Source organism: Musa acuminata, chromosome BXJ2-9 (assembly GCF_036884655.1).
Source record: "Musa acuminata AAA Group cultivar baxijiao chromosome BXJ2-9, Cavendish_Baxijiao_AAA, whole genome shotgun sequence".
Taxonomy (NCBI): domain Eukaryota; kingdom Viridiplantae; phylum Streptophyta; class Magnoliopsida; order Zingiberales; family Musaceae; genus Musa; species Musa acuminata.
The window spans coordinates 43,721,481-43,791,742 of NC_088346.1; the positions used below are offsets into that span (position 1 = coordinate 43,721,481).

Here is a 70,262-nt window from a genome sequence, read left to right on the forward strand (position 1 = left end):
TGAAACCATTCAATGAAATCAAACTCTCTCTCTCTTCAAAGTGGAATTTGCAGTTGATAATTCAAATGTGCTCATAATTGCTTGGACTATTCAGAAAGTATGAGTTCATGGCAAAGCATTGAATATGAAGGAAGCCTAAATCATGTCCTCCGAGAAGAAGACAAACTATATAAATATTATAAAGTTTTATAAAAGGATATTTTTAGGATCATTATATATAATAAGCTTGTATTGTAATAATAAAAACTATGATATATTATATGTAATATAAAAAAAAAATTATATCACGATTGAAATCAAATAATATTATATCATGATATGTACCTTTCGATATCATCCGAAAAAGATCTTTGTGTTATTCGGATATTATTTTTATATCTAAAATCGTTATCAATTTACACGAAGAATTAGACACTTTTTCTTTTCTTTTCTTATCTTTTCATAACACTACTTAGATTGATAGTTGGAAATTATAATATCTCAACTGCTTGCTGTATGATATGCGTCATTTAGTTTCTAAAGATTCTATTTATTTATAGACGAGAGCAAAGGATCTATAATAAATCACTAGGAGAGTTTCTCTAATCAAGAATATCTCCTAAGTAATCATATTATAATATAAACTTATTTTTTATCAATCAATATCTATCATCATAATCTAATTAATTCTATTATAGATTTAGATTTAGAATCTAATTAATTCAATTTACAAAAAGAATTAGATTCTCTTTCTTCTCTTTTCTTATTTTCTCAACTACGTCATCTATGATATGCGTCATTTAGTTTCTAAAGGTACTGTCGGTTCATAAACGATAGCAAAGGGTCTAGAATAAATCACTAAGAGAGTTTCTCCAATCAAAAATATCTCCTGAGTAATTCTATTATAATATGAACTTATTTTTTATCAATCAATATCTATCAATCTAATTAATTATATTATATATCTTATTTAGAGCTAAGTAATCTAACATATATAAATCAAATAAAACCAGCCAGTCCAATCCAATTTTGAGATTCTTAAAATTGGATATATTAGGTTATTCTTAGGTGGATCCAATCCCATATCATTGAAATGTTGGTTCGATGGTTCAAGCCAGAAGAGCTCAATGTGAATTTGGGTCAGCTCAAGCTTCAATTTTGGTGGGTTAATTGACTAGACCGGGCTCAAGTGCGGACTCGAGCTCGGTCTCACAAATCCACCGTTCGATCATCCCGCCAGCGGTGAGGATCGTCCAACACATAACGTCCTCCGATGTTTGCACGTATCGCGTGATGCTATCGTGGTAAGTCCACCCACCGTCCTGATCATTAGATCAACCGTTTCAGCCCTCCCTCTAAACCCCCCCAAAACCCCCCACCCCCCCACCCCCCCTCGGGGCCGGCGATCGTCCGTTTCGTCCGCTCGACGCCATTCCTCTATCCAATTTCCTTTTCCTTCTCTAATTCGAAGGTTTGATCGCTTCTTCCTCCTCCTCCATGCAATGCTATCAATCTGTGTTTGCTTTCCGATCACGAAGCCTGTTATTTGATATAGGTTACGAGGATGTCGATGGAGGAAGCGAAGGTGGTGATCCCCGAGTCGGTGCTGAAGAATCGGAAGAGAGAAGCGCAGCGGGCGCTGGCGAAGAAGCAGGAGCGCGAGAACCGGGAGCTAATCTTCACCCGCGCCAGCAGTACGCCAAGTAGCACGAGGCACAGGTGCGCAACTCGACCTGTTGTAGTATTCTGGCCGTTTTGTAATCATTTCTGTGTCGTAAAAGATTCTAACGGGGATTTGGGCTGCGTTTAATCTGGTAGGAGAGGGAGCTGATCCGATTGAAGAGGGAGGGAGGATGAAGGGTGGATTCTACGTCAGCCCGGAGGCCAAGCCTCTATTCATCATCCGCTTCCGAGGGTACGCCACCTTCTTGTGATGCTCTTCTACTGTTTGATTTCTTAGTGCTTACGTTGTCGGTTTACATTTGCATTTGCTGATTTAGTCATTATTTATGGTTGTTTCTTATCTTACTACTCTTCTCATGTAGTATCAATGCTATGCACCCTAAAACCCGTAAAATCTTGCAGCTCCTTCGACTCAGACAGGTAAAGAGTCAAGTCGCCATCTTTCAGTTTGGTGTAGTTTCACTACTACCCACTCTTGTTAGTGCTATGTTGCAGACAATCAACAGTGTATTTCTGAAAGTTAACAAGGCCACGATGAACATGCTGCAGACGGTGGAGCCTTATGTGACATGTGGGTACTAAATGCTATGCTCTCCGGGATTCATTTGTAGCATTATTATGCTCAGTTTAGTTAGACACAAGGTTTGTCGTGTTCGGTATGGGCGATATATACTTGTCTGATAGGAGGACCGATATAGATGGTACATACTGATTTGTCAATACATTCTACCATACTATGTGTTAGTACATCAGTATAATTTGGTACATGTCATATTGACAGCTGGTTGGTACATTGGTACGGACCGGTAAGACAAATCATGATTAGAGATATTCTAATAAATAATGTGTCTCAGGTATCCTAATCTTAAGATTGTTAGGGAATTGATTTACAAGAGGGGATATGGAAAGTTGAACAAGCAAAGAATTCCTTTGGCAGACAATTCAATCATTGAGCATGTCTGTTATAAGTGGCATGTCTTGTGCCTGTTTGATATGTTCCTGATTAAAATTTATTCTTTCTAGTTTACATGTTGAATCTGGTGTATTTGCAGGGTTTGGGGAAGTATGGTATTATCTGCATTGAAGATCTTGTCCATGAGATCATGATAGTTGGTCCACACTTTAAGCAGGCAAACAATTTCCTTTGGCCCTCCAAGTTGAAGGCGCCACTGGGTGGCCTGAAAAAGAAGAGAAACCACTATGTTAAAGGGGGAGATGCTGGAAACCGGGAGGATCACATCAATGAGCTTATCAGAAGGACGAACTGATTTCTGAGTTTGTTCTGCATGTGTTTGTTTATGACAAGAGGTGAATCATTTAAATTTAGGCTTTTAGCTAAGATTTGACTGGTACCCAAGCTCTGCGGTTTTGAGGCTTTTGAATCAATTGTTGGACATGTCGCATATACTGATGTTTTTATTGATCTTTTCCTTCATAGTACATTTTCAATCATCTCTTGGGTAATGTATGCTATGAATGTCATTTGTTGGAAATTAGTTAGTATTAACTTTTATTATGAAAATAGCATTTGTTTTCTCTTATGGTGCCTACTTTTCATGTAGTCTTATTAAAAAAATAAAGTTTGAATATAATGCTAGTGTTCTGATTGTGTTTTCTCATTGTTTTTTCATTCCCAGTATGGTCTCTATGCCTTGGTTTGACCCTTTTATGCAAGTAAAGTTATAGATGTCAAGGACATGTATGCTTGAAAACAGGTTGATGATAATTAGGTGATGGTTGTTGGAACTATTGAACACTAATAGATGTGGCTTTTTTAAGCCTTCAAACTTGGTTAAATCTGTCAACTGTTGGATGTACTCCTCTTAGAAATTATTAGCTTATACTTTGGAAACCCTTGATTGATCTTGACAATATTTGTAAGGAAATTGTGATGCAGGCAGGAGAAAAATGTTCCATTCCTTGGGGTGTCAAGAACACAAGACTAACCTGAGGCTGTCTCCTTCATGGGCATATTTAGGACTAAACTTGAAGCCCTCCCCTCAGGTTTTGTTTTCTTCCCTGCAGAATGCAGAGGTTTCCTTGCAACTTCTCAATGTGCACCTGAAAACACGTATGTATGATATGTAGAGGAGACATTTTAATGGTCAAGGTGAAGTAATTACAATGCATATATTCAAAGAACGCTTGTTGTACAACTTTCATGTGATTTGAATATGACAAGTTTTGGTAAAGGTTGCCATCACAAAATAGGGACCTGAAAATGAACCTCATCTGAAACATCTCTCTTATGAGAGTGACTTGCAATAGGTGTTGGAAGTGCTAGTAGTGCTAGTAGGTGCCAACACTGTTAGGTTGCAGCATGTTGGAATAAGAAGGGAGAGAGTGTTAGATTCAATTTGTTTCATTCAATAGTTTTCTATATGAAAGTATTTTTTATTATTATTTATAGGTGTAAAGTAAACTATTTGGTTCTCCTCATGCCTGCATTGGTAGGAATCTGACAGGTTGATTGGTTAAATTTTGGTCACTAGATAAATATAATTAGGTAATAATAAAATTTTGTATTTGCTCTTTTAAATTTAATTTTTAGATTTTTTATTATTTTAATTTATTTTTAGATGATTTTTTTGAAAAAGCTTCTTTGGGCTTTTCTTGGAAGGTATTCATGTTTCCATTTTTCTTGGGATAGTATCTCTTATTTTTTGTAGTCTTGTAAATGCTCTTGTTGCCTTTGCCTCACTCGTACTTTTGCCTCGTCTTACCCTAAGGTCCCCTCCATCGTTGCATATGCCTATCATAAGTCTTCATGCTACTAGCTCTATTCCTATAGTATAGTGTTATCGTGGAACATACCCTCAAACACTCTCGCTTACCTTTTGCGTCCTACCCTTAACGCCAATTTCAAACTTATACTCTTAGAAGTGAAGAGAAAAAGATAACACAAAAACAATAAGATTTTACGATGAGACATCACGAGAGCCTTATAACGGAGCATCATGGCAAGGCCTCGTCACCCTTTTGATAGGGCGAATGTGACGAGTGACGGACAAGGTATATTTATGAAATTATAAAAAATAAAATTTTAAAAAATAATAAAGCATGAAAAGGCTAAATTTTTTTAGAATTTTTTTTAAATCACTGATAATAAATAGCAGTCAACTAAAGTTTATTGGACTAATGCTATGCTTACAAAATTGATGTTTATGAAAGATATAAGCATTTTTAAGTAAAATTATATATAGTATTATATTTTGAAGGATCAAATATGTTATTCCTAAACTTTGAAAGAACATATGTGCAAAAGCCCATAAAAAACAACAAAAAAAAACATCCATCGATCAAAGTAATGAAATCAATTTCGTCCAGTCAACTTCGGCGTCTACGACAGTCTCACTGGTCAAACCATGCTGAATTAGCACAGTGACATCGTAGTAACATCATGAAATTAACAATCGTGGTCGAATTTAGCCGCGCCCACTCATGCCATTTATCACGGTTCATTGATTAACAGTCATACGTGAAGGTATATCAAATCTGCTCCAAAATATGCAGTAATGTACGTCGAATAATACACTTGAAATGTTACATCACATTGGATTTGGGGCCACTAAAATCATTAGATTTCACTGCGATTACCAAAGATATTACATCTAATATGCTCCTTTTTCTCTCTTCTTCGAGAGAGACAGAGAAGCAACCACCAACAGTTTCCAAAACCGTATACAAAATCCAAGATGGAGAGAGCATGAAACTACGAATTCCGAGGCAAAGATGAGATCTTATTTTACAGAGGTTGGTGGCGGCAGGCTAAGGGTAGGCGACGAGGCGGCGGGAACAGTGGGTGCAGGAGTACTTGCGCTTGACACTGCGGGAGAGGGGGAGGAAGCAGAGCCGCCGCGCGCTCTCCACGTCGGTGGCCATCACCGCGCCGCCGCAGTGAGGGCAGCTCCCCGGCGCCTGCTGCGTCCCCAGCACCTTCTCCTCCTCGCTGCACAGCAACACCAGACACATCTCCCTCCCTCTCGTCTTCGTCTTCGTCTTCTTCCTCCTCCTGCAACTAAAGATCCACTGGACCTGTCACGGCTATAAAGAGAAAGGAGAAGAGCGAGACTCGGCGTTGTTGTTTGAGCCCACACGCACCGAGAGAGAGAGAGAGAGAAGAGGCCTACGGAGCTTTATCTTAAAGGGAGGGTGTCTTTGCCTTGTTCTTCCTCTTTAATATTGTATATTTGATTCGAATATTCTTGAAAACTCTATATTACTTACTAAAGAACATTTATATTGATTATAGATTAAAAAAATGCAAATATTTATCGTATGTGACAATCTATTTTGGTCCCGCGAGATTACAAAATCGATTTGATGGTAAATCAAGATATATCTCCTCGATTGTTCTACTAAAGAAATCAAAATTCATACTATTTTTGATACATTATGGAGAAATTATTATTATTATTATTATTTGATATATTAATGTCCATATATAAATTTCTGATCTTTTTATTACGTAATAAGTGTAGAAAAGTCCAACACGAAAGTTGGACAGTCAAAATCAATTTTTTTTCTTACGTTCAATTCCTCGTTGTGATAAGTATTGTGGAATGTAATAAGTAAGATGTCTTTTTAAAAATATGGTTCAAAAGAAAGGTTGACTTATCAAAGAAACCACCAAAGAAATCACTATTCCTGATGAGACATGTCGGCGAATTTAGCCTTGTACGAATATTCTAGAAGCGTAGGGTAAATTTCTCAAACATATAATGATGGGTAAAATTTCTAAAAAAAATTCTAAAATTTTCATTTTTTTTCTCATAGAATATTTTTAATTTATTACATAACCTTTATTTTTTAAAATATGAGATTATCCCTATATGATCGATCTTCGTACCATTGCGATGGTTGACCTCGATAGAAGGGGAGGAGGTAGCCATAATGAGACTTCCTCTTTATCGTCCCCTAGATGACCCATCGCACCATGTATTGTTAGATGAACCTATTTGCCACTCTACCCCCATTAGTAATGCCACCACCTTCGTCATGGAAGAACTCTCCCCCTCGATCATCACCCAACCAGGTCGTTATCTTTGATGGATACCGTCCTAGCCATTGCCTCGAAGACCCAAGAGGTTCGCCCGACCTAACTCTTTGTCGACCTCGATGAGATCCCTATATCACCCTACTATCAATCACAGACTTAGTTAGAAATGCTTAAATTACGAGGCACCCTTATGTTATTCATTCACAATGGGTCAATCTAGTTGCAACCGCACACAGGTCTTGAAGAACATGCAAAAGAGAAAATTAATTAGTTCTAAAGCGAGTGATAAACAAATATCAACATATCGCAAAGAGGACAACTTTACAAGCAATTCAACAAACATTTGGTATGTAAGAGAAAAAAAGGAAGGAGAAAATAATGACTTCAGAAGGTAAACAAACAATCGCAAGTCTATAAACAATTGCTCACCAAGTATCATACACGTTAGCAAGTCCCCGTAGGCTTTACATGTGAACTTGTGAATCCAATCAATGCCCAACACTCAGTGAGTAATCGTTTGTGGACATGTAACTATTCGTTTGCCTTTTAAATTTTATATTATCTCCTTCATTTCTTTTATCTCTTGCACTCTAAGTATTTCTTGAATTGTTTGTAAAGCTATCCTCTTTGAGAGATATCGAGACTTATCTATCACTTGTTTTTGGAAATAATCAATTTGCTCTTTTACAAATTCTTAAGACTTGAGCGAGGTTGTAATTAAGTTGACCATTTACAAATGGATAACAAAGGATGCCTCGTGATTTAGGCAATTCCAAAAGTTTATGATATTGTAATATTAGAGTAGGCAAGCAATTCAAGCAAATAATGAAAGTTTACAATCTCGCCATGATGAAACACCATGGTGAAAAGGGCAAGACAAGGTAAACCAAACCATTGTCCCAAGCAATCATAGGTAGGTTGCAAGTACAAACTTACTCTCAAGCTATTAGAGTCGCTCAAGAAGATCACGGTAGCAAAAATGACAAGCAAGAAGTTGACTATTATTCACGAGCAGAGAAAGCGCAATTTGGAGCGCCAATCGAAAAGATAAGGAGAGATTTATAGCTGCGAAAACCTATCTTGATGTTCCCGAAACTAGTCTAAAGGAACTTTACTGAGGCCAACAAGATCTTACAAGAGGAGATAAAATTTCAAATCAACAAGATCGAGTCCCAAGTAAATTGATTGACGAAAGACACTTAAGACTCAATGCAATACCTACAAGAAGTCATGGTGAAACTCAAGTCTAGGATTACGTTGCTCACGAGGGCTACTAATATGGAAGGGAATAATACCCGCGTTGCTTCGCCATAAAACTTAAGGGCACCTAAGCCGCATTACTATAAAGGTGCCAAAGAAGCGAAACAGTTCAGGAATTTTCTATTCGACATGAAACAGTTCTTTCAAGCTACGAGGCCTGATTATAAAGAAACCAAAGTTTCGATAATAACTATGTATCTGAATGGAGATATAAAACTTCAGTGGCGAACATGTTGGAAAGAGATCTAACATGATCAATGTTAAGTGAACACATGGGAGGACTTGAAGCGGGAGTTGAGAACTTAATTTCTACCATAGAATACTAGGTTTGTTGCAAGAAGGAAGTTAATATAACTCTGCCAAAGCATTTCCATTCGGGACTATGCAAAATAGTTTTCAGCATTAATATTGGACATACAAGATATGTACAAGAAGGATAAGTTGTTCAGCTTCCTCAATGACCTAAAACCATAGACACAATAGGAACTATATCGAAGGAATATAACTAATTTGGTCGAGGCAATCGTAGATGTAGAAAGGCTCATCAACTTTATTTCGTCGAAAAAGAAGAAACAATTTTTGGGAAATCACTCATCTAAGTATTCCCGAGAGAAATCTGCAACTAAGAAAAAAAAAAAAAGTTCCCACAAGGGTCGAATTAAAAAGGCAAAGTCCCAAAAGTTGATGAATATTTCTTGTATGATTGACTACACATGTTGAGAGAGTACTTATAAAAGTAAGCATTCAATGCATTGACAACATTAATCCATCCTCCTAGATTGGACAATGGCAAGGTCACCACACTTAGTTCTAGTAATTTGGAATCCAACAAAGACTCGAATGGGAGCAATGCATTTATTGAACGCATTACATGGTCAAGTGGAGGAGAACGTGAAGACAAAGCAATAGAAAGCAACGAGCTAATACACATGAACATTAAGCTAAATAGCCAAACAACCTATGCGATGATGGAGACGAGTGCCACCCATAATTTTATTATCTATTGAGAAGTAAGACAACTTGGGCTAAACCTAGAGAAGAGCCCAAATCATATGAAGGTTGTGAATTCGGAGACTAAGTATATCTTCAAGTTGAAAAAGGGGTCCCTATCAAAATCAAGACATAGAGTGAAAACGTAAACATGATATTGGTGCCACTGAACAATTTTCAAGTGATCCTCATAATGAAATTTATACCTGATGAAGATGATGCTAGGGCTGTTCCTAAACTCTCTATTCTTGATGGGAGGCAAGAATGTTAGAGAAGTCATAAACAAAGTTGGCTTCACAATAATGAAAGCTATCTTTTGCATCTCCTTGAAACGAAACTCAAGAGATCACCTAACATACGAAGCAGTTCATGAATAAAATTTTTCTGTATAGCTGTAGTTTCTAGCTAGAGAAATTCTAAGCACTATTTTGAAGATTGAATTTAATACAAAGAAAACAGATGATAAGTAAATATCAGTAGTTTGCAGTTTACAAAGTTTGAGGTAAATCTTTTCTCATCATAATCATCATAACCAAATCCTTCACCAACCGACATTGAGTTGACAAAAAGCTTACAGTTGACCATGAGAAGGCTAAAGAACCAACATGGAGCTAATCTTCATCTCCAAGGTCCCACAAGTAGTGACAATGGATTAAAAGAAAAAAAATCTAATAATTGACTACATGATTGGTAGAAGCTAAACTAAGCAGAGTTAAAGAAACAAGAAAACATTTCGCTCATCCCATCCATCCATGCTGTCCATTGACAAGACCACAAGTATGGATCTCCCATAATGAATTGTGACCATCAGCAGTAATTGCAGGCATCTAAGCATCCCAAGCTTCAACAGAGATACTAAGGGGAGAAGAAAAATAAAGAATAATGAAAACCATAACCAAAGGGAATAAGGATTTTAAAGGTTTGGTTAGTGCAAAGAAACCATGAGAATGATGGACAACTGAAAACTCATCATGCTTCTGATGAGGCATTAAGCTTAGCTGGAGATGAAATTTGTTTTTGAAAGATCCTTCAATGTTCACTGCAGGCCAGAGTAAAATGCACTAATATATTATCTGAAAGAAAACCTAGTTTGACCAAAAAGGCCAAAGAACATAAACAAGCCTTTTCGGTAAGTGGCTAACATAAGCAGCAGACCACATTGGATTCTGTAGCTTGCTTTTAGCTGGCCAACACCACAGATGTGGCTTGCTTCAGTATATGGCAATGTATCTGGTGCAATGCCTTGTCAAGTTTTGATATTACCTAAATAATGAGTTCATATTGTATTTAGGACTTAAATAATGCTTTAAGTCCTTTAATTAGGTTAGACAAGAAGGAGAGTGACAATTAGCTACAACAAAGTCAATCTAAATGAGATTACCTTGAAGATACAATAAGTTACTGACAGTTGGGGTGCAATGCCTTTTCAAGTTTTGATATTACCTAAATAATGAGTTCATATTGTATTTAGGATTTAAATAATGCTTTAAGTCCTTTAATTAGGTTAGACAAGAAGGAGAGTGACAATTAGCTACAACAAAGTCAATCTAAATGAGATTACCTTGAAGATACAATAAGTTACTGACAGTTGGGGTGCAATGCCTTTTCAAGTTATGAGATTACCTAAATAGTGAGTTCATATTGTATTTTGGACTTAAATAATGCTTTTAAGTCCTTTAATTAGGTTAGACAAGAAGGGGAGTGACAATTAGCTACAACAAAGTCAATCTAAATGAGATTACCTTGAAGATACAATAAGTTACTAACAGATGGGGTGCAATGCCTTTTCAAGTTATGAGATTACCTAAATAATGAGTTAATATTGTATTTAGGACTTAAATAATAATTTTAAGTCCTTTAATTAGGTTAGACAAGAAGAAGAGTGACAATTAGCTACAACAAAGTCAATCTAAATGAGATTACCTTGAAGATACAATAAGTTACTAACAGATGGGGTGCAATGCCTTTTCAAGTTATGAGATTACCTAAATAATGAGTTAATATTGTATTTAGGACTTAAATAATAATTTTAAGTCCTTTAATTAGGTTAGACAAGAAGAAGAGTGACAATTAGCTACAACAAAGTCAATCTAAATGAGATTACCTTGAAGATACAATAAGTTACTAACAGTTGGGGTGCACTGCCTTTTCAAGTTATGAGATTACCTAAATAATGAGTTCATATTGTATTTAGGACTTAAATAATACTTTTAAGTCCTTTAATTTGTTAGACAAGAAGGGGAGTGACAATTAGCTACAACAAAGTCAATGAGATTACCTTCAAGATACAATAAGAACTGAGCCATCCAATGTTTGTTGAAATCTTTTACATGACCAAGTTATAATTCAAAGCAAAACCAACAAGGTACCATATCATACAAAATTCTTCAAGATTACATTGCAGACGAAGGAAGCAAACGTCTTATGTTCTCAATGTCGACAAAGAACATTTTGAAATGCAGGATCCCTAAAGAATCTTGAAAGGATGTTATTGTTTGTACAGTTTGTTTGCTCAACACTAACAAAACAAATTGGTAATGTTACATCATTTGAGAATTTTTTAAAGTGTTACATCAAGATAAAGAAAAGAAAACAAAATTTAAGAATAAAAATTAAAAATATATCTTGTTAGATTATGCTTAAAATTCTACTAGGTATACGTAAAATTATGATGTCAAGAGATGTTATACATAAAACTGAAAAAAATGATGAGCAGCATGAGAAAACTGTAATCCTAAGAATAATTATGGTGGCAGAGGATTCAATCAATAACTTCTTAGTGCGTCAACAAAATACCCTGTTCTCCGTAGAAGATGACGGAAAAAGCTTCAATCCAAGGCTCATCTCTTACCCCTCAAGCGACAAGAGCCCGGCTTCAACCTGCCAGTGTGAATAAACGCAGAAAAGTCAGCAAGGACGGCAATCAATGCCCAAAGTTTTGATCTTTGGATACGCACAAACATCAGACATGCCGGGGCCCTGGGGCACGACGAGCGGATCGAACGGCCCTTCCAACTCCATCCCTCGCTCTCGCCGCTCCCATTCCGACGCTACACCATCGCGCATGGACGCCACTGTCACTCCTCCATCCCAGATTGCACGATGCCATCGACGCCGTTCATCTCACTCGAACGAATCCAAGGAAACCCAAACCCTAGAATTGAGAGGGAGATCGCATTTGCACATAAAAATCATATGCGGACGTTGGCGTCTCCCCGCTACAGATCCGACGTACGTATTTTCACCAGATCAGTCATCTTTGGTGTTATGGACGGTGGATCGAGCACTCTCGCATAGACTCTTCTTGGCTTTCTATGCGGTCACGACATCCGCAACCGGTGAGTACCGTGGACGGTGAAGATGTGCTTTAATAAAAGCAAAAATAGGACAACCGTCCCATCATAATCGTGTCTTATTAGACGAAAACTTACGTTGACGTAAATGTATGGGGTTAATTGAGATCAGAATCAAAGAACGACATCTGTTCACGGAGTTCACACCCGTCTTCATCTCCCTACGTGACCGCAGGATCCCCGACAACAGAGCGCAAGTCTTCTCGGAGATGGACACAGATCGCATGGTCTTCATGCTTCGCTCCGTTGGTCAATTTTGCCGCTGATATCTGTAGATGAAACAATGCAGACGCCCCCGTAGTCGTCGGTGCGCGTCCATATGTTTCCTCTTGATGTGATATGTGATTTGGAGTTGGTTTGACCAGCTGTGGTCGATCAACGTGAATCATATGCAGCCAAGCAGATGGGAACGAAGCAAGTTTCTAGAACTTAACCAGGTGTTCGACGAAATGACGGTGGGAGGGGAGGTCGTTGGTTGTGGGAGCTCCAGGGAGGGCGTTGTTGGGCTGACAGCCCTTTGAGGTAGACTTTATCAACTCACAATTCATCCTTTCTTAATTTAACCTTAATTTATATTAGAGAAATGTGATGGCTAACTAGATAGTTTTTGACAACCACATGATTCAAAAAAAAAGGAGAATAATAAGATAGAAAAGAAAAAGAAAGAAAGAGAATAAAACAAGGACAATACAAAGAGATCGTTCTCAATCATTTTATAGTGTTAGATCAGATCTAAGTAGATTCTTACTGTGATTACTTGGAGAAAATTATAAAGAATTTAGATATTATTTGATGTGATCCTTGTATTCTAGTTATTATCTTATGATTGTTGTTAAGGTTTTAGGCAAGAGATTGAGATTTATATATTCATTATTATTACAGTGAATTATCTTTTCATGATTTTTATCTTTCACATTGAATTAATATTTATTCATGTATAAAAATTATTTTTCTTTATATCTCACACGTTAAACAGATGACCCGCCCCGTCCCTATCGAAGACAAGTCAACGTTCTTCGGATCATAACACGTCAATGTCAGAGCGAAAAATGAAGTCCGGTTCGGCTGTATCAGTGGGCGGCAACAGCGGGAACACCGGCCAAATGGAAGACCGATGTACCGTCGCTTCGTACGACGAAGGGGAAGGTTGGCGTGTAACGACTCCTCCGTTAGTCTCTGTCCTTCGACTTGACTCGAGAGGATTTATACGGGTGCAGCAGCACGCAGTGGATCAGAGCATCCGTGCGTTTCTTGGTCTCATGGACGCCGATCCGAGTGAGTATGCCAACTACTGGGAGATCAAGTGTCTCCTAGACGCGGAGGAGCTCTGCAGGTACACTCCAGCCTTGCATGTTTGTCGTGTTCGTCTTCCATTCTTAGTGTTCCCTTCAGTCTCTCACCTCTGTTCCTACTGAACATGGAACGAAGCAGCTTGGGATTTGATGAAACCTTGTCCGGGTACTGCAACTCCAGCTCGCCGGACATGGCCGCTCATTCGGCGCTACCGAATACCATCATCATGGAGCGGGAACGGAGGAAAAAGCTCAACAGAAAGCTGTACAATCTCCGGAGTGTAGTCCCCAACATGACAAAGGTGAAGAGCACTGCTGCTGCTACTGCTGCTGTGTCTCTGCAACTAATGCATCTAATCTTAGTGTTTGGAGTGCAGATGAGCAAGGCGTCGATAATCTTCGACGCGATCAACTACATCCAACAGCTCCAAGATCAAGAGAGATCACTGCTGAAAGAGATATCGGAGCAGGAGTCTCACAGGAAGAGAGTTGCACCGGTCGATGGACAGCTTTGCCGTGCACAAGCGAAGAAGTGGAGAACGGCGCCACGGAGCTCGTGCAGTGCCGAACTTGAGTTGCCGATGATGCCGTCCGTGGAAGCGATGGAAGTGAGTTTGCCGTCGTGAAGTTGGTGTAGTCCGGTGGAGGTGCTGTGAAGTGCGGCCGTCGAGTGACGTCGTCGTTTCTGACACTGTGTGCAGGTCAGCGTGCGTGAGTTGGGCAATGGGATCTCTGTCATCATCATCACTTGCAGCAAGAAGAGGCATGCCATGGTTCGCGTGTGTGAGGTCGTCGAGTCTCTCGATCTCAGGATCATCGCTGCCAGTGTCGCGTCTAGATCCGGAATGGTCTTCCACACTCTAATGGTCGAGGTCTCTCTCTCTCTCTCTCTCTCTCTCTCTCTCTCTCTCTCTCCCCATTCAATGACACAAGTGCTCGACACGTTCAGGTTGATGGAGGGCAGAGTGCTCATCTGAAGGAAAAGATCGAAGCCACCTTCGAGCATTTGATGCCTCAAGAAGCCACTGCATCATTTCGTGAAGCCGATCCAAATATTACAAGACCGAGAACTCCATTGTTCTACTCATAGGATGACAGATCCAAGAGTTTGAGCATGTATGATCAGCTGCTATGTTTCTGTGAATCCAAGTGTATCGGATCATTGCTGAGCTAGCTAGAGATCCTGCAATGTAAAAAACAAGGAAGTTAAGAGGTTGTCGAATAGGTCTCAACATTGCAGTGCACCAAACAATAAAATGAATGATGTAGAAGCACTTGTATTAGGAGTCTCTAGTTTTAGGAGATGAAATAAAGAATGCATTAACGTAATCATGTTATTATACATTCTACCACAATTTATGTGTTATGGTGTCTGAGATAAAAAGTGTTTCTTGCATTGCATCTATCACTCTTTCTTGTGGATGTTGATCATGACACTGTTTTCATGGCATTTTCCCCAGGTTTTGTAGTCACTAAATTCTAAGATGTTGATCTGTTCTGATGTCAGACTATGGATGTTAACTCTTCAACCAAGCTTCCAGTAGGTGAACCTCTGTCTGCAGATGAATGTTGTGGCTTGTGAGAGATGAGATGGATATGCATAATTGAGCATGGAAATTATTGCCAGCCACTGGGGATTCTGTCTCTAAGCATGCATCTCCTGTGCTCACTTGTGGAATGTCTGCAGCAAACAGTTGCTTAGATAAGTACATGGTGGTGAAAATGGGCAGTTTATAACTGGTCATGAACAGCTTATGAACTATTGGTGTGTGCTCAATTGAGGTGTTTTTTTAGTCAGTGTTAATTGTCATTTCTAAGAAAATATCCAGACATCTGAACAATACATATCATGCTTTGGTACTGAGGTGTGGCAGCAACTAAGAACATGGACATAAAAGTGACATGGAAAAGGAAGAGATGCTATACCTGACATGCACCAACACTATCAACAACATGGCCTCTCAAATCAAACATTGCCAAATTAAAGCTGGAAAAGAGAAGTAACAAAAGGTAGCACTCCCATCTTCAATTTACCACAGGTTGGAAAAAAGAAAAAAGTACAGAAAGAAGAAGTATCTAAGCACAAGAAATACTAAGTGATCAACATATAATGAATAAAAATCATATCCAATAGAGAAAACAAAAAGGAATCAAAGGTCTGCCATCAGCTATAGAAGATGATGATTGAAAATGACAGCAACTCCAAAACCATGTAAACACTGTCAAGTGGGTTTGGTTCAGAGTCTGAGGTATGTTAAGAGTGGGCATGAAAGTTGAATGTTCATCTACCTCAACTGAATCAAATTAGAAGTGATGAGACTTTGACATCAAATCTTATATAATGTGAAAAAAGAGCTTGTATTTAGCAACATGAGTAGACATGATGACTTATCATAAATCTTGCAAGCAGTGCCATATACATTAAGCACTAACCTTGTTAGACTGGCTAAGTTTATGATCAATCATTTATTGAAAGCTTACCAAGTATGCTTCAGATAGAGAAGGTTGAGGCATAGAAAAGTTTGCTCATGGAAATGCCTCTGATGACTAAATCAAAGGAACTTGCTCTGCAAACAATCAAACAAATTTAGCACCATTTGAACCACAACCACCCGACACAGGGAATGAAATGGATTTGTCATATATAATTCACTTAGGTAACACCAGAAGACAACACAAAATGAGTGATGGTATTCTTCCAAATAAAGATCTCAACTTTAGTGATCAAGACAACCTTCTTACAAAATATTCAAGCTTAATTCACGAAAAAGGAAAGACGCATAAAGCTATACAATCAAACCCAAGAAAAGCAAACAACATTTCTTAAGATCCATCATACAACATCATCAATTGAGATATTGCAAATGCCAACAGCCAACAAACAAATTCTGGAGCTGACATATATAATTAGCTACTGTTTTGACCACAAACAAACAATATCTGCTAAACTGGTATGACATCAATTTTTGAGGTGTCCTCACATCTCAACACAATTCCTTCAAGGTTTACCGGGAGTATGCACCTAGCCCACTGGCACCCAGTAGAAAATGTCTCAGATGGTGGAACTATCATCAGAACATTATCATTCCTTTGGACAACCCCCATCACACTAACCGTGCTGCCCTCTTTTATGTAGCTGCAGGGCAAAACATTTAATAGTTTACAAACAAAAACTTGTGCCAAATTAGTCATACACTAACATAACCATCAGTCATTAATCAAAAGCTAATGCATAGTTCTAGTATCTTGGCACTAAGACCACTGAACCAGGAGCTTATCCAAATTCAGTGGAAAAAGCAAAAAAAATCATAACATCTTGCTTCTACATTTCAATTCTGATAAAAGAACATGAACATCCTCAATATAGAATGAATGGAACAAACGCTAGTTTAACAAAGAAACATAAGCTCAGATTACCCTTCTTTCAGTCGCATCACACGATCATCACTTGAAAGGTTCCTTTCCCTCAACCATCTGAGAAAGTCTGGAGACATGTCTTTGTTTGGGTTGATGTCAACGACAATAGACTCATCAACATATGGAGTCACCCTAGCACCGTAACCAGTTTTGACCAAAGCCCTTAACCCAGATTGGAAATCAGAGATATAAAAGTCAACAATATGCCTCTGCCAAAGTTTCAAAATGTTCAATCGGAAACATCAGATCAGGATCAAAATAAAAAATAAACATATGTTAATACTGTAATATAAATTCCGATGCCAAATAGTTTTCATACCATGGCAGTACAAATAACACTACTATTCATTGGTTATACTGATTTTCAAAAATTAATTAATAACTACCTCCAGTGACCTTAGTCCCCAAGAAAAACGGCGATGCTGGGAATTGGCAGCCTTTGAGTCCCAACCCCTGTATTCATATAGACCAGTAGATGTGTACACACATCTAGGAACTTTGTGGAATGATGACTCAAGAGGGACATTTCCACATGTAACAACCTGCAGGAAGTTTAAAGTCTATCATCTTGGCGGAAAAAGCCTCAATAGCCAAAAATAGCAGAAATAGTAGTGTAAAATGTCAAAAAGAAACATCTTCGCAAAACCAAGAAAAGCCTCATTAGCCACAAAAAAGCAGCAATAGTAGTATAAAATTTCAATAAGAAACATCCAGTCAGTATGTAATTTGCCATTGCACTAACTAAAATAAATCAAGAACTTACGGAAGTATTACACATGAATTATTCTATACTGTCCATTAAAAACCCTCAACCAAAGATCAATCAGGAAGCAAGCAATTAGTGATCTCCAGTGTGACATGAAACATGAAATTCACAATTTAACAAAGTTGCAAATCTGAAAGTTTATAGCACACTTGACCAAATCTTATATCAAAGTTGGTCAAAACATGCAATCAAATTCATAGGCAGATTGAAAAAGATAATGCACAGCGAACGACAACATACTGCAAATCCTTCTTGTATGGTGAAAAAATGATGTAAAGAGACCTAATATTTAATTCAACAAATTTTAACTTTTCCACTTCCGTATTACTAAGAAAACAAGCTATGTTTTTTGAAAAATTACATACCCCAGAAACCTTTACGTATTGCCCATCTTTTGCAGTTCTCAATTCAGCATCAGGATAACGGGCAATGAATCCTATGATTGCTCGCCTTCCAAAACAAGCATTCCAAATGAAAAGTGCAGCAACAATCCCAAATATAACAAGAACGACTATGAGGAGAATGGCATTGTGAACAGCACCAAGAATGAAGCCACCTGCAATAAACCCCATCACAAACAATAAACCCACACACCACAAGAATGGTTTTGGCAAGCTCCCATTGAATGAATAGTCATCATCCTGGCTGAGCTTAGTAACAGCTTGGTTATGAACAATGGAGGCGCTATGTAGCTTCATTGATCCAGCAGATTCCAGAGGGCCAGATACTTTTCGAGGTGCACCGGATGAGTTAAGAGGACCAGAAGAAATTGGCCCAGATGTGATGAGACCTGTAGCTGGAAGCACTGGTGGTAGTGGACCAGAATTTTGGCGTGCCATTGGAGTGACTCCTCCAGACTGAGGACCAGATGACTTCTTAACAGGATCTCCATGTTTGAGTGGCCCGGAATTAGATTTCTGTCTGTTGGAGCATCCAGTGACTAGTGAAGGACCAGCACCTGGAACTGCAGAAGAGAGTGAACCTGAATAGCTAGACCGACCAGAGGCATTAGGCATAATAGGGCCTGAATGGGAAGCAGAACCTCCAAATGATGTATTTCTTGAAGGGGCATTAAGAGGCCCAGATTTTCTGGACTTCTCCACATGGAGATCAAACATCTTCCCAAGTTCTCCAGACTTTTTTATATCTCCACCTGTATATGGCATGGCAGTAGAGCTCATTGTTGGAGGTTTCTCTTTTGGTGGTTCAGGCCGGCCTGAAACATACAGACCATTGCTGAGCTGATGTGATGGAAATCTGGAACCCATCAAGTTTTGCCAATCTGGCTCCACTACTTATTTAAAAACCACCAGAAAATAGTATAATCCAAAGGGATCAATGATGAGTTGCAATAGCTGGTGCTGCTGATATGAGGCTAAAGTTGCAAGCTAAACATGGGGCAATGATTTTCTTTTCAATCGAGCCTGTTGACAAGAACAAACGACCCATGTTAGATATCGTGAATCCATCACAAGCATTGTTGGAACCACACATGCAAAAACATGGTTGAGAAACTTGTTCTCAATTTTGAAGCATGCAATACAATGGGCAACATATTGCAAGACAAGACAGAACAAATGAACAATGTTAGGCATCAGGGTTCGATGTCAAAATGCACTAGAACCATACATGCAGAAACATAGTTGAGAAACTTGCTCAGTTCTAAAGATATAGCCATTGTTGATAATATATTGCATTCTCCAATACCACTGTGGCAAGAGAGAACCACACGGTAGTTGCAGATAGCATACAAGCTGTGTCTTGAGAATATAGGATCAGAACCTTTATCTTTCTTTCCAGATTAATTTCCAAATGAGAAAAAAGATTTGTCATTAATGCATAAATTATGGTAAATACAAGCATCAAGCCATATATGGAGAATATGGGATTCACATTTGTTATTTTTCCACTTTTAGTTTCCAAGTAAGGCGTGTGTAGATATTTCCAAGTTCTCGCACAATGTCATCCATGCTCATCATCATCAACCTTCTATCACACATAGCATTGATGCCTCCTAATGATCCTTTAGATCTTTGTTTGACACCAATAATAACTGGTTTGCCACTAATTTACCTGTTAATTGGTACAATCTGTCCCACCTTTTCTAAATAACTCTTGTAGTTGGCAGCTCCTAAAGATTGCCTATTGAACTCAAACCCAAATAGAAGTGGAGATTCAACATCAGTTGACAACCATTAACAGAACACAGCAGTTAGGCTGTGATTCTGGTTTTACATCAAATTTGGTAAAAAAAAAAAACTCCAGGTTAGGCAAGCATGATATGGTCTTGCCATCACACTCGGAAGACTCAAATCAGTACTCCATGATAAATTAGTACTAAATGTCCACCAAGCATATATTCAGATCCAAAAACAAAATTTTGTAACAATTCAGTTGTCCGTATTAAACTTGAACGATCCAAAGATAAAGCTCTCAAGTACTCATACATCAACATTTGTTTAATTAGAAAGAGGACATATAACTAGTCAAGACATTATGATGATAACATCAACAATTGAAAGTTGTGATTAATCTCATTACTCTCTAACATGACAGAGACAAAGAGAAATTACAAAAGTGACCATAGCCAGATCTAAAGTTTGGAATAAGAATGAAACATGAACTTCAATTTAGGAAAAAAATGGTTGAAAAGAAAAACTACAAAAAGCAATAAATTAGGTATTGGCCTCTAGCATAAACTTAAATGTAGCACATCATGAAACAAACAGATCATGTCAGATTTGTTAACATGGCACGAAACTCAAAAAAGCAACAAATTAGGGATTGATCTGTAGCAAAAACTTAAATTCGTAGCACATCATGAAACAAACAGATCATGTCAGATTTGTTAACATGGCATCACATGTTAGAAAGAAGAACAATTAGAAGTCAAGCCTCAGAGTATACAAAGATTCTCCTAATATCCCCCTCAAGAATTGATTTTTGTTTAGGCATGTTCCTTTTTCTGCTGATTCAGCCTGTATAAAGGTTCCTAACAGCCAGAACCATATCTTGCATGAAATAATCATGCTCAAATTCTTCAGAGAATATAGGACTATAGGTTCCGTTAGAAATAATAAGAACACAAAATAAGAAACCACAATTCTATATACAGTAGATTATCATTTACTATCATTAAGTATATCATTTCCATCATCCAGTGTTGATCAGCAAACAAAAATAACGGCAGTTAGTAAATTGGTTTTGTTAAACAAACTTAGTCTGTACCAGCAACTGATATGAAGCAATATCATTAGCTAATGCCACTGAATCATCTTATTTTTCCACGTAAAGTATGTACTCCAAGAATTCCTTTTTCTCGTTGTTGCTGTTTTCCATGTGCTGGTCAGCCCAAAAAGGAACAAAAATCATGAAAAGCATTAAAAAATATTTTTAACCAATTCATATTTTCATGGGCAGTGACGCAAAGCCATCAAGACCATGACAAGAATAAAGTCAAAAGGAGATATTTTCAGTTAAGACAGAGTTTTAACACCAAACATAATGGGACAAAAATCCTTGTATTGCAGTGGAATTCTTGATGAAATCCCAATAACTACAAAAGTTGAAGCAGGAGTACGACATTCTGGAGTCACATTTGAAATCTAACTAAAAATGAAAGTACTGGAATTAGCTAATATATTTCTACGGAACAAAAACAATTCCCAAGGTCAATTTCTCAAAAATTAAGAATTAGATATCTAATAGACAGATCAAATAATATAAAATCCCATTTCCCAAAAAATTCAAATTTTGTTGGTCATTCAATGTTCTAAGACTGTGCCAAAAGGTCGCCTTTCTTTCAATTTTGAGCAGATCCACCTCCAGAAGATCCTAAACGGTAGCAGTAGTGCTAAGAAAGACACATTTTCCCCATTTCATCAACAACTATTTCAGTGAAAACCAACATACCTACACGTCTAACCTCGAACGAGAAACCAGATAGTATAAAGCGTAGCAACCAACTCTGATACGAATGGAAACCTCTCCACTACCTCGAGAGGATCAACACAAGCGCGCCTAATTACGCGCCTTCGCCTGGACAAACCGAAGCCCGGATCAAGGTCAAGCGAGGGAACAGAAGCACATCCGACTCCACAGAAAGAAAACCAAACAAGCAGCAGCAGCAACGCCCGCGAGAGCGACCGAAACCCTCTCAAAAACCGAACCTTTAAGCTCCCATTCACTCAGATCTACAACCGTAAAGAGTTAACGTACCCGCATTCCCATTCCAGAGACATAAAACAGCACTCCGCCAACCACAACCTCAGATTGAGAACCTCGACACCCGCACGAAAAGATTAGATTTTCTAGAGCGGAGGAGAAGAAGGTGTGATCTCTCCTAACCTGCGAGCCAAAAGATAGTCCTGCGATCGAGGGACTCGGAGGATGTTGGCCGATCTCAAACGAGGCAGGAGATGCGCTTAACCTGCAAAAGATCACACCATGGCGAGCGATCGATCGCTACAGAGCTGTCTTCGAGTACCAAACCAAAACCTCCGAAGGAACACAGAAGGAGAGTGAAAGGGAAGGGTGAATAATAATAATAATTATTATTATTATAACAATAATGCGGCCAGTGGAAGCGCACATTGAAAAGACTGTACTACCCTGGCTATATATATATATATATATATATATATATATATATATATATATATATATAGTATGAATTTTACTATAGAAATCAACTATTGTTGTAAGAAAATTGTATATAATATTTATTTATATCCATTGTAGGGATTAAACATTATTATGATTTCTTGTTTCAAAAAATTATAATAAATTATATATGATAAATCAAACCGATTATATGTAATCTGTTACATCCTGATCGATTTTAATAGTCGAAATGTCTACCGATTCAAAATTTATATCATATGACTAAAAACGATTATCCACTTAGATTCTCACTAATGTTGAATAGTCTGATCATACTAATATCATTTTTTACATACAGAAATTAATGATCTTTATTTTTTATCTCTTAGTTTAGATTCGGCATACACATATCCTATTACTTATTAGTTATGTCAAAAGTAATTTTATAATAATATTTAACTTTTTGTTGAATTTTTTTATTTATGATAGATATATGGCTAAGTGAATATATGAATATCATTTTTGTAAGATTTTTTATTGTTATAAATTCTATCTAGAAAAATAGAAAAGAAAAGAAAAGCAAATCACATGAAGGAATTAAACATATACAATTCATAACAGAAGCCCAAAAAAACAAAGAAGATTTATGACTTCTCCTACTCCCTTCCTCTTTGTCCAATTCCTAGGATCAAGAATTGTTATATTGTGCCAATGATTTACCCATTATTTTTCTCTTGTGTAATCTGAAGGCCAAGTGGTGTTGCAATTTGCATCTATGAAACAATAATCCACAAAGGTTCTGATGTTTCCCTTTTCCTACAGCTTTCACTGTTGCCAACTCTCTTTACATCTTACTCTGCTGGTTGTGATCTACTTCCTGTAAAAGAGGGAAAGAAAAGATGTGAATCTTTTCTTTTTCTTTGCTCTTTGAATGACCCAAATGCTCAGCTGTCTGCAGAGGTAGCAGCAATCATAGGCCTGAGTACTTCTAATATGTTCTCTTTTGCTGATTTCTGTTCTTACAGCACAGTAGGTGATCCACTGATACAGCAACAATCTACTTCACAGGGCTTTCTGATGCAATCTTTTTCTTTTCCTCATCCCTGTTCATATGGCTGAGTCATATGTGATCCACCCACAGCAACTGTGCAATGCCTGCAAAATGCCAAGCAAGCAGAGTCATCATCACATGCTTGGTGCACACACCTGCTTTGTCACCAAGAACAGACCACCCTTCACAAGCCATATCTATCTTTGTAGTAACAAATACAAGCTCTGTGTCATGTATTGATCAAATGAAACCTTGACATGAACTCAGCCATGGCTTCTGACCACTATTTGCTGCTGCTGGCTGCAGTCCAGCTAAAACACTTGCTATAATCTTATGGAGCTGAAGTTAAGTGAACAGCTTACCAATCATTTCAGCTGTGCATTGACTACCAGCATGGGATACAGTGTCCTGAGATCATGATGCTGTTGCTGATTCTGATGTTGGATTCTTATACTTTGAGGTCAACCTTTACCATGATGTTCTGACTATCTGATTCTGATACCATTGCTGTAATTGCAAACAAATTGTAGAGTGATGTGAGTGAGTTGATCTTTGGAAGGCCATGAAAATAAGATCAGCAGAGGCATCAAGAAACGATCAAGTTCTTATCAAAAATATTTGACTCAAATTATATCTTACCGATAGATCTTGTTATCAATATTTATATGTTAAAGTTAAATGATGGTATCGAAAATCATGACAGATCAATAACAACTAGAGATGACATTAAGTTCTTGATATGTAATCTTTCCTACCTCACTATGCAACTGTGCAGAACTTAGATGTCAACAGTTCATAAATTTGTAAGGGCCTACAGTTCATGTTAATGCATCAGCATAGGTCCAGAGCAACTGTTGCATGCTCAGTTCAAGGTCGGTGTATCAGACAATGCCAACATGGTTTCTGTGATGAATTCATTGCACTGAGGTTGAACACAAATTTCTAGTCAATGCTTGTGGAATTCTTCTATATTCACACCAATTGCTCTACATGAAGATTATTTTAGAGAATTTAGGCTATTATAGTAAAACAAACTACATTTGCATTACTCTTAAGCATATTCAATCTAAGCTCTATGAGACATAAAAAATTTTCTAAAATAAAACAAAGTTTTAGTCAGTGAATGATCCTAACATGCTGAAGTAAAAAAAAGATGATTAGACTATGTTTTTCGGGGCTCGACCTTATTATCTCTTGCTATCATACCATGTTAATTTTTTTATTCTTGTCTATTAATCTGAAAGCTTAAATCAATAGATGAGATAGTATAAATTCATTTCAGATTTTGGAATAACTAGAGGCCAAATTAAATATTTCTCTCAAGGGTCTTTGAGTAAAAGTACTCATTGTAACTTGCATCATCATCTTGCACTTGGCTTCATGTACATAGCTTGACACATGAGTGAGATGTTAGAGACTCTATACAAGTGGTTGGCCCCTCCTATTAGTTTTTGGCAAAAGAAAGGCAACAACTCATTAATTTTCCAAGATATGATTCTCTCTGTGTTGCTTAGCATGCACCCAAGTGTGCATGTAGCATAAAACAAAACACCTACTTACAAAAGAGCAAACAAGAAAAGATAGAGAGGACAAAGCATGATCTTGGCAAAGGTCACATAGCAACACAGATTCATAGAACACTCCAAACCACTCTGATGCCTTTTGGAACAAACTGTTGTCCACACTCCATCCCCACAGAGTGAAGAGGCTTCTTCTATTTTGTTCTTTATCTTGGTGTTTCTTCCACAGGATGGGATCTCTCCACCTGCCATTGTCATTGGAAGTTTTAGGTGAGATTCCATTGGCTGTTCTCCATGTCTCTTTGTCACATTGCTTGGAATGTGATACTCCATTAAAAAAAACCAGACATGTATTTGGCTCCACAAAAACAAGGCTCAGTGAAGATGAGTATAATAGGCAACAAAAACAGAGCTTGGTTTGGGTGATGGCATGATGACCATAAATGTACCATATATATTAGTTTATGGACCACTGGGGGCATCATTTTGATGAGTCCTTTTTGAGTGAACAAAATGACTGAAGCAACAATGGAGGATATCTCTTGACTTAGAAGGAGAAGTGTAATTATGTTGTTATGCTAGCAATATGGAAGAAGGTTGGTAAGAGACCAAAACTTAAGGTTTACTTTAGCTTCACTTGCAAAATGATTGAGCCTAGTGACTACCTTGTCACTTCACTTGTAGGGGGACAAAGGTTCCATGGGTTGTGGAAGTAGTCCTTCAAAGACATTCTTTGAATGGGTAGGGGATGATTAGAGTAACTGAGCCACATGAAGCTATTTGTGTTTGTGTTTCTTCCCTTTCAAGGAGAATGTATACCCTTATCTTTTACTTTCAAACATTAACCTTTGTGAACTATGGTCAATTAGATAATATGCAGCTGATTTGACTGCCTATAATGACTCTATTTGCTGTAATACTTGCAGGCATTTTCAGCACTATTGTTTTATGAGAATGTGCAGTGGTGAATATTCTGTATGTATCTAACATATGCAGTACTACATAGCACAAAAAAAATTAGAGCACAACTAGTCTTAAATATTTTTATGTGTCTGTCTAATTTCTCCCTTAAGTAGCAGTAGGCATCTTTTGCATAACTGAATGTAATCATCATACTTCATTCTTGTTCATGGTATTCTTTTCCATCTATGGCAATTATTACCATAAACAATATGGAAATATTTTATATTGTTGTTTATCATCTGCACAAAATTCATATATATATATATATATATATATATATATATATATATATATATATATATATATATATATGTGTGTGTGTGTGTGTGTATGTGTGTGTGTGTGTGTATATATATATATTATATAATGTTATCTTTGTTTTGAAAAAGGTTTAAGTTGACAGGCTTATCAAATTTCTGACTTTTAATTTGTGACTTTATATTTTAATTTTGACAATAATAATTCTCCAACCTATTTTTTGACTTGTAACTTCTTGATGGTGTCAAACACAACAAGAAAGATGAATAAGCAAAGCTTGACACCTATCACTTCCTGTTCATGCCAAAATACATGTTTGATTGTTACCTACTGCAAAAACATGCATTATCATTTAAGGCAATTATAATATTGGTTTGCACAAAACAAAGCAAATTTCTAATGCCTGCTACAATCTGCCATACGGATTGTCGTTTCGGATTTTGATATCTGATCAGACTAGCATATGCTGCTCAGTAATGACATTCAGAAGAGGAAGAAAAAAAAAAAGGAAAGGCAGGCGGGGAAAAAAGAAGGAAGAAGGATAGAAAATGAAAGAAGAAAAAGAAAAAGAAAGAAGATGAAGCAACGTAGGAAGAGGAAGAAATAAGAAGCAGCTGAGAAAAAGAGACCCAGGAGATAAAAACTGTCAAATAGTAGCAACGAACGACAATGTGACAAGAAGATGGCAGCAACAAAACAAAGAGTGGTGCAAAATCACATGTAGTCGAATGGTAACATGGCAATAAAAGCCTCACGACATCAAATGACATCAAATGACAGCAGATGACAACAACAACAACAATACCGCAAGGAGAGGGCAAAACATCAATGGCTTACATTTGCAAACCCTAATTGTTACAGTTTTTTTAATATTAAATTAAATGAACCTCATCACCATTTAATTTTTTTTCAAAGTCAGATCAGACCGTCCAAGGCAAGAATGGTCCCTGTATCGATCTACACTGAGAACAAAGATGATCCACGCATCAATCCACGCCCCGAGACTGAACGTTCTCACCCATTTGGTACCATTTCAGCCGGTATGGCAGTTCTTCTAGCACAGCATCAGACTATAAATCATACGATCATTCAGGTGCCGACTGAGAGTGGTGTGCTTGGAGCTTTTACTTTGGAATAAATGAGGTTTATGAACTCCTACATAGACCAAATACAGGGCTGCAACAACCTCCAAACCATGTTCAAAGATATCACTTAGCTTAGTCTTTCTTAGCTCTCTTGAGAAAACTGCATACAAAGACCTGAACACCCAATGAGAGCATTTGATAGCTAAGCCATTAAAAGAGGGAAAAAAAGCACACAGCAATTTACCAAATTAACAAACAGAAAAAGAAATCCAGAATGTGAACAAGCAGAACAATTTGCAATTTCCACGGAATTGAATAATCACACAAACACATCAATTCATGGGAATGCAAGTCTAGAAAGAAAACCACAATCCACAGTTTTATTTCTGCAGCTTCTGCAAACAAAGTATGGCAGAAGAATAGCTTTTGCAACCATGCCAAGAGACAGAACACAGTTTATTTTGTCGACCTCAGAAAAGCTCTTAAACCTGCCAAAATAAGAAAAAGAAAAGAAAGGATCAATACTGCAATTGATATCATCTATAATATCACGCCACCTAATTACCTTCTAGTGTACAAAAAAAAGGGCAATAACTACATTTATATAAAGAATTATTTTTTCACTTGCTGACTGAGAACAGAAAACACAGAAGATTTATTAAAGAGCATATGCTTTGACAATTTACAACACTGCAAAGTCTTCCAACAGAAACTAATCATTGGTATTGGACACTCGTCCAGTATAAGAATCATTTCCTCCTCTGATTATTTACTAGAATAAAGAAATAAAAAGGGGCAAATGGCTAATCTAATGACTGTGGGAGGATCTTGTAATGGGTTAATCTTATAACTCTTCATTCAACAGCCTTATATTTGTTCTGTGCCCTTGATGACGTCAACCAGCCTATGCATGTTTATTTCTACAGTCTTTTTTTTCCTCTTCTCTTGTCCAGCTCTAGCTATCAACAGTGGGCTTTTCTCCCAATACCATTGATCTGTGGCCTTGGAGCAATATCCAACCACTGTCTCCTCTACATGCATCTCACATGTATTTACCAATTTTATGAGCTTAAGTTCTATAGCATTCAGGTCTGAAATAAATTTGACACATATTGAGTGATGTTGGAAAAATCATACCAGCATTCATAACAAGCTGAACAAAAACAAATATGAATATTAGACTAATAATCATCCAAAACAAAAATAGATATGGATTCAGACAAAATTCAGATATACATCAGATCCAGATTCACATGACATTTAGGGTGAAATTTTATATGGATATTACTTTAATCAGATACGTTAGAAACAAGGTGAGTTGATTGCACATATGGATATTTTATCATGGAAAACAGGGTATGGATGTTTTATCATGGTAGAGATAAAGTTTATCATAATCAAAAGTATAAAACAACAATATGAAAAGGAAAATATCATCAAGGATTTATATTATTACACTAGAGAACCAGCACTCCCAAAGCCAACAATTATTTGAGGCAGAAACAAGTAGCAGGGCCTTTATAGTTGAGGGATTTCAGGTTTCCATCATAAAAGATACTTGCAACTTCCATTTGTCAATGTGACAATAATAAGAACAAAAAAGTTTTAAGGGTATGAATAAGTTTATTATATGACTAAATGTTGGCAAACCAGGAGTAAATTCAATGGGGGCAATGAAATAAAAGAGAAATGAATATAGGGTTACTTATTATGAATAAAATGAAAATTATGCTAAGACATTAGCCATAGGAGAAACAAATAGCACCAAACTTATAAAATCTATCCAAGGATTTGCTATAACCTGTTATTGTTCGACTTGTCAGATGCTTCTAAATCCATTTGTAGTTTAATCTTCGTAGGCTCAAGGTTTCTACTTATTTTGCATCCAATGTTGTTCCCAGTTCTAAGGCTTCGAAGCATAACATAACTCAAACTTTCAATAAATAACTTGTGAATTATGTGCATATGCATCTGTCAAAGACACATGCTCTTTCTAGCTTCTAATATGCAATTCAGTCAACTTAGTGATGCTACAAAGTTCATCAACCTTATCAAAGCCCAGTGTACTCCAGAACCACAAAGCAAGCATTTCATGAGATATCCAGCAGAACCAATTAATAATTTTATATTCAGAGACAGAGACCAATGAAGTATTCCGATCTACCATATATGTAGTGTTGCTTTTCTCTAGCTCGTCTTGATCATAACCTATATGAGACATAATTGCAAATTCAACTCCCTGTGAAGAATTAACTTAATCAATATAGAGAATTATATAAGCTAACTTGTCCCCTCGACTAGTCTCCTAAATTTCAGTAAAGGCCTCCCCTCTCCAAAAAATACCTCTTAACTTTTGTCAAACAACTGGTAGATGGAATGTACTTTCCTCCGTTGGTTTAGCATTGGGTGGGTGAACTCTTCAATATTCCCAATTTGAGATCATAGTTAACCTACTCAATTAGCAGCATAATGATGGCGAAGTTAGGTACTACCAACAATTCTGCTTTTCTAAACATCTAAATACCTTTTTAGTACAAGATAACAAAAAAGAAGGATTTTGATCGAACTCAACTGCAATACTGAAAAATTTATCTTTAAATACTACCCATTTGACACGGATCTGAACTCGACACGGACGAACAGCCGTGTTATCATCTCAAATATCATTGGGCATAAAAAGAGCACAAGGATTCCTTCTACCTGCAAAGATCCAGGCCGGTGGCGGGGATCAGGCAGGATCAGTGGTGGCCCCCGCCGGCGGCCAGCTGCTGCTGGTGCTCGAGGTGGCGACGCTCGTGGGGTAGAGCGAGCAGGTAGCAGAAAATCATTCCGCCGATGCAGACGTGGTAGAGCGGCATGGAGGAGCTCGTCTCGATGTACTTCTCGATGTAGGTATCGGCCGCCTGGTCCGTGGTCTTCTTGATGTTCTCCCACGTCAGCCTCGGCTTCAGGTACGCCGGAAGCTCCCTCACCTTTAGCCCCTTGATCTCGTTGTAGAACGCCCGCAACGCCATAGCCGCAGATCCACCGAAACACCGAGAGACCTAGAAAACCCTAACCCTAGCTTCCCTTCCTTGCGCCTTCGCCTTTGGTAGAGAGAATATACGGGCGATTTCCTTTTGTACAGTTTCATTTCTTCCATTTAAGTCCTTCATATTTTTTATTCTTTTTAGCTTTAAACCCATTCTGACGCATCTTTTGGTCGCGTCAGATCCGCTCAATTGTTCCTCTGATTTGATGCACACGACACGTCCCCAAGAAGTCCAACTTAATTTTGGTCATCAATCGGATCTGGATCTCGGATCCGAACTCAAAAACTTGTATACATCTGATTTGGATCCATTAAATGAGAATCCATCTCGATAAAAAACTTATCAAGGCTTAAACAGGTTATAGTTTGACCAATTTTGACCAACGATTGAATTGGTTCCCAATCGAACCGGTCCATCAGGTCCCTAGTCCATTGGGCCTAAACCGATTGGCCCAATTGAGCCCACAGGGCCCAACCATGCATTGGAGATACGTTCCTCTTCATTAACATTCGTCTTATATTATAAGACTAATTATATATTATCCGTATAATTAGATCCTTTTGATATTTTGATCTCTAGTATTAAAAAATTTATATTTGTGTTATAGAAGTAAGATATTCAACTCATTTATCCTAATGTTGTCGGGTCTAATAACCAAAGACGCAATACGTACATAATTATCAATTTTGTCAATACCAAAATGGTCATTTCAAGCATTATCAGCGATACCTTCGTGTCAGCAAGTTGTCATGGACAAAATTCTAAACAAAATGTTTGAGGTAATACTTATGTATGTCTGTATCTTTTGGTTTGTTTATGCTTTACACAACATGTAGAGGGACGATCGAATGCTTAACAACATCATTTTAGTTGGATTTGATGGTCATTTTAGGTTTGTAAATAAAGATTATGTCATATGGATACTCGTGAGAGATACTCGGTCTGTAGTGGACCATTTTGACCATTTATTGTGTAACCGTTTAGAGCTTGTAAAGTTTGTTTGTAATTGCATTATCTATGAAGTGTTTTCTGAAATGTTTGCTTGTGGATCCCGAGTAAAGCGTTTTCTCTAACCTGGTCTCTCTTTTATATGTCCAAAGGGATCATGAGAGGTTTCGAAGAGGCTGACCTTTGCGGACAAACACATAAGGGTGTCGCACAACTTAAACAAAACCAACTAAGTCCATGAGAGATGGTATTAGAGCGGGACAATCACTCATAGAAATATTTGGCATGCAAACGTGGGGGACCTAGCGGGGCTTCGTAGAGGGAAATCAGCACGTGCAACCATTTGAGGGAAAACGGGCATGAAGATATAGGGAAAAGGAGTCGCTCAAAGGAGCCGACATCTGAGATTGACATTCAGAGGAATGACTAACCCTTCGCACAAGATGCACAATGAGAACAAGCAAGCTTAGAAGAATGCGTAGCGCACAAAGGTTGGGATGGTTGAGTTCGAGCTACGGCTCAACGTTGACAACCATACTTGATGGTGCTCAAGACAAGTGAGGCTCTTGGTAACAAATGAGACCATGCAATGTGGAATGGGTTGCTCAGCAACCGAAAGAGTTGTGCAAAGCTCATAAAGGTGAGGGGAATTGCTAACTCGAAAAATTCGGTATTGATGCAAGGGCTTGTATGCGGATGATAGAATATTCGTGGCCATCCCAAGGCGAACGAAACTCGGCGCCATGGAGCATTGAAACTTTCTCTTCGACATGAGAAGGATATGTCTATAGAAGGCTAAAGTGTGCAGCAAGAGCTGTATCAACGTGGAGTCATAATCTAGCAAGTACGTTTGTAGAAGGTAGTATAATGCATAGTTTATTCGGCAAATCAAAATAGTCCAAGGGGATGGTGGTCTCCGATTTTTCAAGGGAACACAACGAAGAGAGATGTTGCTCCAATGAGATAGATATCCAGGAGGGATAAGTCCCAGTTCTCTAGAGGGAGAATCATATGCAACAGACCACACATGTTGAGGAGAAGTACCTCAAAAATAATAACTCCACGAAGCTCAATGGATCGAGCGAGCGACGAGGAGTCGTCGCATGATCTCGCTTAAGAGAATGCATTAGTAGATCATTGCAAGATCAAGTAGGGGAGCGACCTAAAACAAAACAAATAAAGGCACACTTAGAGTCGATATATAGATCAAACTCAATGGAGGGCTAACCCGTGGAATGATGGGCGTGAGGGCTACTATCAACTCAATGCAAAACGAGGAGCAGAGCAACTTGGGTATAACTTAGTGAAGTATCCAAACTGCATGAAGGGAGCCAACATAAAAGATGGAACATGGAGCGGAGGTACAGAGCTTTCCTTGGACAGAGGCCAAGGACATGAACTCTTGCAGAGGTAAAAGCGGGATCATGTCGTTCCATGGGTCCTTCATTCTAATGGAGCAGACTCATCTTGTATGGTACCAAAGATGAAGGGAGCTTCTAGGCACATGCACCTTATCTCCGAAAAGCATTTGATGGAGGAACTAAGGAGACTCAACTTGTAGAGGCTAAGTTGGGTTCAGAAAGCCTTGACACGGGGTAAGAAGATGCAGAGGCGGGAACTCTTGAAGAATATACCATAATGCTACCATTCAAGTTGCCATAAAGGAAGTGATGCACAATAGAGATTGTGCTGATAAGGGCAAAGGCCTAGGATCTAGACAATGCTACACCAATTTCAGCGAAGTCGGTGGACTTCGGGAGCTACTAGGCGATGGACTGTCCTAGAGTTGTGTTTCATCTGAGTGTAATCCGAGAGCGGGTGAATGAATGTTAATTGCCAAAGGAGCGAACAAAACTGAATGTGGAATAGACCCTGCGATGTGTTGGCAAAGGCCACACATGGAGGGATCACAATTCGAGTTCATCCCACAAGGATTCAAATGCAATGGAGATATCACCAGGAGGCGAAATGGTGCAGTAGATCATGGTGGAACAGTTGTGGCAATGCAATATATACGAATATAGTCCCGTGAGGGACTATATCATACGGAGGTATGATCGGGAGCTACTGGGAGCTCCACTTCGATGAACAACATGACGATAAGAAGGGCTATGAATTCAAGGAGTGTAGGACATGGTACCGCAGAGACAGGTCTTCCGTGCATACATCAAATTTTACATCGGATGAAAGCCCTGGTCATCAGCATATGGGGGATGTGTACCACCGAGGGAAAAGTTTGAATGCAAGTACCAATGAGTCTTATAGGAGGGACTTGATCATGCAGATGTATGATCGAAGAAGCTGGAGAGTTGGACTACTCCATAGCTCATATTCGCTTAAGGGAGCCCAGCAAGTCAAAGGCCAAGATCGAGTAAGCGAACGTTGCTACCAAGGAAGCTAAGGAGAACAGAATCAGTGTAAACCCTACAACATGATGGCAAAGACCATACATAGGAGTTGCGGTCTATCTTTCCATTCACCAAAGGGAGTTGCTTGGAGAACATACAGGTATTGAAGCATGAGGTCGAAAGGGGCGAGGAAGCGATGATAAGTTCAGAGGGACTTAGCTACCAAAAACCAAGCGTCAGTTAGAATGGAGGTAGACTCGGAGCAGTGCCATAGAGACATATCTATTGATTGTGAAGAAAATGAGATGCAAATGTGAGGTGACAGATAGTTTAGTCATGGGCATAGTAGCACCATGATACCGCAAAGGTGGGACTTTCATGAAGTCATCGATCCCTTGCTCTCATGGAGGGAGAGCGCTTGGTTGTGAAAGGGGCCGAGGAGGTCGAGCATGCAGAGGCAAACTCAAAGTACTAAGACAAAGCTGAAGGGCAAAGGCTAAGGAACTTCGTAAGACCGATGTCAACAAGCTTCTCATCAAGATAGCCGAGAGTGAAGGACTTTAGGTTGTGCAAGAGCACACGACTAAGGAACGAAGCAGACAGTACGCGATATTGTACCTTTGCTACTCAGTGGAGTAGGCGACATGGTTGATGCAGAAGATGGTACAATCGCAGAGGTGACCAAAACTATTAGAGACTTACTCTGTTGGGGTAAAAACTTCCTGCATTCCAGAAGTTCAATAGCATTGAGAAGGTGAATCACAATAGTTAACTCAATGCAAGGAGTGCAAACACTTCGAGTGCTTCAGAAGTGTGAGTAAAGAGCAGGTGAAGGTTAGTAACCAGCTCAATATATAAATTACAACCCTCGAGGAGGTAGGCGAAGTCAAGTAACCTTTGTCTTTTCAACTCTTAAGAGAATTGGTGAAACTGAGTACCCCAATTCTCTTATCTATCCAGTAAAGGAACTCTGGTTCAAAGACCCTTCGAAGATAATGGAAGACAATAGTTGTCAAATCCTCACCAATGGTGATTAGTGCTACTGAGAGTAGATTATTCGCTTCATTTCCCAATAGAATGTCAATCAAAAGCAGAAGTAATGTGAATCTACTTGGAAGTGATAACTAAGTGAAAGAAGAGTCAATGAGCAAATTTTATAAAGGAATGACCCAAAACTTCAAACAACATGAGGCATTTAAGAGACTAGTGATAGTAAAGATGGCATTTTCCTTCATTTGGAGGATCTATAGGAACCAACATGGATCAACACAACTCAGCCAATCTCACACTGGAGTCAGTCATTGGCGAGTTGATGCAGTATGATGGATCAAAAGTTTAACTACTCAATAATAGCAGCGGAGAGCAGTTGAGAGCTAAGAGGCGTATTGTAGTTAGAGCAGAACATTGAAGACTCAACAAAGGCGAGGAGTTATAGTGTCGATAAAAGTTTTGACGAGAACGTCGAAGGAATAAGTGGGAGAGAATGTCACAGACAAAATTCTAAATAGGATGTTTGATATAATGCTTATGTATATCCGTGTCTTTTGGTTTGTTCATTCTTTGCACAACATGTAAAGGAATGGTCGAAGGCTTAAAAACCTCATTTTAGTTAAGTTTGATGATTGTTTTAGGCTTATAAATAAAGATTATATCATGTGGACACTTATGAGAGATACTCGGTCTGTAGTGGACCATTTTGACCCTTTGTTGTGCAACCGTTTAGAGCTTGTAAAATCTGTTTATAATTTGAATTGTCTATGAAGTATTTTCTGAAATGTTTGCTTGTGGATCCCGAGTGAAGCACTTTCTCTAATCTTTTTTCCTTTTTATAAGTCCTAAGGGATCATGTGAGGTTTCGGGGAGGCTGACCTTTACAGACGGACATGCAAGGGTATTGCATGACTTAGGCAAAACCATCTAAGTCCGTATGAAAGCGACCACCATACCTCATCGCCCTCCTCTAATAGCACCTTCATTTACTCTCCTTACCAACACATGCACATCCTCGCATCCTCGTCAACCACACACATGCACTATTACCCCACCTCCGCTAGCTTCCCCTCCGTCACGTCACCCCACCTTACATATTAAAGGGCTCCATAGTCAATGAGAATTGTACTTGCATCGTTATGGGGAAGCCACCGAGAACGCAAAATGCATCATACGTGAAGCCACATCACTCGTTGTGGTCCCATGCCATGTTGGGTAGGTGGGCCCACACGATGGCCACCACATCGTAGGTTAGCGTGGACTGCAGTGCGTTCTTTCTCTTGTTGCACCCGTTAACTATGAACACCATTCGGCACGCCTTTGACCTAGTGCATGCAAAGGAGGAGCGTCGTGGGTTGGGCATGATAGCCCCATGGTGCCAAACTCAGGAAGCCACATCATAGACGTGGATGTCATCAACAAAGGCCCAAGAGTGGTAGCCCAATCCACCAACCACCACCAATTCCCTCTTGATAGCGGTTAGACGATAGTAGAGCGAGAAGCTACGAGAGCAACCAAGGATTGGTGGTAGTGAGATCTAGGCACCAGTGGCCGGCTTGAAGAACAAAGATGGGAAATTAAGGGAGAAGAGAGGGTTGTTGTTAGGGAGAGATAGACTTCCATTAGACGAGGTAGTGGAAGTCCGTTGGCCTCACTTGACCTGTTGTCACCCTCGTTTAGTCCCATCCACATGGTGTCCTGAGTTAGGCACCATGGAGTCCCCATATCCAATATATGACGCTCCTCTTTTGTATGCGCTAGTTTAGAGGAGCGCCAAATAGTGTTTGTGGCTAGTAGGCACGACAAGAGAAAGTGCATTGCGTCCATGCTAGCCTACAACATGACAACTGACGCATAGGTCCACTTATTTGATATGGCATGGGGGCATGATGAGTATTGTGGGTTCACACACTATATTATGCATCCTCGATGGCTTCCTCATGATGGCACAAGCATAGTTTTCGTCGATCGTAGAGGCCTTAGACATGATCGCCTAGAGGACGGAGAATCATGGAGAAGGAAAAACTATTGAAAGTGAGTTAGTAATGTGAGTGTAGTCAGAGGGGATAAGAAGATGTGCATGTGTCAATAGTGAGATTAGATGGAATTGTTGTTAGAGGAGGGTGAAGGGGCATGGTGGTTGCTAGCGAACGCAGCATAAATTTCATTGATAACACTTGAAATGATCATTATATCATTAATAAAATTAATAATTCTGTACGTGCTATTTCATATTTATATATTTTGTTAGCAAATAAGATTAAATATCTTATTTTTATATTAGAAATATAATATAAAATTTTTAAATCTAAAAAATCAGAATACTAAAAAGGTTTAATTACGAGGGGGGCTAATATATAAGTAGCCCCGTATTCTGCCGCTCGAACCAAAGCTTCGTTCTCTAGGTCTTCTCCGAAGGCGAACGTTTGGAGATTGGATCGAGATCATGTCGTACGACGAGGTAGAGATCGAGGACATGGAGTGGAGCGAGGAGCTGCAGGCCTTCACGTACCCATGCCCCTGCGGCGACCTCTTCCAGATCACCAAGGAGGAACTCCGCCTCGGAGAGGAGATCGCCCGCTGCCCTAGCTGCTCCCTGTTCATTACTGTCGTCTACAACCCTGAGGACTTCGCCGCTGACCCCACCCCCGACCCCAACAGCAGGAAAAAGACCGCCGCCCAGCCCTCCCCTGTCGCCGTTGCTTGAGCTGGAACAGCAGGTTAGGGTTCCGATCATCTGATTTGTTTCCCCAGAATTCGCTACTACTAAGAATTTTTTTAAAATTCTAAATGTTTGTTTTCACGAATTCAACAATAATTATGACGAAAAATAAAAAAGATCCCATACAACTTGTCGATTTGGCCTCTTCAGAGTAGGGAAGACTGACTGGCTGATATGTTTGGCATGCCAATTTCTTGTTAAGCAGGAGGATCTTATGCTGCCATTAGTCATCATTGGCTGTTTCCCACAAGAAAAAGAAAAATAATAGAGTATGGATATACAAAAATCATTGCTTTTATCCTTAAATGCGCTTTTATGCACCTTTTATTCTTACTGGCATGTAAGGATTGGTATCTTTCAACAGAACTATTGTGACTAGTAGCTCAACAAATCTACGATGGTTTTGGTAATATCAAGTGAAGCACTTTTGGCTTTATATGAAAAAAATTGACACATATACTGGGATACTCATGAAAGATAATTAGATACTGTTCTTGATGTGTAATTGGGTACGAAGATCTAGTAGGGCATGGACCAGATTCTATGGCAACTTAATACATACACTGTAGTTGTAATTTGATTATGTTAGAACATAACCAAACAAAATTTTGATTCCATCGTACTACTGTAATATTTATTGACTCAACTGAATCAAAACATCTTATCTGAACATGGCAAACTACTCATGTTGTAGTATGTACCATGGCCCAAACTAGCGAATCAACTGACCATATTTCCTATGTACCATAAACCATGCAAAGTGATGTCCATATGCTTGCACCTGCACCATGACCTAGAGTGCTTAATATTTTCATTATGGCTTTGCTTGAGCTCATTATTTTAAGCTAAATTGACTTGTTTGTCTGGCTTTTCTTTGTTTTGAGTATTTTTATACCTCAGCGAAGTACTATTTGAAAAGCTTTCTACACTATTCAAACCTTAATGATTTAGTTTTTGTTAAAAAAAAGTATACAACACAGATGTATCAACCCTCTAGAATAGCTGAAACAATGATGGTTGATCTTCTGAAATTACTTTAGAAAAAGTGTTGTACTTTGACACAAGCTATGACTTAAAAGAAGCCTACAGGTATCTGACCAATGTTCGACATCTGAATAGTTCACTGGATTGATTCAATTAAAAATTTGGAGTTTCTCATCTAGGTTATTTTTTCTTACATCTTAAAGAAGACAAAATTATCTTGTAGAGTTGAGAGCCTCAATAGAACATGGCAGGAAGACAGCTAGTTGGCAAATGCTTCTTCCTTGCTGGGTCATTTAAACTAATGAATTGTTATCGCAACATTACTGGAATCATGGATAATTCTTGTCCTGACATCGCAAATTTATCCGTTTGCCAATGGAATTATAAATATAAACCATATTAGTTATGCTTTTCAACTGCATAATTCACTGGTATCATTCTCATCTGCTTCTAAATTCTTTTATGCTAAATATGGGTGAATTATGTAATAAAACACTGGATTCAAGATGCTTGTTGGAGGTTTGAGCATAATCTGTAGTTGGATGTTAACTTGAATTTGACGTTTTTAAGTATTGCAAAAACACCATAGAATGCCAACTGACTACAAATCTTAGTGTGTTTTACCATCTGTATAAATCAAAGGAGTCTAGTTAGCAACCAAGGGTAGTAGTTTTAATTTTTGTGGACTTGGAAAGAGCCTCTAGGAAGCAACAATATCAATCTGAAGCTTAGGCCAACAGAATGAAGTACATCTATGGTGTAAAGAATTATAAACTACTACATTGTAAAGAATTATTTGGCTGACAAGATTGCTGTGTATGGAAATATACTAAATCTTCTAATAGGCCTTTTATGTTATATTCTTTTTAGCTAGTCAAGATCCCAATGGAATATAACCCATGATCTAACCAATCTGTCTTTTGCAGGAATCACGAGATATCACTGGCAATAGAACACAGACATGGAATTATGGATGCAACCTGACGGTATAAATTTAAAGTTGAGATGTCACTGGTAATAGAACACAGACATGGAATTATGGATACAACCTGACAGTATAAATTTAAAGTTTCCGAAGCTTAAGTCATCGGAGTCCAAAGATTTTCTCTCTGTCCTTTTTGTATTTGGTGTATTAGTTCTAAGTTGAGTTTCTATACAGAGGAAAAGAGTTTGAACATTAACTAAGGCCAATATATGAGAAATTTGTTAACACCGAAAACCATTGTGCTTTTCCTTGTAATGTCTTTTTAAACTTGTGCCACTCATGACAGGAAGATGACTTGATATCCATTTTTGGGCTTTGGCCTCTTTATTATTAGGTTGGCATTGTTGTTCCAATGTTGAACTTTTGTTTGTGATCTTTAAAACTGAGTTCTAGTAGCTGAGTTATTAACAACAGTATTAATGGATTGTAATCAGCATATCAGTTCAAAAAGATCCAGAATCAGCCTGGGCCATCAAATAGTTTTTGATGAAAGCTTTACTATTTGGTTTGTTGATACATAACTCTGGTAACAGTGTTTGCTCATGTTTTTGAATGCATTAAAATGGTTTCAATTTCACTACATTTCTCAAATGAGTGGCGGAGGCCAGGATTTAAACTATATTTACTGAATTACAATTGTAATGTGATAGTTAACCATCAAAGTGCAATGTTGAAATTAGAAGATTGTCTTTTTCTAAGGAAGTGTATGATTGCTATTGCTCTTAAATTTTATTTTATTTTTTTCCAAACGGTAAGTGGTGATGATGGGATTTGAGCTCAGGACCCTATGATGATTTGTCAAAGTTTTTATTAATTAAGTTAATCAGCATCTTCAAATTCCACTTTATTTAACAATCAATGAACAGATATTGTAGGAAGCACGGTAAGAGAAAAGGATTTGGTGAGAAGCAGCAACAACAAAAGCTGTCGAATGCAAGTTTCAGCATGAGCATGAATTAGAAGGTCAACAGTGTTTACCTGTTCCTGTGATAATTCTGTTCAGAGTCTTAAGTCTTGTTTCATTTATATTTATAGGCATTAACTACAGGATTCAAAGTCCAACAGTGTATACCTGTTCCTGTGATAATTCTCTTGTTTCATTTCTATTTATAGACATTAATTAACTACTGGATTGAAAGGCCAACCATTTGACTGTGAATAGGTCTGTGATGTTTGTTGCTTGATGCATTTGTATTTTGATGACATTTGATATATCTGCATTAAAGTATCATCTTCTATTTAGAACAAAAGAAACTATTGTGGATGGCAAGATGTCAATGTGTCCAGCAAAAAAGGATACATAGGTTAAACCTTATTTCTGGTTGCTGGTTAACAACAGGTGCCACCAGCTTTCTTTTTCTATTATTTTTTTTAAAGATAATATATAATATAGAGATTTTGGTAAGTGAGTTTGATATATCATCAACTATCAGATCAATATTTCAGGTAAAAATATATATTAAAAAAAATTTAAACCTTCAATCTTGATAAATGATTTAGTTAGCAAAAATTTTAATGCTTAAATTTTGTCTTTGTTATTTATCTTTAGAAAAATAAACTTTGCCTTTTGAGTGTTGTGAATCAAACTCTTGTCCCTTTCCAGCTGTAGATTTTTAATGTGTTTTCTCTGTGCTCAGTGATCATCTTCTCTTGTACCTCTTGTTTTTCTGCATGTCTTCTCTCTCTGCCTCTTGTTCTTCCCATGACAATGTCCTGTCAACTTCTCCCACTCTTCACGACTCAGTTTGAACATGCCGACATGTTCAGCCGACATCGGTGGTCGTGAGACACATGGGAGATGCAAACGTAGTTGACCATTAATGAAATGATGTTGAGACTCAAATGGACATTAACGCCCCTTTAGAAGACTCAAATGATGTTGAGACTCAAATGGACATTAATGCAATGATCTTTTTTACACTTATAATATTTTCAATAATACCTAAAAAACACTGTAATACAATACAAAGACATTGTAACATAGTATTTTGTATAAATTTTGTAAAAATATTATGTTTGAAAACATTATAGAACATTGCAACACCATATTTTTATTTTCAACAATGATAGGAAAATACTATTGTGCAGTATAAAAATATTATAACATAGTATTTTCCTACTATATTATAATGCTTTTCAGATATTATCAAAAATATTATAACATAATATAAAAATACAGTAACCAGGCTAGTTCACCTTATAGATCGATTCATTAAAAAAAAAAAGAGAAAAAGAAAGATAATAGATGAAGTAAAATTTCTCTCTACCTTCCTATTTCCATCTCTCTTAGGATGAGCTCAAAAGCACTTCTTCCCATGAGAACCTAAATCTACCTTTCTAGTTGTCATTTTTCTTTTGAGAAGTGGGAAACATGATAGTTTCGGTGCCGCAAGCAATAAAATGAGATACACGCCCGTGAATGCGACATGAGATTATAACAAATAACTATGCTGTTAGATTATATGATGTAAGCTAATTAGATAAGATATATTATAGATATGATTAGATTCTGATTATAATTAATAAAAATAAAGATTTTTAATTATTTATCCTAGATCCATTGTTAATAGATTTATACAAATGATAGGAAGAGAGAAGAAGACGAATCTAATTCTTGGATTCGGTAGATCAAATAAAGATTTTAAAAGATATTTATCATAAATTTAGATCCATTATTATCTGATTTTAAATTTTAAAATTTATTTATTTTTTCATAAAATAACAAAAAATTATGAATTTTACGGTTACATAATATTTGCACCGCAAATTATCACCAGAAATGTCATTTCATTACCTGTCGTTTTAAGGAAAAGGATCCAAAGACGATGACTTGTCTTGGGACCTCTCCTTTTAATGGCGGGCGGTAAGAGAAGAAGCCTCATCACATAAACTTGATCTGCTCTGTCTCTCTTTCTTACACGCACGCACACAAACACGCACTCTTATGGCTTGCCCCGTCCATGGAATCCCGAGGACTGCAATGTGGAGCGGTCGCGCCACAGCGGCACACCGCCGCCGCCTCCCCCTCGCCGTCAGATCCGCCTCCACTCGGCCGCACGCTGAGCCGGAGGAGACGACCGGCGCGGCGGCCGCGCAGTTCGACCTCAAGTCGTACATGGCCAACAAGACCCTGCGTGTGGACGCCGCCCTGGACCGCGCTGTTCCCCTCTGCCACCCTGCGCGGTTGTACCACTCCATGCGCTACTCCCTCCTCGCCCCTGGCAAGCGCGTCCGCCCTGTGATCGCCCTTGCCTCCTGCGAGCTGGTGGGCGGCCCCGAGGGCGCCGCCATGCCCGTCGCCTGCGCTGCTGAGATGATGCACGTCATGTCCCTCATCCACGACGACCTCCCCTGCATCGACAACGACGACCTCCGCCGGGGTCGGCCCTCCAACCACCGCGCCTTCGGCGAGGGCACCGCCCTGCTCGCGGGTGACGCCCTCGTCTCCCTGGCTTTCGAGCACGTCGCCACCCGCACCACCGGCGTGCCGGCCGAGCTGGTGCTCAGCGCCGTCTCGGAGCTCGCTTCCGCCATGGGGCCGAAGGGGCTGGTGGCGGGCCAGATCATGGACATCGAGAGCGAGGGACAGGCCGTGGGCCTCGACGTGCTCGAGTTCATCCACCTGCACAAGACGGGGAGGCTGCTGGAGGCGGCGGCGGCGTGCGGGGCGATCGTGGGCGGCGGCAGCGACGCCGAGGTGGACCGCGTCCGCCGGTACGCACGCTGCGTGGGCCTGCTGTTCCAGGTGGTGGACGACATCCTGGACGTGACGAAGACGTCGGAGGAGCTGGGGAAGACGGCCGGGAAGGACGTGGCGAGCGGCAAGACGACGTACCCCAAGCTCATCGGCGTGGAGAAGGCGCAGCAGCTGGCGCGGACGCTGGTACGGAACGCGGAGACAGAATTACATGGGTTCGATTGCGTCCGGGCGTTGCCGCTGCGACGTCTCGCTCACTACGTCGCCGACCGCCACAACTGAAGCCAATGCCTTCCCCCATCACTTCGTCGTTCTCGCTCTGTGTTTTCCTCCTGTTGAGTGATCACAAAAGAACAAAGGAATCTTTGGGGCGTCATAAACAACGAATGAAGACACCGCAAGTGCTCGCAATTTTGTCGAACACTTGCAGTGCTCAACACGCAGCCAACTGTTCGTTCATGCTGCCTTTTCTTTGTTCCAAATTGCTGCGTGTATGAGAAAAAGAAGAAGAAATTAAACATTTAAGCTGTAGACTGTGATGTGCTACCTGTGGTGGAATAGAGCAGCACAAGTAAGATCACAAAATCCATGCCATGAATCTATCTACCTAATATCATTAAATAAAATAATAAACTTAATAAAAGAAACCATAATTATACTGGTATCTAAATAGATGACTAATTGGATATGATGTCCTACACAACAATAATAATGCACTCCTTGATGATATGACATGACATGCAAAGTGGGTTTAACCTATGCAAAGCCTCGACTGTCTGATAGAGAAAGCAATTTATATATTTCAGCAGTTATTCTGACATGCAACAATGGGGGTAAACTTAAGCACAAACAATACCTCACTTGGTCACAGAAGAAAAAGAAGAAAACAGGTTTCAAGATCATGAGAGGGAAAGACAATATTTGAATTTCAATTATTCACTTTGGAAAAGAAGAAAAAGATATGGTTATATGGATATATATGAGGTGGCTTCCAAGACACATCTGCACAATAGGTTTGACAGATCACATATCATTTTAAGACACTCAAGAAAACAATAACAACAAAGAAAAGACATGTCTTTGAACCATAATTATTAATCATCACATTCAGATAGGAAGTTGCTAATATTACGAAGCTCTTCAAGAGCAGCCATTGCTGCAACTTGCCCGTCTCCGCTAATTTTGGTCGACTTGCTGTCCTTGGAGCCATCAAGGCCTTGATCTTGCTTGAAGATTGACTCGATGACCTGACAACGAAAAGAAATGATCTTAAATGGTTAGCATGACAGGAACAATATGCGAAGTTGATGTGTACGGAATCAGATAGCACAAATCTGAAGCCTAGACTAGCTTGTGATCTCATCTATTAAAACTTTCATTTTGTAACATAACTTGTTGGGCAAGTGATGGAGCAGAATTTGGTGCTTATGAGGGTTTTTTCTGTTTGCATGTTTCATGTTCCAATGCTGAAAATAAAGTTGGACACCGTAGAAGATTTATGGTTTCTATGTTTTCTTGACAATCAAGATGGATCATGAAGGGAAAAAGTTATTGCAGTTTTATCAATGTAGGCCTACTCAGAAGAGTAAAACCACAGAACTTCCTTCTTTACCTATTATAATTGTATCAGATATTTGACACAGAGGACACTATCTTCTTGTTGCAATGCATAATATGCTAATAATTTTATATTCACTGTACAGTAGTGCTGAAATTGATGCATACAACTAAACAGTGTAAACTATATATATGGAGACTGCAAACTTAGAGCAGGCAAGATAATATTTAATTCATAAAGTGGCAAATTAGTCATAAAAAAATTTCACGTAACATGATATGCATAATTAGAAATCCAGTTGAAATTAATAAATCCATGATATATATCCAGAAGTTTTGAGTAGAATTTGAAATGATGAGATGATCATGTCAGTGCTATGATGGATTTTTTTATTTCTTGTTGCAAACATACTAAGAGAGTATTTGTAGGCACAAGAAACAAAGAATAGGAGCTGAAACAAACTGTGAACTCTTACCTGAATGTTTTCAAGCATGGCCTTTGCAATACCTCTTAAATTCCCAGCAACATTTTTGTCTTCATCTTCTATCTCCCTACAAGCTTCAAAGGAACTGTGACATGGATCTCCTGAAGTCCCAATAACATTTTTGTCTTCATCTTCTATATTCCTGGAAACTTCAAAAGAATTGTGGCATGGATCAGAAGCTGGAGCACTAGAAATATTTCCACAGTTATCTACAACAATGTGGGATTTTTGTGGTTCAACAGCTATTCTGTTCCCCATGTTCCCTTCAGCATAGCCTCTATTAAACCTCCGAAGCCACTGAAATCTGCCAGAAAGTGGTTTCCACTTTTTGAGACCTGCTGCTTGTTTTTCTACACTATAAGGTCCTTGTCCACTCCTGCTGCTAGTAATAGAATTCTCTTCCTTGTCAATGCTGGTATTACATGGCTTCTCCGCAGAATTGGTCTCATCACAGGTTCTGCCGATCAGTGAACTTGAAGTGATACTGCTATCCTCTGAGTCATACTCATGGTCATTAACCATTCTATGGGGACTGGTGGCTGTGGACAAGGAGTTATCTGCATTGAAGCGTGATTCTTCCGCTACATCCAATCCCTTAACTATGACATCTTGATCAATATGTTCCTCAACATAATCTGTTTCTGCTTCTATCTCCAAGCACAGAGATTCTTCAGTAGCTGAGATGCGTGGAACTTTATCGGATCTATAGATACCATGGTTTCTATCAACACCGGTACTTGTATCAGAAGGCCCAACATTTTTATTCTCACTCTGAAAATCTGTGGGGCAAGGATCATAAGCTGTCCTAGGTAAATTGAATCTTTCTATTAGTGGCCCGTCAGCCATATCGCTTGAAACTGTATCGCCACAATTTTCCTTGTCAAGTTCCTCTGCTGCATGCATCAACCTCCATTTCTCTTCCCAGTAGCTATCTGATAATAGGTTTGGAGTAACAGGACTAGAACCATATGAAAGACTCTGACCTCTTCTACCTCCACATTGATGCCCTGGGATTCCTCCTTGGGATGAACAAGAGAAAACTGTATCAAGTGCAAGAGATTGCAATGACTTTGCCTTCTCAATTAACTTCTTCACACTAATATCTTCAGGTAAATTTAACAACCGTTGGAGACAAGCAGTCGCATACTCAGTGGCTAGTATTGAAGATCTTAGCTGAAGTAGCATGGAAACTGCCATTGCCAAGATGAAGGCTCCCCTCGGTGAGCACAATATCCGGCATCCAAGTTCTGACTCATTTGCTTTATCAGGAAAAGACATAAGGTTAGGAAAAGAGAATATTTCATCCCAAACAACCAAAAGATCCTCAAGAGAAAATTCACGTCCAAATAAAAGACGCAGCCATCGTAATGCGAAGTATTGGGGCTCTACCCCAAGCTCAACAAGATGGCTATGAAGAGATGAGTCAGTGATGGAGAGCAATTGATACATTGCAGAAGATGCTTCTATTATAGGTGGTAATCCAGTACTGGACCCTATGGAAGGAGATGGAGAGAAGAGCTCTGCCATGACAACCACACTATTTGCATCATTCATTAAATAATCAAACATGCAGTAGGCATCATGTTCCATGAATTTTTCAGATAAAACAACACCTAATTCGCCCTCTACTCCATAAGCATCACTCATCAAGAATATGTCCTTTGTTTCAGGATCAAGCTCATCTAGACTTCTTACTTTGGCACTCTTCTCCTGGACACTACCATCTTTATCAGTTGCTGCTGTATTCATATTCATGATCTTTTCAAATCTGTAGGCAGAACTTAATTCGATTTCAGGGAGGGATACCCCATGAAATTCATCACTGAAGTAGTCTTCATATTCGTCCCGTACTTGGGAAAGGTACTGCAGATCAATATGAAGTACATACAAAAGTGGAGCCAGTAGTTCATGCATTCCTGTAGGTACAGATACATATTTATTGTCACTTCAAGTAGAAACACAATCATAGTGGTCAAAATGCTATACAAAATAAATGGCATGTCTGAAATCTGTCGGATAAGACACAGTAATGGTTGTTCAATCGGACAGAGTAGCAGTTTGTAACTTACAAGCTTCTAAAAAATAATATAGCCTTACTTTCTAAGCACCTGTTCCCTGTTGCATAACGTTTGGGCTATAACCAAACAGCACAAGGACCAGAGTTATAGAGTTGTATGCTTCTCATAATAACATAACGTAACATAACCGACATTCCGATTAGATGACAATAAATTTTTTTTTGAAACATTCAATCTGAGCACTGGAGGAGAAAAATAGAACTTTGTGATTCATTATTGCAGTTATATGTGACACAAGTGATCCATGAAGATACGAATTCATACTTGCCTTAGTGACTATCATCATTTTTGCATTTATTAAACATTGGAATACCTAGAGAACTAGTCTTGAAATCAAGCTGGTTGAAGGTAGCAAATTCTGATCTTTTATTTGTAAGGGAAAACTTAACCTTGAAAACTAACACAAAATTACTTGTGGAACTGTAGCCACACAAGTACTGACAGCGATAAAACAATGGTATCTCCAGCAAGCATAACAAAAACATAGTTGGAAGCCTGGACTCACTTAATATGTGTACTAAAGAAACAAAAAATTGGAACAGCATTAATATGTTATATTAAGTGGCTTTTGAGAAGGCGTGCTGGTTTCAATTGCAAAAGAAAATACTGATGCAACAGCCAAACTACCTAGAAATGGGAAGCAAATTTCTACATATAAAAATGAATAGCCACCTTGTCTATATCCACACTCTGGATGAATAAGACACCACAATAGGAGTATTTGTCTCAACATGGCCTGACATGTAGCTGTCTGGAAGTAGCCTTCCTGGTCAGGATACAACCGTGACAAATCTTGATCAAGCATCTTCTCCAGTTCAGCATTTCGAAAATAGAGGCTCCACAAGCTATCTGTAAAGAGAATGCACTACAAGATTAGGACTATAGCCCCCCCAGGAATAAGTAAGGCTGAGCAGGTACATCTTTTATGAACTCATCCAATCCAAAGAAAACATAAAAATCAACTTCTGAGAGTGGGTTAGTGTGCATTTTATATAGAGGAATCTGGCTACGTTAATTTGCAGAACACAAATGTGATAACCACATCCTACATTCACAACGCATGAATATAAACATTAGGAAAGCTGCATTACACAAAGAGGAAGACTTTTGGATAATGATTTATTGTACGCATAAGCATAGTTCGGTCAAGATAGGATCTTTTGATAATGATCATGCTTTGAACTTTTTAAGAAGTGCACAATATACACATAATAATCAAGAAAAGAGGTAGAGCCAGTTTACCACTTCACCTGGACTTTGTGATAATGGATTGTCCACAATAAGATCAGGTGATTTGCTTTCATCCTTGGAGAGATGAGGATCTACTATAAGCCGGCGCCTTAAATGGGCATACCTATCAACAAAAAGTTACAAATAATAAATAAAGACAAATTTCTAATAACAATAAATAACGGCTTAAATTCGAACCCATTTAGAAGAGAAATAATGGATTCGCACACAGAAGATGTCATCTTGAAGCTGATGATACTATAGATTTGCATTTGATCAATTGGAGATTCGCCATTGCCAGTCTAAATCAAGAAAACATAAAAAATGAGAATTCTTTTAGGTGATAGCCGACCGGTTACCAATTGGGGAACCCATTTATGGAATTCAATGAAACATCGTCTTCTCATTTGAGGTATAATCGAGAGAAACAACGGAGAAAAGCTCAACAAAGCATAATTCTACCTTCTCCTAGAATCTGCGGCGACCCGCCGTATATCATCGATCAAAGCAGGAGACTTGGGCAGGATGCCGAGATCGATGCGCCATCGGACACCTCGAAGGCTCGTGAATCTGGACCCCGAGATGGATTCCCGAATCGGAGACGCATGATCCGATGCAGGGACAGGCGGCATCACCCTGCTCCCGGTCAGCGTGGAACTCCGATCGCTTTCCGACTGCTTCGAAGAAGAAATCTGGAGAAAAGGTGAAAGAATAAAAGCACGAGGAAGGGAAAGTTGGGATCTTTATCGGAATTTGGGGAGGGAAAGGCAACGGAGAATTCGTAACGAATGTGCTGCTAACCTTTTCTTTCTCTCTCTCTCTCTCTCTCTCTCTCTCTCTCTCTCTCTTTTGTCCTATCTTATTTGATGTCCTGCGTGGAAGGGGACGAGGGAGAAGCTGCAAGAATGGCAGTTGTATAATTTTTATTTTTATTTTTTTGCTTCTTATTTTTGGCAAGGTTGCAAATACTAAGTCAGTGGTTTCATATTTTTAAACTTAAGTTATATATATATATATATATATATATATATATATATATATATATATAATGGAAGTGTATTTTTAGGGTTGTCAACGGAAATAGAGACCAGTTATAGGGTCTCTCGCTGATGATTAAATAAATAAATAAAACCTTTTTAGAAAAGGAAAACTTATAAAGGTGAGTTGAGAGACGGGTCGGAGGCTTAAGCTTAATTGTATCAATAAAAGAGATGAAGGTTGTGAGATCGCCTCCCTGAGTTCAGAGTAGCAGATACCGAGTTTGGTCAAGGATGAGAGAGAGAGAGAGAGAGAGAGAGAGGGAGGGAGGGAGGGTCTCAACCAAAGGGCATTTAAAACATTGTCAAGGTCAAAGCAAATCCGAGATTAATACAAAGTCAAAGCAAACCTTGTCAAGGCCAAAGCAAAACCTCGACAAGGTCAACATAAATCCAAAGGGCATATAAGTTCCAAAAAGATCAAATAAGTCATAAATTAATGAGATAAAAATTCGTGTGCAATTCATCGATGATTCAACTATTTGATCGAATTAATACGATCAATAAGCACAAAACCCGATGGACACCAAAATCTCTAATTGCTTGTCTGATAAAGCAAATCAAGAAAGCAACACAAGTGAATTACTCACCAAGGATGCCTGAGATCCAAATAGATGGAATAGCATAATGGTTTGTAGATTTATACATCCACCTTTTATTAGAAGAGAACTTGTAAGATAGACACTCGTTGATTATTACATTAGACAACAAAGGACAGACATATTAAGTAATGTTATTACAAATATCAAAACTTTTTCGGGCACTAACATGGATCATGCCATAATGCTACATAGGAGAAAAAATGAGGCTGCTTATGAAACCCACAGCTTGACAAGTAAATAGGAAGAGAGATCGTCGTTACTTATATAGTCTGTCACCGTGCTTCATCTTCGAGGTTGCGGAACTCAACAGTGAGGTCATCATACAGTTTCTGGAATTTTGCGATAAGAGCTTCCTCACCTTCTGCAGGATCTTCAAATTTCTGGGACCTAAAAAAAAACAGACAACGAGATGGATTGTTGCTATGGAAAACATGGCTAATAAAGGATGGATTAATACACTCGTGTCATAAACAAGAGTAATCCCGCTTACACTAGTCGGTAGAAGAGTTGCCCCAAGCGATGCTTAATGACACTGTATGTTATCTTCTGGCCATCAGGACCTGCTCCTCTCTCTACAGCCTGAAAATTGCACAATTATAATAAAATTAAACTTTATGAAATATTTACTACAATGGAAGCAGTTCTACCGCCATGTTTACGGACAGGACAATTTTTGTGTAATGCATGAAGATAATTAGATCATTCAATGAGATCATTATTGATTCTTTGCTATGGCACAATTCTTTGGAGAGCAAGATCAACCTAGTGATACCAAAAAAACCCAACCTATGATTACCTGATTGGCCAATGTATTGAAATGGATGATGTTACGCATCATCCAAACTGATTTGTAAAATGGGCAGAATTTATCATATCTGTATTCAACAAAGGAGATCAATAAGCGGCAACTCTGTCAAGAATAGAGAACTAAATATAATGCTAGCGGCAAAACTTATCATAAAGAAGAGGCAGAACTCACGGAGTAAAAGCATTCTGCGCAAGATAATCTTCTCTCAGAAGCTTTGCTGTCTCCAGGGTAATTTTGTCTGTTTCAGCCAATGCATCTTTACCAACAAGCTACAGAATTTTGAGGGATAAATTTGGATCAAAGGTGGATATGTAAGAATTCACTTTCCAGTAGTAGTTTAAAGTTAATGCAGATATCATTTAAAATCAATCGGATAAGGTATTGGAAACCCAACATAGTAAAAAAAAAAAAGAAATGCCGTAAATAATTCTAGCACAGATAAAACTGGAAGCTGATACTAAAACTAATTCATAATTTTAAGATATATAAAAAACAGAATGAATTGCAGGAACTAAAACGATAATAATCCCAGGTGAGGAAAATAGTAAACCTGCACAATTTCGTTTAGGTCATCTTCTCTCTGTAATACTTCACGAGCTTTAGTTCTTATGTCAATAAAATCTGGATCAAATTTCTCATAGAAAGATTCCAAAGCCTGAAATAAAAACCAATGGCGGGACTTAATTTATATTAGCCAAGAGAATAAACTATCTGTGATAAAAATGAATAATAATCAAAAGGTAGTATTAGAATCCTAAATGTAACACTTCCAGAAATATTCTGTAGTTCAAAACTTCTAAGAGCAAGACAAATTGTAGTTATCAATAATGTCCAACAATCTAAGATAACTGGAGTGAATATCCAAAACTTGCAGGCAGTTCCAAAGTAATGCATTACTTTTACTTAATCATTGCTATCAAATTAAACAAAAGGTGCATGACATAGATATTTTTAGTGTATGTCCCTGAATATGTGAGTGCATGATTGTCTAACCAACAAGGTGAAAAAACCAAGCTTCTCTTATCTTGCATGATAAACATGATGGTCAAAGAGATGAAGGGCACAAGACCTTTGAGTACTTGGAATAAGATATAAGCCAATTAACTGATGGGAAATGCTTCCTTTGAGCAAGCTTCTTATCCAGTCCCCAGAAGACCTGCAATGCATTCACAAAAGGTTGAAGAGCACAAGATCCAGGAATACTTTGACCTGCTGAAAACTAACCAATGCTTCATTACCTGAACAATACCAAGGGTTGCAGAAGTAACTGGATCTGAAAAATCACCACCTGGAGGAGAAACAGCGCCAACGATTGTGACACTACCTGATCGGTCTGGCGCACCGAGACATTTCACTTTACCAGCTCGCTCATAGAAAGATGCTAGACGTGCTGCCAGATATGCAGGATAACCACTATCTGCTGGCATTTCAGCCTGAGAAAGAGGTGATGTTTACCACAAGGAACAAAACCAGTTGGGCTATAAATTAAAATAAAAAAAAAACATCATGTGTACATATTTATGTAAAAGTATAAATAACAGGGGAGACATGAAAATGACAAATACCAGACGCCCAGAGATTTCACGTAAGGCCTCTGCCCAGCGAGAGGTGGAATCAGCCATCATGCTAACATTGTAGCCCATATCTCGGAAATATTCAGCTATAGTGATGCCTGAGAAATAAATTTAGCTGAAAATTAGCAGTCACAGTTTGCATCAATAAAGCGCTTGATAAAGCAGAATACAAACAATATTATCTATAAATACACTCCTGGATAACTATTGTTTTGCCCAAAAAAAAAAGAGAGAAAAAAAGGATTGACACAGGATGCCATAACAGCAACCAACATATAGCGGCTTAAGCTCCAGCCTCTGCTAGTCCTTATTTCTTTAAAGCATTACTTGGAAGTTTGTGAAAGAAAGGATAAGAAAGAAATATTTGTCCATAACTAAAAGATGATTACATAGGGATCAAGATTGTCATATTTTATTTGACTTTCCTTTCATTTACAAGCACAACATATAAAAGGTAAGGGTAGCATTACTTGTAGTTTGTTTCCTTTCATTTTCATGTCTAACATCTGAAACAGCAACAACAGAAGAAAAATCTAAATTTAAGATAGGCACCAAAAGATGAAAGCAGATTACAAAATACCTTGCACAAGGATAATTTTGTGATTTACACAAAACTTGAAGTAGAACAGTGATCATTATGCACAAGGATTATTTTTGTTGAAAATGGTCAGACAACTTTTCAACCTATATATCATCTTCTTATCAAGTGTGCTAACACTCTATGCCTAATGTTATGTATAAGATTTACGATATACAATAAGTGTAAAATGTAAATAAAAAAGATAATATAAAGTTTATCACTAACATAAAAAATATCAGTCCCCAGTATTAGAAATCTTTCTAAACATCAGTCTTCCAAATAAGATAAATTCTTTGGACATAACAGAATAGCCAAAGAACAAATACATGTGTACATATCCGAACTCTTAATAGTCCTAATGACATAAATAACAACAAAAAGTTTTAACAGTCCAAAAATAAATAGAAAGATTTTTGTTGGTGTCTTTACCACAGTTATATCAGCTTAGGAAAAATATTTTAATATGAAAAGATAATTTGTTATAAGTTGAAGAGCAGTAGAGTGTCAGGCTTCCATTGACTAGCTCTCTCTCATGATAGGGCATTAAGGTATTGTGTTTTCTTGATTGTCACTAGTTTGCCGTTTCTATTCAACAAATACCTGTATATATGGAGGCCTCACGAGCAGCCACCGGCATATTGGAAGTGTTTGCTACAAGTGTTGTCCTCTTCATCACAGATTCTTCACGACCATCCGGCAAAGTCATTGTTAGTTGTGGGAAATCCATTAGAACCTGAGGTGTTGGTTAATATTTAACAACCAATAGAACAAGAAAAGACAAACCAATGAAATGCAGAAACAAACCTCAGCCATTTCATTTCCTCTCTCTCCACATCCCACATAAACCACTGTGTCAGAATTAGAGTACTGGATGCATTGACAAAGGGTAAGTTTAAGATCACCAATAAAAAAAAGAAAGAAATATCTTCTGAAATATTTACCTTTGAGAGTGCCTGACTGATAACTGTTTTTCCACAACCAAAAGCTCCAGGTATCGCACAAGTGCCTCCAAGAACCGAAGGGAAGAGAGCATCAAGTACACGCTGAACAGCAGTTGCAGAATTCAGAACAAAGTACAATCATCATAAAGTATATCTTACAGAATCTATGAGAAAAACCAAATCGCTAAAGAAGGATAATGGTTCATTGCTTATTGCAATTTTACCTGCCCAGTTAAGAGTGGTGTATCAGCTGCAACTTTTGCTGCAACAGGCCTTGGTGTACGCACTGGCCATGTCTGCATAAAATAAATCAGAATTCTAGCAGCAATTGAGAATGTCAGACAATGGATGCCATACTGTAAAATAATTGGAAAACACAGACAACCACAAACCTGGAGCATAGTGATCTGCTTTTTAACACCTTGAAACTCCAGCTCAAGTACTGTATCCTGTGAATATAGTGGCAGTAAAAGACAAAAGAGTAAAGTTAGGAGAAGAACATCATAATCAGCTTGCCTAAATGAATATGAAAGGAAATGGTCACAGACCTTCAGATTGTATTGACCAGCAGGGGCAATGTAACTAATTTTTCCCATGGAACCTGGAGGAATAGCAACATGATGCTGCATCAATGTGTTCTCGAAGACAGTCTGCATGTTTAATAATGAAAATGAGAATCTTGGACAAGAGTCAATACACTGATTTTCAAAAGAGAATAAATTTCAAGAAATGTCAACGTTGTTGAACTTACTGCAAATAGATCTCCACCAGTAAGAAGATCTCCTACAGCTGGAGGAAGAACAAAAAAAGTCACAAACTTCTTTAAAATGTAGAGAAGGCAACAATTCAATGACTTGATAAAAAAATGCATAAGAGGCTATTTAAACTCATGCTATATGCAATTAGCAGGATTACCTAACTTCTTAGGATCAAATTCCCACAATATTTCTTTGTCCAGTGCAGGAACAGAAACACCACGAGGTATATAGACATCACCAGACTTGATGGCAATAGTTTTCAGAGGACGCTGTAGGAAGAACATGGAATATGCTATCAGGAAAGTATAATTAGCCGATTCAAGGAATGGAACTTTTGCATATATTTACCTAAAAACAATCCTCACAATTTGTATACATGGTAGAAGCAAGAAGTTGTGATCATTTTGTAGTCAAGTTAGATGGTGCAAGCCACATGTTTCCATCTAGGCAGCTAACGGCATGAATAACATCGACTATACATCATGTAAAGCAGTAAAGTACATGCCAGTGACCAAATTCAATTATTGATGTTTCAAGCAGACCTGAATGCCATCAAAAATGTTACCCAAAATTCCAGGTCCTAGTTCCACTGAGAGAGGCTGCACAGAAAGTTTGAATTCATGATGATTCAGATGGGACTGTAATGAAACTGTACTGCTTATGAGTATTTAAGGTCTCTAATATTACCTTTCGAGTTCGCAAAACAGGATCATTGACCATCAAACCAGCAGTTTCTTCATAGACTGAGATTCAAAAGTGATAAGAAATAGTTTCATAAATCCAAAGTTAATATGCAAGATCTAAAGTGACTGGCGACAGAAAGCAGTATAACATGACAAAAATTCATATAATACTATTATAGTAGACAAGAATTGTCCAGTCCTGTACCCTGAATGGTAGCTGAATCACCCTCCAAACGGATAATTTCACCAATAAGATTATCATGACCAACACGAACCAGTTCATACATAGCAGCACCTCCCATTCCATCGGCCACAACAACGGGTCCAGAAACCTGAAAATTTGAAGGCAAGAGAAAGGTCAAAGTGTTGCATTAAGACTAATTTCTTCTGAAATATCATCTTGCAGCAAAAAAAGAAAGTGCATTTCTGAGTGGACATCATAATCAAGGCTATCCGATATCACACAAAAACCATATTTTTCCAAATTACATAATAACCAAGAAAATACAATATTATGATAATAAGTTTTAATAAAATATTCTAAAAAGGTGGCTTAGTTGATGAGGCTGATACCAATGCAAGGTGTATTAGTGGAATCTTTTGTACAATATAGTTAAATGTATCAATGTGCTGGCCAGGTCTGATAGCTAGAGGACCTTATTAAGATTTAAATCCATATATAGTTTTGCCACAGCAGGGTCCACACCACAAAATCTGAAGTATAACCAATCTAGTCAAGGACCTAAGCAAACCTTCAACTAATAAATTGTGCAGGTCATCAGGCTGGCCCTCCCCGATTGACAACAATTAAAGGCCTCCTTTGGGTCAGATTGTTTGGGGCCTTTGGGCAATGCCACTGTAAAAAATAAATCAACTAAAATCGGGAGCTTTGGATATTAGAGCAAAAGTCACAAAGCAAGTAAATGGATGTCTTCTTCAACTTACCAATACAAAATTACAATGGCATCGACATCTCTAAGTGTGTGAAAGATATACAATGATCAAGCACGACAAAAAAATCAAAAAATCAAAAAATAAGTTTGACATCAAATGTACCAAAATGGGGAAGATGGTCCAGACAAGACCACTGTAGTATTGCAAACAATTATAGTCCAACGATGCAGTTCTTCCACTTAGACTGCTAAAACTATTTTCCCTGCCAGATTACAGAAGGAAAAAAACCCAGAAGAAAAAACAACATGATCAAGTTCTTCCAAATTTTAACTCAATGTGAATCTGAAGAGTAAATATTCATTCCGTTCCCTTATCTTTTAGGAGTAACACAGCTAGATATAATTATCTGAAGAATTGGCCATTGGAACAGAGAGTGCAAGAAACTCTTTGATAGGTGCAAATCCGCAAGAGGAAAGGACTAATTTTCATTAATAACCTGGGGGACTAGATTCTCTTGGATACATTTGATAGGATCTTTCTGTTGAATAGGTGAAGCCATTTGCTAATCAAAAACATCAAAATTTGAACCCACTAGAATATTTCAATAATTGAACAGGAATGCCACGTTATCTATAAGGAACAAATTAGTTGTCCAATAAAGTTGGAACAGCAGTTCGGTACAGAATTACAATCATCTCCAGATAAGTTCTACTTGAGCGAAGAACTAAAGGGAAAAGAAAAAGGAAAAGGGGCCATTTCTTTAAATTGTGATCTAAACATGGATTGAAGATAAATCATCATAGGGGAACATGGTCCACTGGAATATCCCAGGGGTCTATAACAACTTCATCAAGAACGCACTTAAACTTGGATTAACGCGTCAAAATCATTTACCCAATGCTCAGCTCATCTCTACCGAACTTCATCTTCGTTACTTAGCACAATTTTAATTCACTTTCTTTGTCAGAACACATCTTCTCAATTTTTACGCTCATTTCCAATCATGCCAATAACACACCGATGAATCGGCAGGACCATGAAGAAAAAGCCTAATCAGCACTTAATACACAGAATATCTGATCAACAATAGAAACCGATCCACAACAAGATATAGCGAACTTAAAGCTCCGGCGAAAAACATGAAGCACCTTACGGACGTATCCGTACTCGCTCTCCTTCTCCGAATCCTCGAACGTCGTGAGGCGATCGCCGTAGGCCATCTTCGCGGGTGAAGACCAAAAGCGGAGGCAAACACCTGATCCAACCGAAAACCTTCGATCGGACAACAAATCTCGAGCGGCAGCAAGGCAACCGGAAAGCGATCCCTCGGGTTTTTGGATGGATCCGAGAGACGATGAGACCCGTAGGTCGCAAGCAGAGAGAGAGAGACGAGGGGATTCGGAAGCAGACTGAACCCTTCTCTCACGACGTGCCACGAATATAGCGCGCAGGTTGATTTTTGTACACGTCGCTAACGGTGTGGTGTCATCGACTGCTTTAAGGGGACGGATCCTCTCCAACGTAGTTTTTACATCATCCTCTTGTTCTCGCATCTTTCCCGTCCATTTGTAAAAGTTCCGTCTGAAAACCGTTCGATCCGAATGTCATACGCACGCTGTCGCGGGAGAATCCTTATCACTTGGAGAAATGTGGGCATTGCCAACTTCACGTGATCTGTTGTGCCTCTGGCTGTGTTGTGACAGACAGCCAACAGCTGAGACGGCTATCGTGGCTGCGAAAAGGACAACGGTACCGGACAGTAATCAAGCATGAGAACGCATCACCGTCCGTCCACGTCCCACGTGAATCACGCGGCGATGGATCCGTCCGGCACCACATCATGTGCGACGTGACAAAATTAGAGGATCTTGTCCAATCCTCAGGGGGCATATCGACCGCTTATTGTTATCATTCGTCACCCGTCACGTGCCACATCCAACGTAGATGGAGGGTGAGAACCAATGGACGGCAATGATGTGAAATTTCAGTCCTCTATACAAAGTGAACTGTAGAGGATCCCATCCAATGTTAGATCCTGCTCCCAGACGAGGGGAGGTTGTAGTTGACCTGGCTCGGATTAGGCGAGGACCAACAGGAACGGGTCGGGTTGTTTTGGATGTTGGATTTATCCGACCCGTTTAAGTCGGTTATAGTAAACCCCTAAATTAGGCTTAAGATTGACTCATTTAACAAAGAATTACTCTAGTTTTGGATACGTTTTGTGTTTGGATAATAACATGTTATATTTTTCCGAGTATTAAGTCCACCTTAACCATAAAAAGTGGATAATTATGAAACTTGATTATTCGTCCAGTGTCCTAGGTATTGCATTAACATTTGACAAATACTTGAACAGTAAATTAGGCTAATTATATATATTTTTTATATCTTAAGTTTTATATTTAAAAATTTTAAATTAAAATTTTTATAATTATGAAAGTAAAATATTTAATATTATTTACCTAACGTTCACTTTACCGATAGAAAATATAACACATGATGATTGACACAAAATAATGAGCTAAAAGATAATTTTAATGGTGATAGTCGACGATGGTACCGTGGATAACTGTTGTGGCAGTGGTCGACGACAATGATGTGATGGTTGACCTTGTCGATGTCGATCTGAATATCATGACGATGAGAAAAAGGAGGTAGAGCGGTGAGGCATCTGTGTTGGTGGTGGAGAAGGAAAAGACAAGAGGTGAGACATCTTTATCAATATCGTGATAGTAGGTGATGATTGACATAAAAATGATAGACAAAAAGATAGTTTTAATGGTGGTGGTTGACGACGACAACACAATGGTTAGTCTTGTCGATGTCGATCCGAATATTGAAAACGATAAGTTAGAGGAGATAGGGTGGTGAGGTATATGTGTCGATGCTAAAGGAGGAAGAGAAGGATGGTGGGCATCTTCATTGATGCATCACTGCTCTACCTCCTCTTTGTCCTCCAGCACCACACTGCATTTGTCTCGACATTGTTGGAGGAAGATGAGGCAGGTGAGTTAACTGCGTTATTGACAACGAGGTGGGAGGGGGAAGAGGAGGTAGGTGAGGTAGAGCAGATACGATCGATCGATCTTGAAACCCCAGCAAAAATGGCAATTGCCAATCCGAAGGCTAACCATAGTGCAACGATCCGTTGTTTCTACATCATCTCACTTGCGATATCCATCATCGCCATCTTTTTCAGTCTCTCCCATCACCACGGTGTCATATGTGAGTGGGAAGCAGGACGGGGGATTATTATCTCTCCTACCATCGAATTTGTACTCTTTGAGCCTCCATTTTATACAATGATTAGTTCTCGTTGTCCGATCAAATCCCCTCCGATCACGGGTGGAGTTGATCCAGAAGCATGTCAGCGACCATGTTACTATGGCAAGGCGTACGTGTCGTTTGCCTATCAACTAAAGTTCGAGAGCACGAAGCAGGCGTATCGAGCTCACTTGCAACCTCTCCCTCCTTGTCACCTACCATTGCTTCATTGAATCCATCCCTCCATTGGACAAAAGGACCGTTTGAAGATTTGAGCACAATATTGACACAAAATGCCTCACTTGCCTCATTTTTCTCCTTCCTCATCATCAGCGACACAAATGCCCCACTTGCCTCCTCTTCCTTCTCTAGTGTTGACACAAATGTAGAACGATGCTGAAGGATAAAAAGAATGTAGAATAATGTGACACCAATGTAGATGTCTCACCTCCCCCATCTTCCTCCTCTGACATTGACACAGATGTCTCACCGCTTTATCTCCTCTTCCTTTTTGTCGTTTATGTTCGGATCAATATCAACAAAGCTAACCACTATATTGTTATCGTTAATTATCACCACAACAATCACTCACCATATCATCATATGTTATCACAATCGAAAATACCTTTTTATCCATCATTTTTATACTATTCATGCACATATTCTCACTGTAAAAGACCTTTTTACCCTAACCAACGACATTAGGATATTAAGTTACATATTTTACTTTCATAATCATAAAAATTTTATTATAAACTTTTTTAAGTTTAAGATCAAGACGTGAAAGAGGTCTAAGTAGGTTGGTTGGCTAACATGTAATTAGCCCGATTAAACCAGTTAGGTTTATTACGCGGGCATCATCCGCTGTCCGAGAAGCGCCAACTCAAATTTCTTCCTCACCCCTTCAAAAACCTTTAAACGGAGGGGGAATAGAGCCACTCGCTTTCCTCTATAATCGCGCGCTTCCCTCAGTTTCAGCTCCGTCCGGAGGCCAAAGACGGAGAGGGATGCGACGACTCCGCTGGGGTTTCGTCTCGATCCGAACTCGGGTATCGGCAAAAGCCCCTTCCATCGTATTTTGTTATCTTGTCAATGAAGATTCAACGCTTTTCTTCAATATCCAATGTTTTAATACACATGCGAAGGTTGAATCTGAGCTTTGTACTCCTCGGCATCCAATTCTAGCGATGTGAATATGTGCAGATTCTAGTAATCTGAGGAACTTAGTTTGACTTCATTAATGTGTTGCCAAGAAGCTGGTAGGGTTTTATTCGAACCGATATTTGCATATAGGTTAGTTAGTATGTGAGAATTGGTACTTTATGTTTCCATAGATCCAAGACAAGCCTTTATGTTTAGAACAGCCAAGCATGCGAATTTAGACTCAAGTAGATTCGACCAGTAAATTGAAACTAAGCTTCTAGATTTTCATCCTCAAAATGGGTCAATCTAGCAAGTTGCCTCAGGAAAGGAGAGAACATGGACTCATAATTGGGACATGTGCTTTCCTGGAAAGGATGGCTTCCGTTCTATAAGCTGATGCTGGTCCCGATGTCATCCATAGGCCTGTGAATGCTAAATGGTCGTGGAACTGTTAGTGTCTGCGGTTCCTCCTTGTGTATGACACTGGATGTACAGGTGAATATGGGTTATGATCATCAGCAAGTACATTTATTGTTAGCTATCTTCAAGAAGGTTGCATATTAGAAAGACATTTGTACCAAATATAGTATTTTGAAGGTAAATACAATAAATCCACAATTTTATCACATTAAGCAACGAAATAAGTCTGAGAAATAAAGAGTATTAAAATGGGAAAGGAAACAAGAGAAGAAAGGGAAAATATTACAAAACTCTTGAAAGCTGAGAGCCAAGAAATCTTCAAAATCAAATATCACATAACTGAAGTCTATGAACCAGAATGTTGTGCAAGTGCAATGAACAATGTCAAATGGTAATCAAAAGCCCAGTTGAAGAGTCCCTTAATTCTTTCCTTCAGCTAGCCCATCATGAGGAAATCTATAAGCATCTTCATCTGGGAGGAAAGCTTTCTCCTTAGTGTCCCCCCAAAAAGCAAGGACTGAGCTCCAAAGAGCATGTCAGGGGTTCCTAAAGGAGGAAGCTACAGAGCACAGGAAAATAATGTGATTAATAGTTCTGACCATCAAAGAGTAGAGGGGCAAGAAGGATCCTGAAATTCTTCCTTAGGAAAAATCTCCCTAGAATGGGTTTATTTTTTAACGCCAGCAACATGAAACTGACATATGTATGTTGAACCATCTTGTGGTTTAATTCTCAATCATATTGTGTAATTGTCATGGGTTTGTTGCTTTCAGTGTAGATGGGAACCTACTCTAGTCAGCTCATGCACAAGCCACAAGGTCAGATGAATGATTCTTGTCATAGCATGTGCTTACTATGCCATGCTCCACTGACATGCATGGTCACCTGAATATACATGTATGCCACTGACACGGTCAACGTGAATGGTCCTTGATATTGTTGATCCGTTAAATTGCTTTCTGTTTCCAGTAACATGTACCTATATTAAATAAGCATTCATTTCTAGAGTCATCTTTATTTGGATTTGATCACAAATTCCCTGCCATTAGTACTTATACCATGAGAGCCTAATGCAACTACATCAAGAGCAATGTTTGGATGGGACCAATGTGTTAACTTTGTACTGGCGAGTATGATGATTGACTTTGTGCTTATTGACTTCATGAGCATGTCCACTATATGTGTCATTGGATTCTTTAACTTCTGAAGTCCTCAGGCAGTATGCTAGAGAATTTGTTGAAATAAATATGTGATAATGTGATAGCAGAAGTTGCAACATGTTCCTTTACATCCAGATTTTATTTTGATTCTTGTCATAGTCAATACATCGTTAGGATTTTAATAGTTGATATCAGCTACTCATTAGAGTTCTTAGGTAGATGCTTCTATTTCCTAATATATTATTGCAACTTGATGCTGACCAGTGTTGTGATTATTTCCTTGCATCTTGCATATGATTTTGACTGATAAAACCAACATATGATACAATGCTGATGTAATCATATTTGATTTCCCATGAATTGTCTCTTATCAAAGCCATCATGGGGACCTTATATATTCTAGAAAAGACTTGAATAGCCAAGTGGAGATGAACTGACCTAAAATGGACAGCAATATGGAACTTGTGAGCATGTGAATAGCAAGAAGACTATAGGACTTGAATCCAAACTTGTTTTCTTTTTCTATCTGGAGTTTTTCATACTTATTTTTGTATCTAAAATCCCTTACTATTATTCAGTCAATGGTGCAGAGTCCCTGAATAAGTTGTTCACTGACAGATTTTGTTTTGTTTTCCACTACACCACCTTCTTCTAGCCTGAAGAAAGTTGAAATAATTATAAATGTATACAACAAATCTTTTATGGGGCCTGTACATTATGATTGCTACACGAGTATTTGTAGAAAATCTTGATGTTTCAAGTATTCGTGTTCTTGGTTATTTGCCTTTAAAAGTGAAGATAACGTACAGCATGGTTAACTTGCCTAAGATTTAGGTATTTACCACTGTCATATCAACCAGGTTATTTGCCCCTTTGGTTCCAGCATTTGTACCATGAATGATCACCACCAACAGCAATTCTAATCAAGCAAGAACTTTGCATGAGAAGCAGAGAGCCAAGTGTAGCCAAGGACAAACTTGCCGACAACTTGCAGTGAAGGCACTCTTCTTCGGCAAGTCATCTTTGGCTGCATTTGACTCTCTGAATCTTCAGGCAAAGCCCTTGTCAAAAAACTCAACTTTTATTCCTGATGTTAAAGTGGCAGCAGGTAAGCAACTCTATTCTTTACAACATGAATGATCACCACCAACAGAAATTCTAATCAAGCAAAAGCTTTGCATGAGAAGCAGAGAGCCAAGTGTAGCCAAGGACAAACTTGCCAACAACTTGCAGTGAAGGCACTCTTCTTCCAGCATGCACCGGCAAGTCATCCTTGGCTGCATTCGACTCTCTGCATCTTCAGGCAAAGCACTCGTCAAGAAACTCTGAACTATTCTTCCTGATGTTAAAGCAGCAGCGGGTAAGCAACTCCATTCTCTTCATTGCACCACCCCATCTTGCATATTTTCTTCTGCATCTTCTGGTCTGATACAAGAGCTGGTATATATAGGCGAGGGCTGTCCACTAGATAGTAATTTGTGTAAAGGCATTAAATAAGGTGGAAATTTGTTTTACATCTTGAGGAATTCCATGGCCCACAAGGTTTGTAGTGCCACTTTGTATCTTTCCTTCTATAGTTGGTATGATGATGGTGAGGTATCAATACAGAACTGGGCCATTTACCATAATTTAAGGGATTGTGTTCCTACAAAGAAGGTTGTAGATTTGGAGGTGGTGGTGATTCACTGCTCGGTTGCTTTTCTAAGTATTAGGCTGTTGGAGAAAATGGTTTTGATTGTAGGCAAGTGCGAGATCTGGAGGATGATCCAAAGATTGAGACCTGTCTTGCCCATGTAAATATATTAAAAAAAGAAAACACTCATTATTTAAAAGAGTGTTTGTCTACTTCTTTTGCTTTTCTGCTCCTTTTTTCAAGTATTGTTAGTATTCTCAAACCACATAGGCTAGCTCTGATTATGATAAGGTCATGATGTTGAAGTCTCTTCTGTGTGGTGTTATTGAGATATGTTCTTAAGCTCCATTGTCAACGTATCATTCTGTGTTAGCCATTCTCTCTGGAATTGTTATTCACAATTGCTTAGTCTGAAATAGATGCTAGGATATTATAATGCTGTCCTTTCCAATTTTCATTACTGATTTCTCTTCCATAGGTCTGGCTATTCAGAATAATTAGCATTGGTATCAATGTACCGCTGTTGATCGTAACTGTACTTGGGCTTAGCATAAGTCGTGTCCTTTGTCTTTCTTTGGTTGAAAAAAAATCTAATGTGATTTGTATATAGGACTGTTAAAAGGTTTTCTTCCAGAGCTGGAAGAGTAGGATTATTGAGTTGCTTCTTTTAGATATGATGATTTCCTGCTGATACAATATGATAACTGAGAAAAGAGTTCTACTGTTAACAGCATTGACTTCTATCAGGTGAATTATTGGCAAGATTATATCTCTAAAGTTGTTTTGCAAAACAATTTGTTTGATGCTCATCATTCATTGTCATTAACACTTCTTTTTGTCATCCATGAACTTGCTTTAATGGTGCATTCTTGCTTTGTCGGTTTGTGCTTAAAATTTGGGTTATGACTACACTTGGCCCAGTCAAGATTAGCTGCCGCAATCTGAAATTTGCTCCATTTTGGCTGGTGGGTTTAATTTCATTACCCTTTTGACATTGAAGGGGTCACTGGAGTGTGTGCTTCATATTTCAAAAGATGCACGACATATCTTCTCCTTTTGTTTGAAATTGAATGATCGAACCTTTGTTCAGAGGTGGTAGGTTCACTGGATTGTTTTGAAGTACATGTGCCTTTTCTGGTGACGAATCTGATTCTGTGAAAGGATAGTGGGGGTCATTTAATTTAGATCTAACTCGTGTCCGCATGAGGTCCACCTACCTAATTATTCCATGGTTCATAAATTTATATTCCCTACCCACAACTTAAATTTTTTTAATTATTGTTTCATTTTGTCTTTTGGCATATGTTTTTGTGGTGAACCATCTTGCTTGCATTTCTTTTTCTGTTTTCATGTTTTTTGTTGCTTCAATCTCTAAGAGTTAATGTATAGGGATAAGATTAGCAAGAGAGTCAATTATCAAAAACATAGATCCTTCACCTAGATATTCATTATGGAACTGACACAAAATCTTTCCTACACTACATAAGCTAGATAAATAATTCTACATGAACTGTTAAATAACTCAATCATTTGACTTCATTATCAAGGAGATGTCCCTCCCAAGACCATGAGTGCTGATAGAAGATAAGAAGGATTTGATAGAGTGGAGGATTTTCCTTTGGATTTGTATCCAAAAAGTCAAATTTGCTCAAGGCCATTCTGAGCCTCCTACACCCAGGACATGATCAAAAGCTCCCCTTGATGAAAGTGTAACAAATTTAACAGTGAGTCCAGTTAATTGGGCATGGCAATTGATTTAGTTTACTGTTGCAATATCTTCTCCATATTCTAGGCAGATCTTATCTCAGTGTTACAAACTTGAACAATGAAAATGATTTATCTATCGAGCTGTGAGCTGCTGATGTAAAGGCATGTGCATGTTTGGTCCACATCTTTCCACACTGATTCATTTGTATGGTTAGAACAAGTTTGTATAGTCAAGGACTGGTTGACCATGATGTTGAAATGTTTTCGCAGTCCTGGTTATTTTTTATCAATGTGATTTACTGGAAGATCAAGCTTAATTAGGAGCATAGTTATCAAGTAGATCGGATTGGCTAATCTGATTTGGTTATTGAATCAAAAATCACAAAATGTAAATGCCTAATTCAGAATGACTATAAGCCGAAAGAACGGGTCGGTTTTGGAATGCTCATAGAATGAACATAAACTACTTGTAACAATAATCATTTGACGATACATTGTCATTTACAGGGTGTTTGTCAAAAATTGGAAATGCCTACAAGTTGACATTTCTTGTTTAAAGTGTTGAGCTAGCTTTCACTCTAGGTCGGCATAAGTTGTCTGGATTAATGTAAGCCTTGTGAATGGATTAAAGTTAACTGTTTAATTGCATGAAGGATCATGTGGCCTTCTAATATCACTGATTCATTGTTATCTGTTAGTGAAAACTTAGAAATCAGACATAGATATGGAGGTATGTGTGTTCAACCATCTTGTGGTTCCATTCTTATCATATCGTCGCAAATCATAGGTATATTGTTTGCAGAACAGAGGGGTGCCTGGCCATTCATCAGGCCATGCATGATTTTTGTCGTAGCATGTGCTTACTATGCAATGTGCTACCGACGAGCAATGTCACCTGACCAATATCAGGATACATGTATGCCACTGATAGTGGTATGGGTTGCTTTGAATAAAGAATATAGTCACCATGAACATTTCTTGATATTGTTATTTAACTATATTGCTTTTGTTTCCCCAATAACATGTACCTACGTTAGATATGTACTCATTCTCAGGACATCTTTATTTATGTTTTATCATGAATTGCCTACCTTAAGTACTTTACAGTTTACACCATGAGTGCCTCATGGAATCATGACTCATGAAGGTCCCAACTTGATAATGAGGATTGTGATGACTAACATTTGCATAGGTGCTTCATGAGCATGTCAACATTCGGTATAAATGAGTGCTTTGACTTTAAAGTATTCTGTCAGGCTCTCTCTAGCATTGCGCTTTGACTTCTAAAGTATTCTGTCAGGCTCTCTCTAGCATTGCTTTGGATGGGTTATTAATTCTGAAGATGTCATCATAAATTGAGTCCGTTGGTGGTAACAAAACAAGAACTGAAAAACCACACAGTATGGTAGAGACACTGCCTGAATGTATATATTCTAGTGTGCTAGTAGATGTTGCAACATTCAAGATGTTACATTCAGTTGTTCATATCAGGCATCACAAGTTATACATGCAATGTGTAGTTTGTTATTACAAATGCTTGCTATCTGAATCTATGATTAGTAAAACTTAATATGATTGGTTCCTTTGCATCCTTACATCCAATAGTCAATAAAAGTATAGGATTTTGATAGTCCAAATCAGTTACTCTTGCAAATTCTCGGTTAGATACTTATAATTCCTAATAGGTTATTGCAACTTGATGCTGAAGTGTGTCAATTAATCATTTCCTTGTATCCTGCATTTGTTTTTGATAGATAAAGCTAGACATTGTCAATGCAATTATCTTCTATGTTCCACAAATTGTCCCCTTTCATAATCATAGGGGCCATATATATTTCCAGAAAAGATCTTGAAGATCTAAGTGGAGATTAATGTGTTCAAACTTGAAAAGTACCAGACTGGCCTAGAATGGACTGCTATATGGAACTTGTAAGCATGTAAACCTGAATTAGCAAGATGACTCCAGAACTTGAATCCCTACTTACTTTCTTTTTCTACTCGAGTTTTTCATACATATTACTGTATGAAAAATTCCTTGTTATCATGCAAATAGTGCTGACTCTTTGGATGTGTGATCACCAACAGTTTTTGCTTTATTTCCCACTACTCCACCTTCTTATGTAGCCTGTAGAAAGTTGATATAATTATAAATATACTCAACAAATCTTTTCTGGAGCCTGTAAATTGTTACTTATGCATGAGTATTCACAATAATCTTGAGCTTTCCGGTATTACTGTGTTCTTGGTTGTTTACATTAAAAATGAAGACAAGGTGCAATATCAATTCCCTACCTGAGTTCAGGTACTTACCATTGTCATACAAACCTGGTTACTTGCCACCTAGGTTCCCGTGGTTTGCAACATGATTGATCACCAACGACAGCAGCCCTAATCAAGCAAGAGCTTTGCATGAGAAGAAGAGAGCCAAGTGTAGCCAAGGACAAACTTGCCGACAACTTGCATGTGAAGAGACTCTTCTTCCAGCTTATGCCGGCAAGTCATCCTTGGCTGCATTCCACTCTCTTCATCTTCAGGCAAAGCCATCGTCAAGCAGCGGTAGGCAAGCAAACTCTATTCTCTTCATTGCACCATCCCTTCTCACATTTTTCTGCTGCATCCTCTAGTCTGATACAAGAGCTGGTATATATAGTCAAGCCTTGTCAATAAATAGTAATCTGTGTGAAGCCATTGAATAATATGGAAAATTCTTGTGCACCTTGAGGAATCCCACGGTGCTTGTGGTTTGCAGTGCTACTTCTGATCTTTCCTTTTTCAGTTGGTGTGATAACTCATGAGGTATCAAAACAGAAGCTGGCCATTTATCATAAGTTAAATGGATTGTGGTCCTCAAAAGAAGGCTGTAGATATGGAGATGGTGGTGATTTACTTGTTAGTTGCTTTTATAAGTTGTTAGGCTGTTGCTGGAATGGTCTTGATTGTAGGCGAGTCTGAGATATGGAGGGGACTCGTGTGGCTCATGATCACGAGCTTGTTAGTTCTTTGACTACTTCTTTTGCAGTTTTTTTCCTCCTTTTTTCATGCATTGTTTGTTAGCATTCTCAAACTTCATAGGCTATCCCTTACTATGATGAGGATCTTGATGTATGGTGCTATTGAAATTTGTCCTTAAGTTCCATTGCTAATGTCTCATTCTCTGCAAGCCCTTCTCTCATGATTTATCATACAGGATTGCTTTGTCTGGTATAGATGCTTGAATACTTTATAGGATGCTTGCCAGTTTCCATTAGCGAGGTTCCTTTCCATTGGTCTGGTTGTGTATGGTAATCAGCACTAATATAGCAAGGTATTCTACGTAGACGCTTATTGTGCTTTATGGTTTGAAGAAAACTTAAGGTGATTTGTTTGTAGTTTCTCTGTTGAAAGGGGTGTTTTTCCGACCTGGTAGTATTAATGAGTTGCTAGTTTCTTTTTAGATTTGATGATTGATTGCTGTTATAGTATGATCTCCTAAAAAGGAATTTTACTGTTAACAGCAATGACTTTTCACAGGCGAATTCTTGGTTAGAGTGCACCTGTAAAATTGTTGTGCGAAGCAATTTATATAATGCTAATCATCCATTGTCATTAACTCTTTTTTTTTTTTGTCATCTTTAAACTTGCTTTAAAGGTCCATTCTCTCTTGTCGGATTGTGCTAAAAAGTTGGGGTGATGACTACAATGGGCCCAGTCAAGATTAGCTGCTGCAATCTCACACTTGCTCCATTTTGGCTGGTGGGGTTCATCTGACTCACGCACTGGGATCGCATCTGTTCCAATACCCTTTGGACACTGAAGGTGGTCGCTCGAATTCATGCTTTCCATTTCAAAAGATACGACAGATCTCCTTTTGTTTGAGATTGAGTCGTCCGGCTTTTGTCCTTAGGTGGTGGTGGGTTCACTGGATAATTTGGAGCAGCTACTGAAGAATCTGATTCTGTCAAAGGATAGCTGGGGTCACTAATATTTGATCTGAGATGTGTCCCTCTGAGGTCCACTTACCTAATTATTCCACGGTATGCTGTTTATGAACTTCTACTCTTTGCCTGTGATTCTCATTTTTTTTTTTATTGCCTTTTGCATATGTTTTCTTGGTCAACTTGCTTGTGTTTCTTCTTCTTTAATGTTTCTTGTTGCTTCAATCTCTATAAGATTAATCTGTAGAGAAACAAAATTATCTAGATAGTAGATTATCAATACACGTAGATCCTTCACAATCCTAGTCCATCTGACATGAAATCTTTCCTGCGCTTCAAAAGCTGGGTAAATAATATTACATGACTTCATTATCCAGGAGATCGTCTCCCGAATTAAATCCTTTTTAGGGAAGATAAGAAGGGTTTAATAGAGTAGCAGGATTTGTATCCATAGGGTCTGGAACATTACTCTAGGCTATTCTGGGCCCGATGGGCCTCCTCCTACACCAATGACATGATCAAAAGCAATTTTTGATGAGCGAGACCAACAAATTTGGCAGCCAGCATATCATAGTTAATTGGGCATCTCAGATGATTTACTTAAAGCATTGGAATATCTTCTCCTCAAGTAGTATACTTCTAGTCAACCAAACGCTTGCAAACATATTACGTGTAGCAAAGAGAGTAGCAATCACCTCATTTGTGGGCATCTAAATTCTCTTGGGTGTTATTAACAACATGAAACAAAAGAAAAAATATTTAAAGTTACCACAAGATATTGGAATGAAACTCTAGATTGATGGAAAATGTTTTTTTATTACACATGAGCTAACAAAATGATCTAAGGATTAGTGATCTTGTGGCTGGCCT

At 38.4% G+C, this 70,262-nt stretch overlaps 7 protein-coding genes, 2 long non-coding RNA genes and 1 pseudogene across 15 annotated transcripts in view; 4 read left to right on the forward strand and 6 right to left on the reverse strand.

The window, feature by feature from the left end:
- The first annotated feature begins 1,365 nt into the window (after positions 1-1,365).
- LOC103998727 (large ribosomal subunit protein uL30w-like) lies at positions 1,366-3,796 on the forward strand (annotated as a pseudogene).
- A 1,430-nt stretch (positions 3,797-5,226) lies between these two features.
- LOC135621928 (uncharacterized) lies at positions 5,227-5,779 on the reverse strand. The gene has a single exon (XM_065123556.1). It carries the CDS (start codon positions 5,632-5,634, stop codon positions 5,431-5,433), a length of 204 nt encoding a protein of 67 aa, XP_064979628.1. The 5' UTR covers positions 5,635-5,779; the 3' UTR covers positions 5,227-5,430.
- Positions 5,780-9,383: 3,604 nt separating this feature from the next.
- On the reverse strand, positions 9,384-12,062 carry LOC108951204 (uncharacterized). The gene is made up of 3 exons (XR_001975523.2): positions 11,869-12,062; positions 11,708-11,791; positions 9,384-9,766 (listed from the first exon to the last, which is right to left on the reverse strand). It is a non-coding gene; the product is annotated as an uncharacterized LOC108951204 (long non-coding RNA).
- A 1,224-nt stretch (positions 12,063-13,286) lies between these two features.
- On the forward strand, positions 13,287-15,101 carry LOC135623518 (transcription factor bHLH35-like). 2 transcript variants are annotated; one of them, XM_065126578.1, is made up of 5 exons: positions 13,287-13,597; positions 13,696-13,858; positions 13,934-14,164; positions 14,258-14,428; positions 14,506-15,101. In XM_065126578.1, exons 1-5 carry the CDS (start codon positions 13,299-13,301, stop codon positions 14,644-14,646), a joined length of 1,005 nt encoding a protein of 334 aa, XP_064982650.1. In that variant the 5' UTR covers positions 13,287-13,298; the 3' UTR covers positions 14,647-15,101. The 2 variants fall into 2 exon arrangements, with proteins under 2 accessions (XP_064982650.1, XP_064982652.1); XM_065126580.1 differs by having other exon boundaries at positions 14,258-14,422.
- Positions 15,102-16,227: 1,126 nt separating this feature from the next.
- LOC135623517 (uncharacterized membrane protein At1g16860-like) lies at positions 16,228-22,284 on the reverse strand. 2 transcript variants are annotated; one of them, XM_065126577.1, is made up of 6 exons: positions 22,087-22,284; positions 20,968-21,081; positions 18,105-19,163; positions 17,360-17,515; positions 16,974-17,182; positions 16,228-16,692 (listed from the first exon to the last, which is right to left on the reverse strand). In XM_065126577.1, exons 3-6 carry the CDS (start codon positions 19,005-19,007, stop codon positions 16,500-16,502), a joined length of 1,461 nt encoding a protein of 486 aa, XP_064982649.1. In that variant the 5' UTR covers positions 19,008-19,163; positions 20,968-21,081; positions 22,087-22,284; the 3' UTR covers positions 16,228-16,499. The 2 variants fall into 2 exon arrangements, with proteins under 2 accessions (XP_064982649.1, XP_064982648.1); XM_065126576.1 differs by lacking the exon at positions 20,968-21,081 and having other exon boundaries at positions 22,087-22,283.
- A 5,211-nt stretch (positions 22,285-27,495) lies between these two features.
- LOC103998731 (uncharacterized) lies at positions 27,496-30,324 on the reverse strand. Its single transcript, XM_009420290.3, has 2 exons — positions 29,919-30,324; positions 27,496-27,706 (listed from the first exon to the last, which is right to left on the reverse strand). Exon 1 carries the CDS (start codon positions 30,230-30,232, stop codon positions 29,957-29,959), a length of 276 nt encoding a protein of 91 aa, XP_009418565.1. The 5' UTR covers positions 30,233-30,324; the 3' UTR covers positions 27,496-27,706; positions 29,919-29,956.
- An 11,770-nt stretch (positions 30,325-42,094) lies between these two features.
- Positions 42,095-43,455, forward strand: LOC135623519 (geranylgeranyl pyrophosphate synthase 7, chloroplastic-like). The gene has a single exon (XM_065126587.1). The coding sequence runs from the start codon at positions 42,172-42,174 to the stop codon at positions 43,204-43,206; it is 1,035 nt and encodes a 344-aa protein (XP_064982659.1). The 5' UTR covers positions 42,095-42,171; the 3' UTR covers positions 43,207-43,455.
- A 395-nt stretch (positions 43,456-43,850) lies between these two features.
- Positions 43,851-49,165, reverse strand: LOC135584896 (uncharacterized). 5 transcript variants are annotated; one of them, XM_065126582.1, is made up of 6 exons: positions 49,076-49,165; positions 48,737-48,966; positions 48,295-48,398; positions 47,717-47,893; positions 44,958-46,882; positions 43,851-44,171 (listed from the first exon to the last, which is right to left on the reverse strand). In XM_065126582.1, exons 2-6 carry the CDS (start codon positions 48,904-48,906, stop codon positions 44,019-44,021), a joined length of 2,529 nt encoding a protein of 842 aa, XP_064982654.1. In that variant the 5' UTR covers positions 48,907-48,966; positions 49,076-49,165; the 3' UTR covers positions 43,851-44,018. The 5 variants fall into 5 exon arrangements, with proteins under 5 accessions (XP_064982654.1, XP_064982656.1, XP_064982657.1 ...); XM_065126584.1 differs by lacking the exon at positions 49,076-49,165 and adding an exon at positions 48,503-48,576 and having other exon boundaries at positions 48,737-48,866; XM_065126585.1 differs by lacking the exon at positions 49,076-49,165 and adding an exon at positions 48,503-48,576 and having other exon boundaries at positions 48,287-48,398; positions 48,737-48,865.
- A 766-nt stretch (positions 49,166-49,931) lies between these two features.
- Positions 49,932-57,567, reverse strand: LOC135584898 (V-type proton ATPase catalytic subunit A-like). Its single transcript, XM_065126588.1, has 20 exons — positions 57,300-57,567; positions 55,463-55,589; positions 55,262-55,317; positions 55,117-55,173; positions 54,732-54,843; positions 54,568-54,605; positions 54,365-54,466; positions 54,209-54,265; positions 54,041-54,112; positions 53,817-53,918; positions 53,680-53,742; positions 53,476-53,608; positions 52,287-52,393; positions 51,960-52,154; positions 51,791-51,877; positions 51,272-51,376; positions 50,893-50,990; positions 50,710-50,788; positions 50,404-50,492; positions 49,932-50,300 (listed from the first exon to the last, which is right to left on the reverse strand). The coding sequence occupies exons 1-20, from the start codon at positions 57,369-57,371 to the stop codon at positions 50,186-50,188; spliced, it is 1,866 nt and encodes a 621-aa protein (XP_064982660.1). The 5' UTR covers positions 57,372-57,567; the 3' UTR covers positions 49,932-50,185.
- Positions 57,568-60,335: 2,768 nt separating this feature from the next.
- The window catches only part of LOC135623521 (uncharacterized), a 10,598-nt gene continuing 671 nt past the window's right edge, over positions 60,336-70,262 (forward strand). The window contains exons 1-3 of the long non-coding RNA XR_010491423.1: positions 60,336-60,464; positions 69,107-69,273; positions 69,362-69,491. This is a non-coding gene — a long non-coding RNA (uncharacterized LOC135623521). The remainder of the gene's footprint in view (positions 60,465-69,106; positions 69,274-69,361; positions 69,492-70,262) is intronic.

Bases quoted from the DNA above. Each gene is read 5' to 3' on its own strand.
- LOC135621928 (XM_065123556.1), bottom strand. From the start codon at position 5,634: ATGTGTCTGGTGTTGCTGTGCAGCGAGGAGGAGAAGGTGCTGGGGACG.
- LOC135623518 (XM_065126578.1), top strand. From the start codon at position 13,299: ATGTCAGAGCGAAAAATGAAGTCCGGTTCGGCTGTATCAGTGGGCGGC. The intron at 13,598-13,695 runs GTACACTCCAGC...GGAACGAAGCAG, and splicing joins GACGCGGAGGAGCTCTGCAG to CTTGGGATTTGATGAAACCT. The intron at 14,165-14,257 runs GTGAGTTTGCCG...CACTGTGTGCAG, and splicing joins CGTCCGTGGAAGCGATGGAA to GTCAGCGTGCGTGAGTTGGG.
- LOC135623517 (XM_065126577.1), bottom strand. From the start codon at position 19,007: ATGGGTTCCAGATTTCCATCACATCAGCTCAGCAATGGTCTGTATGTT. The intron at 17,183-17,359 runs GTAGTTATTAAT...AAACTTTGGCAG, and splicing joins GGGGACTAAGGTCACTGGAG to AGGCATATTGTTGACTTTTA. The intron at 16,693-16,973 runs GTAATCTGAGCT...TTTGCCCTGCAG, and splicing joins GTGATGCGACTGAAAGAAGG to CTACATAAAAGAGGGCAGCA.
- LOC103998731 (XM_009420290.3), bottom strand. From the start codon at position 30,232: ATGGCGTTGCGGGCGTTCTACAACGAGATCAAGGGGCTAAAGGTGAGG.
- LOC135623519 (XM_065126587.1), top strand. From the start codon at position 42,172: ATGGCTTGCCCCGTCCATGGAATCCCGAGGACTGCAATGTGGAGCGGT.
- LOC135584896 (XM_065126582.1), bottom strand. From the start codon at position 48,906: ATGCCGCCTGTCCCTGCATCGGATCATGCGTCTCCGATTCGGGAATCC. The intron at 48,399-48,736 runs GTAGAATTATGC...TTTTGTTGATAG, and splicing joins GCCGCAGATTCTAGGAGAAG to GTATGCCCATTTAAGGCGCC. The intron at 47,894-48,294 runs GTGAAGTGGTAA...TTCTCTTTACAG, and splicing joins TCCATTATCACAAAGTCCAG to ATAGCTTGTGGAGCCTCTAT.
- LOC135584898 (XM_065126588.1), bottom strand. From the start codon at position 57,371: ATGGCCTACGGCGATCGCCTCACGACGTTCGAGGATTCGGAGAAGGAG. The intron at 55,590-57,299 runs GTGCTTCATGTT...TCAAATTTTCAG, and splicing joins AGTACGGATACGTCCGTAAG to GTTTCTGGACCCGTTGTTGT. The intron at 50,789-50,892 runs GTGAGTTCTGCC...TGTTGAATACAG, and splicing joins GCGCAGAATGCTTTTACTCC to ATATGATAAATTCTGCCCAT.